The following is a 72,089-nucleotide window of genomic DNA, read 5'->3' on the forward strand; positions in this document are numbered from 1 at the left end:
CCTACAGTGGGTTTGGCACTTAATGGTGCTTCCTGGACGTAATTCTTCTGTGCAGCAATGAGGATAATCCTCAAGTTATGGACCCAGTCCATGTAATTGCTACCATCATCTTTTAACTTTGCTTTCTCAAGTAACGCATTAAAAATCAACGGAACAACAGCACGGGCCATCTATCTACTACAACATAGACATGCGAAATACTATCAGGTACTAAGTTCATGATAAATTAATCATATTACTTAAGAACTCCCACTTAGACACACATCCCTCTAATCATCTAAGTGATCACGTGATCCATATCAACTAAACCATGTCCGATCATCACATAAGATGGAGTAGTTTTCAATGGTGAACATCACTATGTTGATCATATCTACTATATGATTCGCGCTCGACCTTTTGGTCTCAGTGTTTTGAGGCCATATCTGCATATGCTAGGCTCGTCAAGTTTAACCCGAGTATTCTGCGTGTGCAAAACTGGCTTGCACCTGTTGTATGTGAACGTAGAGCTTATCACACCCGATCATCACGTTGTGTCTCGGCACAATGAACTTTTGCAATGGTGCATACTCAGGGAGAACACTTATACCTTGAAATTTAGTGAGAGATTATCTTATAATGCTACCGTCGATGTAAGCAAAATAAGATGCATAAAAGTTAAACATCACATGCAATCAATATAAGTGATATGATATGGCCATCATCATCTTGTGCCTTTGATCTCCATCTCTAAAGCACCGTCATGATCACGATCGTCACCGGCTTGACACCTTGATCTCCATCGAAGCATCATTGTCGTCACGCCAACTAATGCCTCCACGACTATCGCTATCGCTTAGTGATAAAGTAAAGCAATTACATGGCGATTGCATTTCATACAATAAAGCGATAGCCATATGGCTCCTTCCAGTTGTCGATAACTGTGTTACAAACATGATCATCTCATACAATAGAATTTAGCATCATGTCTTGACCATATCACATCACAACATGCCCTGCAAATACAAGTTAGACGTCCTCTACTTTGTTGTTGCAAGTTTTACGTGGCTGCTATGGGCTGAGCAAGAACCGTTCTTACCTACGCATCAAAAACCACAACGCGGTATAGTGATTGCTTTTTGATCTTTTGAAAGAACCCTGTTCATTGAATCCGATTCAACTAAAGCTGGAGAAACAGACACCCACTAGCCACCCGTGCGTGAAGCACGTTGGTAGAACCAGTCTTGCGTAAGTGTACACGTAATGTTGGTCTGGGCCGCTTAATCCAACAATGTCGCTGAATCAAGAATCAACTAGTGACGGCAAGCAATATGTATATACCCATGCCCACAACTCCTTAGTGTTCTACTCGTGCCTATGACATCTATGCATAAACCTATCTTGGATGCCACTGTTGATGAACGCAGTAATTTCAAAAAAAAATCCTACACACACGCAAGATCATGGTGATGCACAACAACAAGAGGGGAGAGTGTCGTCCACGTACCCTCGTAGACCGTAAGAGGAAGTGTTATGAGAACGCGGTTGATGTATTCGTACGTCATCACGATCCGACCGATCCAAGTACTGAACATACGACACCTCCGAGTTCAGCACACGTTCAGCTCGGTGACGTCCCACGAACTCCGATCTAGAAGAGCTTCAAGGGAGAGTTCCGTCAGCAAGACGGCGTGATGACGGTGATGATGATCCTACCGATGTAGGGCTTCGCCAAAGCACCGCTACGATATGACCGAGGTGGACAATGGTGGAGGCGGGCACCGCACACGGCTAAAAGATCAACTGATCAACTTGTGTGTCTATGGGGTGCCCCCCTCCCCCGTATATAAAGGAGTGGAGGAGGGGGAGAGGCCGGCCCTCCTAGGCGCGCCCCAAGGGGAGTCCTACTCCCATCGGGAGTAGGACCCCAACCCTTCCAAGAGTACGAGTAGGTGAGAGGGAAGGAGGAGAGAGGGGAAAGGAAAGGGGGGCACCCCCCTCCTTCTCCAATTCGGACTAGAGGGAGAGGGGGTGCGCGGCCAACCCTGGCGGCCCCTCCTCTTCTCCACTAAGGCCCAATAGGCCCATTACACTCCCCGGGGGGTTCCAGTAACCTCCCGATACTCCGGTATTTGTTCGAACTTGCCCGGAACCTTTTTGAAGTCCAAACATAGTCATCCAATATATCGATCTTTATGTCTCGACCATTTCGAGACTCCTCGTCATGTCCTTGATCATATCCGAGACTCTGAACTACCTTCGGTACATCAAAACACATAAACTCATAATACTGATCGTCACCGAACATTAAGCGTGGGGACCCTACGGGTTCGAGAACTATGTAGACATGATCGAGACTCGTCTCCGGTCAATAACCAATAGCGGAACCTGGATGCTCATATTGGCTCCTACATATTCTACGAAGATCTTTATCGGTCAAACCGCATAACAACATACGTTGTTCCCTTTGTCATCGGTATGTTACTTGCCTGAGATTCGATCGTCGGTATACTTTTACCTAGTTCAATCTCGTTATCGGAAATTCTCTTTACTCGTTCCGTAATGCATCATACGGCAACTAACTCATTAGTCACAATGCTTGCAAGGCTTATAGTGATGTGCATTACCGAGAGGGCCCAGAGATACCTCTCCGGCAATCGGAGTGACAAATCCTAATCTCGATCTATGCCAACTCAACAAGTACCATCGGAGACACCTGTAGAGCACCTTTATAATCACCTAGTTACGTTGTGATTTTTGGTAGCACACAAAGTGTTCCTCCGGTACTCGGGAGTTGCATAATCTCATAGTCATAGGAACATGTATAAGTCATGAAGAAAGAAATAGCACCAAACTAAACGATGACCGTGCTAAGCTAACGGATGGGTCAAGTCAATCACATCATTCTCTAATTATGTGATCCCGTTAATCAAATGATAACTCATGTCTATGGTTAGGAAACATAACCATCATTGATTCAACGAGCTAGTCAAGCAGAGGCAAACTAGTGACACTTTGTTTGTCTATGTATTCACGCGTGTACTAAGTTTCCGGTTAATACAATTCTAGCATGAATAATAAACATTTATCATGATATAAGGAAATATAAATAACAACTTTATTATTGCCTCTAGGGCATATTTCCTTCACCGACTGTCACGCACTTCCTTGCGTGCGAAGAAGTAGCTGGTGGGTCCCAGCAGTCAGGGGGTGAATCATTTTTTTGCCCCTAATATGGATGCACTTCCTTGCGTGCAAAGATGTAGCTGGTGGGTCCCAGCAGTCAAGGGGGGAACATTTTTTCACGAAATACGGTGGCCCATCTGGTGGGTCCCTGCTGTCAGGTGGAGGAATCATTATTTTTCGTGTAATAAGGAGGCACTTCCTTGCTGCGCCCGTGGACCCAACTCTCAGCCTCTCCACGTACAGCACTCTTTCGATGGAAGTCGTTCCTTGACCACATTGACCACGCCGTGCCGAGAGCACCAAGGCAGTGGACGACGGCAAGGCCTAGGAAGGGGATGACGCAGAGCCGGGGAAGACGCGGCAGTGGATGCCCACGCGAAGAGGAGTACGAGGGTTCATCGGTTCAGCTTCAGTGTGAGGCTGCCATCGTCGCAGAAGAACAGGGGGTGTGGGTGAGTAGAGGGGTGGCCTGGCCAGCGGTGGGAGTAGTAGGGGGCGGTGAGGCCTCCGCGGTAGCATAGCCGGCCACGGGAGGCAGGAGCATGCGGCACGACCGGCGCTGCTTTGGGCGGCTAGAACAAGAAGACGAGAGTTTGAAGAAGAACTACGACCGTTGGATGGACATTGTATGATCACTAGAGCTAGAATCATTCATATTGACTAAGTTGACAAGGCCCTCCAACCCCGTCAACTTAGTAGGCCCACAAGTCAGCCTCCCACTATGCTGGGTCCCAGCTAGCAGGGGGAGTATTCATTTTTTGTGCGTAATAAGGAGGCACTTCCTTGCGTGCAAAGATATAGCTGGTAGGTCCGACCTGTTAGCGGGAGGAACATTTTTTCGCGAAATACAGAGGCCCTTCCGGTGGGTCCCAGATGTCAGGTGGAGGAATCATTATTTTGCGCGTAATAAGGAGGCATTCCCCTGTGTGCGGCCATGTACCCAGCTGTCAGCCTCTCCACGTACAGTCCACGTCTGATGGATGTTGTTCGTTGACCACGCCGCGCCAAGAGCACCAGGGCGATGGACGACACCGAGGCCTAGGAAGGGAACGACACGGAGCTGGGGGAAACTCGGCAGTGGTTACCCATGTGATGGTGAGTACGAGGGTTTTCTGGTCCGGCTCCCGTCGCCAGAAAATGACAGGAGGTGTGGGTGAGTAGAGGAATGGCCTGGCCAGCAATGGAGTAGGGTGGGGCGGTGTGGCCTGTGCGGCAGCATAGCGGCCACGGGAGGCGGGAGCAGGCAGTCCCACCGGCGCTGGTTTGGGCGGCTGGAGCAAGAAGATCAGATACTGAAGAAGCAGCACGGTCGTTGGATTAAAGTACTACATGTGTTCCTGTTTCTAGAACATACAATATCTGTCTAATACACCATGTTCTTACATCAAAGTACTACTGTTGTGTAACCTACAACAATTACTTATCATAAGACACGTTTGACTTGGGAGAGTGATATAGTTTACATCTCGCATTCTTTTCTAGCTTCTACTACTTCTAGTTTGTTGAAATGGCACTTATGATGAGATAGTTTTAACTTGTTAGAGTGATATTCGTTGCATCTTTCATATGGTGTCTAGCTTTCAGTGCTTCTAATTTGTTGAAATGCCTTCTCCTTAGTTTACAATCATAAGTTGTGAATATGCAATGCTGTGAATATGCAATGGCACTAATGACGAGAGACCTTTAACTTGGTAGTGTGATGTTGTTTGCATCTTGCATATGATTTATTTCTTGTACTGCTTCACATTTGTTCAAACGCCATTTATGATGAGACACTGTTAACTTGGCAGAGCGATATTTGTAGCATCTTTCATATGGTGTCTACCTTCCATTGCATTGCTTCTAATTTAGTGAAATGTCTTCTACTTAGTTTACACATCATAATTATGGTTATCTCATGTCGTCCTGTTTTTCGTACATATTACATCCTCCTATCATGTGGTTGTCTAACATCAAAGTTCAGTTCGTCTGTATCACGCATCAGTTTGTTCTGGAGAACTTAATTGTTATTCGTTTTTCTTGTTGGTTTGACTTAACATGGAACAGAGAAAGAGGAAGGAACACATAATGATAGGGAAAGGGAAGCGGAAGAATAATGCAGATTCTGCTGGTACTGATGGTGCAACAGAAGGTCAAAGTCCAGCGGAAAATTGTACAAACATGGTATCTCGTGCTACACGAGTTGTAGAACAAGCCAAACAAAAACCAATAGCGGCCACCAAACAAGTAGAGATAGCCCTAGTTGTTGCAACACCTTCCACAGTACCACCAGCTGCACGAGTTACTCGTTGGTCAACTCAGCTAGCAGCACGTTCCCAAGCTCCCTTGCCACCAGACACTACTCCCGAAGCACTCTTGACACAAGACGAGTTGGCAAGATCAGATGCACTTTGTGAGCTTCAACAGCAAGAAGGTAGTTGCTGGAGTCAAGTTACAGTTGCATGTTTCTTTATATGTACTCTCACAGTTTGATGTACACTAACACTTCCTATGTTTGTTGTTGGACTAGCCCCTAGGCACAAGAGGAAACAAACATCAGGGATAATGCTTGATAGGTTAACAAAATCTAGAGGAGGAAGAATGGAGATCTATTTTGAGGCAGGTTTAAAAAGGCCACGTGATGCTACAGAGTTGGCCAAGTTAGTATCAGAGGCAGCGGTTGCCGTTAGGTGTCATGTACGTATCCTCCCAACATGGATTCAGTACAGGAATGACAATGACGAAACCCAGTTCAACACCTTCCTCGACCATTTATCTATAAGTATGGTTATGTATGGAAACTAGTAATATCGTCTTGCTCTGTCCCATACTTTTAGGTTGCTGATAATGAGACTCCCATAATTTTCAACACATGAGTTTCAAGTTGGATAGCCAAGATGATGCAACCAAACAAGCTTGCACCCATGTTTTCAAGTCTGCTCTGCGACAGTATCGGTATAACTTGAGGAAAACTCACTTTGAAGGCAAGGCTAATAGTGAACTTGCCCAAACATCTCCACTGAAAAATATATCAGATGAAGACTGGAGAGGCCTCATTAAACACTGGTCTGATCCAAAGTATCAGATACATTATATATATGTGATCAGATCACATGTTGAAGTCCTATTTACACATGTGGCTCTTTTCTGGCGCCGTTGCCGGGGAGGTTAGGTAAGCAACACTCGCATCCCGTCAACGAAGCTCTTTTCTGGCGCCGTTGCCGGGGAGGTGAGTGCTTGAAGGTATATATTTAGATCTTGCAATTGAATCTTTTAGTTTCTTGTCTTATCACTAGTTTGGTTTATAAAAGAAAACTAAAAATGGAATTGAGGTTGCATCATATTGTTCATCTTTATAATGTCTTTCATGAAAATGATGGAAAGGAAAATTGTGCATATTTGATAGAAGAAGAATGCTATAAAATGTTTGGCATAGAATCCATGAATGATAAGCATGATTACAATGTTGCTAGTATGAATTCTTTGAATATCCATGATGCTAGTGATATGCAAAGCCATAAGCTTGGGGATGCTATGTTTGATGAAAATGATATTTTTATTCCCCAAAGTTTTGATGTGCAAATTTGTTATAATGGTAGCATGCCCCCTATTTATGACGATTACAATGATGAATGTGGGTTTGGAAGAGAGTCAACTCTAGGTAATGATCCCACTATTTTGGGGGTGTTGAATCTTTTCGCAATGATGAAAGTGGATTTGGAGAGGTCATGACTTTATTTAGTGATGAATCCACCATTTTGGAAGAGGTTTCAATTGATTATGAAAACAAATTTGCTATCTATGATGATTATGGTGATGACATGTATGCTATAAAGAATAATTATAACCATTAAATGTTTCATCATGATTTTAATTTTCAATCACATGATAGTTATTTTGTTGAGTTTGCTCCCACTATTATTCATGAGAACAAATTTACTTATGTGGAGAGTAACAAATTTTCTATGCTTTTGTGTCATGAAAAGAATGCTTTATGTGATGGTTATATTGTTGAATTTTTTCATAATGCTACTGAAAATTATCATGAGGGAGGAACTTATGCTTGTAGGAATTGCAATAATATCAAATTTCCTCTCTATGTGTTGAGAATCTTGAAGTTGTGCTTATTTTGCCTTCCTATGCTAGTTGATTCTTGTTCCCATAAATTGTTTTATCACAAAATCCTTATGCATAGGAAGTGGGTTAGAAGCAAATGTGCTTGCCACATGTTTCATGATGCTCTTGTTATGTTTCAATTCTTATCTTTTTTGCGAGCATCATTGAAATCATCATGGCTAGCTAAAAGGCAATAAATAAAAGCGCTTGTTAGGAGACAACCCAACATTTACCCCTACTGTTTTTGTGTGTTCACATGATTATGATACTATAGTAATCATGTTTTATTGCTTTTGTTTCAATAAATTGCCAGGTAAAGCCTTTGGGATGGTCTATGGTGATAGTTGATTTGATCTTGCTGAAAAATAGAAACTTTTGTGCTCATGAAAATAATTCTCATTTTTAACAGATGTGCGATAAAATGCTGATTCTTCTTGCAGAAGATTAATAGACAAATTTCCCAGGCTGTCCTAATTTTTCAGAATTTTTGGAGTAGTAGAAGTATGGTTGGAGTACAAATTATTACAGACTGTTTTGTTTTTGACAGATTCTGTTTTCAATTTATAGTTTGCTTGTTTCTAGTTTCTATGGCTTATATTGCTCAATATAAATTGTAGAAATGATATGGTACAGTAGGCATTGTGTGAGAACAATTATAGATCTTGTCTTTGATAGTACAAAAGTGAAATGGTTTGCTCTTTATCATACTAACCTATCTCACAAAGTTTCATTAAGTTTTGCGTGATTGAAGTTTTCAAGTTTTGGATGATGTGACGCTCCCGATTCAATCGTACACTAATCATACATGCAAATGTGTACGATCAAGATCAGGGACTCACGGGAAGATATCACAACACAACTCTAGACACAAATCAAAATAATACAAGCTTTATATTACAAGCCAGGGGCCTCGAGGGCTCGAATACATAAGCTCGAATACAAACGTGTCAGCGGAAGCAACATTATCTGAGTACAGACATGAGTTAAACAAGTTTTCCTTAAGAAGGCTAGCACAAAAGCAACATCAATCGAAAAGGCAAGGCCACCTGCCTGGGAGCCTCCTAACTACTCCTGGTCGTCGGCGGTCTCCACGTAGTAGTAGGCACCCTCGGTGTGGTAGTACTCGTCGATGGTGACATCTGGCTCCTCGAGAAGAATGGAAAAGGGGGAAAGAGGGAGCAAAGAAACCGTGAGTACTCATCCAAAGTACTCGCAAGCAAGGATCTACACTACATATGCATCGGTGTCAATGAAATGGGTAGTATATGTGGACTGAACTGCAGAATGCCAGAAGAGAACGGGAAAGCCTAGCCTATCAAAGACTAGCATCTTCAAGAAGCTCCAAGCATCGTGCAGCATCACAAGAGATAAGAGTAGCATAAAGTAAAGTAGTAGTAGTGTTATCAACCTCGGCCAGAGATCCTTTCTCGACTCCCTGTGAGAAAGCAATCCCAGAGCCATACTGTCCATTTCTCCTATCCATTTCTCATCTCAAGTATCCAGTTCTAGTTGTATCGATCGGGATACAAGTCTGAGTGTCCGTTACTATAGGACAGGCTATCGATAGATGTTTTCTTCCCTGCTAGGGTGCACCAACCTACCCATCATGCTCGATTAACTCCGGCCAGACACACTTTCCTAGGTCATGCCCGGCCTTGGCCAAACAATACGCTGCAACCCGACCTAGGTTTAATACAAAGGTCAAGCACGCCGGACTAAACCTATGCCCCCAGGGGTCTTGGGCCATCGCCTCGGGAACTCCTACACGTTGCGTAGGCGGCCGGTGAGCAGACCTAGCTACCTCCTTCAAAAAGGCAGGTGCTTACCAATCCAACCCGGCATGCGTCGCTCAGTAGCTTTGGCTGATGCATACAAGACAGAACACCCATACTATGCCCACGTGATGGTTAGCGCTATCAGGCCAGAGGCCCCTCGGATCAAATATCCAAAATGTAGTGGATTAGGAGCACACGGTAACGAGCAGAGACTCACGATCGATGTGACCCCATCGCCTCGTCTCGAGGACTTGCGGCAAGGGCTAAGAATGCCCGGCCATGCCTCGTAAGTATCTCGCGGGCACCTTCCAGGTCAACCCAACTCCACATCACTCGCAATTAAGCTCGTGCGGGTACCCCTCAGGGCCGACCGGTCTTTAGTAACATGGTTCAGTGTAAAGTCATAGTAACTAACACCAAAGGGAACCTTGAGGAACCACCCTCGGTGGATTCCACTCGATGTAATCATCAAGGTGAACGTAAGAGGAACCACCCTCGAGGTTCACACTTGAGGGGTTGCACAACAGAGTCGTATTGAAAATGGTTAAGGAGGAAATCACCCTCGATGACCACGACCGAATAGCTACACTACAAAGATCTCATTAGGAGTGATGTATGAGGTGTCACCCTCGGCACTCGATAGTAACTCTGCAGAGTCGTACAACTAGGGGGTGATGTGCGGTGTCGGGGCCTGGACGTCGATCACGTTGATGGATCACTGATGGGTCACTAACCAATCTATACTAAGTCATCGAGCATAAAGCGGGGCAACTGGGACAAGGTGGGGGTCACTGATGGATCACTAACCAACCTATACTAAGCAGTTTAGGATAAGCAGGTAAGGTACAATGAGAAGGTTACAAAAGCAGGCTATGCATCAGAATAGGAGCAAACAATAACAGTAGCAAAATCTAATGCAAGCATGAGAGAATGGAATGGGCGATATAGGGATGATCAAAGGGGGGCTTGCCTGGTTGCACAGACGAGAAGGCGGGGTCGTTGGTGACGTAGTCAATCACAGCGGCATCGGCATCCATCACGGGGTCTACCAAAGAGAAGAGGGGGAGAAACAGTAGATACATAGCAAGCAAGAGCATAACAGGACAACAAGCAGAGCTAGACGTGTTCTAACGCGGTGCGACACGCTGCCGGCGAAGGGGGATAACATTCGGGAATGCTTTCCCGAAGTTTGGCATTTTCGGACAAACGAACCGGAGGGGGTGGTTGCAATTTTGCTATGCTAGAGACGCGTGACAGACGAACGGACTATGTATTCGGATTCGTCTCATCGTTCTGAGCAACTTCCATGTATAAAACTTTTTCATCCAAGTTAAGGATTAATTTCTATGATTTATTAAAGTTTTAGCAATATTTTGGAAATCCCTGAAATTTTGCTAAGTCTGAGAATTCGACAGTTTTAAACATCACTTAGCTGTTTTCCGGAGGCTATAACTGTTCTGTACGTCCTATGGCTTAGTGCCGTTTACCAATTAGTATTATCTTTTTGTGATCTACATGATAGTATCATTGACATCCATGTTAGAGTTCAGTTGCTTGATCAAAACTGCATTTGAAAAGTGCCACTTGAAGTTAATTTTAGAAACTATTAAAATATACGAACATAGGATTTTGTGATTTTCATAGGATTTAATTCTTACATCTTTTGAATTTGGTCCAATGGGATGTTTTGAACCTTGTCAAGTGTACTACATGCCCATAATATTCTTGCTCCTGTTAGAAGTTGTTCAGTCATTGTTTAAGGGCAGTCTAGGGGGTTACTCATCGTAATATTAGAAAAGCTAGCTAGCAGCTACAGTAAGCATCAGTTAGCATCGACAACAACAGATGAGTAGCAAGCAGTAGCAGCAGACAGTAGGTAGGCACGCCGGCGCGAGCGCACGCGCAAGGCACGGCCACCGCGGGGCATGCGGGCGCAGCGGCAACCAGGGCGTGGGCGCGCGATGGCGGATGCGGCCAGGGCGCGGCAACTAGCAAGCGGGGCGCGCGCAGCTGTAGGCGGGCAAGGCAACGAGGTACGCGGCAGGGCGGAGGCGGTGCTTGCGCACGGGCGAACGCAGACGGCTATGGTGACAGTAGGCGAGCGACGACCGCAAGTCCGGGCAGGCGCAGCTGCAGTACTTTGAGTAGCAGCAGCAAGCGAGGGTAGGCACGGGAGGGACGGCCACCCGCGGGTGGGCGGTCCGCGGCACGCGCGGGGAGTGGGCGGCCGGCGTGGCCAAGGCAGATGCAGGAGTAGAGCAGGCGCGCACCAGCCAATCAGTAGCAGCAACACAACGACGTACAGGAGGGGTGACGTGATGGGCGCGAGGCCAAAACGCGGTGGTGATGACGGCCTACGGTGCCGGATTTGAATGGAAAAAGGGGGGGGGATGGAGCGAGGGGCTCACATCGGTGCTGAAGGTGAACTCGAGGAGGTCGGGGATGTCCTGGATGTGGCAGATCGACGGGCGGTGTCCGACGGCTGTAACGGAGAAGGGGGTCGATGGCGAGGCTTCGAGGCAGCCCGGGGCTTGTACTTGCACCACGAGGACGAGGAAGACGAGGGTGACCTCCTAGATGTGCTCTCAGGTGGCGGGGAGCTCGTTGTCCGTGGCTACGATGACGGCCGTGACGACCACAACTTGGTTGAAGCTCCAGATCGAGAACGAGGAAAGGGGGCGAGGGGAATGGCGCTAGGGTTCGATCGAGGGGCGCGGGGATGCTCTTATCCGTCTCAGGACACCGACGGATGGTCGACACGGGCGAGATCCACGCGTGGACGGCTGCGCGTGCCCGGCCAGCGCCATGGCCTTTGCCTCTGTCGAAAGGTGAGGGAAAGGCCGGGGCGGTCGGCCGGGCCTGGTACAGTGCAAGCTGGGCCAGGTGCAAAAGAGTGGGTTGGTTTTTCTATTTCCCTTTTTTCTGTTTTGCCTTTTTGTCTCTGTTTGCAAATTGTTTGACCACCAAACAACTTTTGTAAAATATGCAACTTGCAAAAAACAAAAACTAGGAATTATTTAGTACTGCTACAAAAAGTTTGAGTTTATTTTGAAAAGTTTAGAATCGTGTTTGAATTTAAATGGTTCATTAAGATGTTGTTGGAATACTACATTAAATCCCAGGGGGGGTTTGGAAATCCAAATGAGGTTGTTTTCACCATGACAAATACTTGGAGGTTAGTTGCAACATCATGAACATTGTTGTTTGCATGATAGAAGAAGCAAATATTTGACTTGTATTTCAAATGGAATTTGATTTTGATTTTCATCAAGTGGCAATTTAGTTTGAAAAGCATGAGGACATGGCATCATTAAAGGGGAGATCGATGTAGCATGATTCTCGAGGTGTTACAAGTGAGACATTGATATGAGGAGAATAAGGAGTGACAAGACCCTAAGCTTGGGGATTTCCAAGGCACCCGAAGTTAATATTCAAGGAAGATCCAAGCAACTAAGCTTGGGGATGCCCCGGAAGGCATCCCCTCTTTCGTCTCCAACATTATCGGTAACCTCACTTGGAGCTATGTTTTCATTCGTTACATGATATGAGTTTTACTTGGAGCGTCATTTTATTTTGTTAGGATTTGCTTGCTGTTATTTCTAATAATATTTTGCATCTTTCTTTTCAATAAAAATGCCAAGGATAGCCTTTACCATGCTTATTTTGCAAGTCTATATGTTGTTGTTTCAAAACAGAAAGTTCACCGCTATTGCAAAAAATCCCTAGAAAAGTCAGAATGTGATAAAATGCTAAAACTTTTTGCATACTGAGCTCTGATAAATTTTCCACAATGTGTTCAATTTTAACAATTTTTGAGTTAAATAAGTATTGATACTCTTGCTTTTTTATAGATTGTACTGTTTTGGCAGATTGCTATTATGTTTGTATTGTTTGCATATGTTTGCTTGTTTAATGAATTCTATTTGAGGATAGGAGTGTGAAATACGCAGAGGCATTTAGTATGCAATGTTAAATAATAATTTTAGTGATTTTCTATATTAGAGAATGATGAAGTTTTTGCATTGGTTTATACTAACTTATCTCATGAGTTCTTGTTGAGTTTTGTGTGGATGAAGTTTTTAAGATTTAGGGAAACTGTGATATAAAAGGAATTAAGGAGACACAAAAGCTGAAGCTTAGGGATGCCCAAGGCATCCCAAGATAATATTTCAAGAAGTCTCAAGCATCTAAGCTTGGGGATGCCCCGGTAGGCATCCCACCTTTCTTCTTCAACAATTATCGGTTAGTATTGGTTGAGCCTAAGTTTTTGCTTCTTCACTTGAGTTGTGCTATTCATGGAATGTCATTTTTTGCTTGCTGTTTTAATAAAATATTTAGATCTAATAGTTTTTAAATAAGAGAGAGTCCTCCAATAGCTACCCATTTAAATAACTACTCGCTTGATCTTCACTTATATCTTTTTGGAGTAGTTTGTCATTTACTCTTGTGCTTCACTTATATCCTATGAGTAAATCATTGAATGAGTTGAATATCATGAGGTTGAAATTATATCATGCCTAGTGGTAGCTTCACATTGGCTTTAGAATGTGAAATCTTTTGAAGCTTGACAATCACAATATTGGTCATACAAGCAGTTCATGAATAATTAGTATAAGGAAGAGAACTTCCACATGCAAATACACTATCTTGGAACTATGTTGGAAATCTTTTGTGATTGTGAGCCCCCATAAAAATATTATATGCCAAAATTATTGATGTTGGACAAGGAAAACAACGTAACGGTTTATGTTTGTTCATATTCACATAGAAGTTATATTGTCATAGATCCTTCAAGATGTGGTGCTTGCCCCCCATCTTTGCTAGCCAAAAATTCCGCACCAAGTAGAGATACTACTTGTGCATCCAAAAACCCTTAAACCAAAATCTTATTTTCAAGAGTCCACCATACCTACCTAAGGATTGAGTGTCATCGGTGCAATAAGGCAATAAAAATTGCTTCTAGAAGTGTTAGATCATTTAATGTAAGATAAAATTAAGCGTTGTACGAACTTGTGATAGGAAAGAACAAAAGTGACAGACTCCATAATAAAGGTTGCTATCATAAGGGGCAATATAAAGTGACGTTCTTTTGCACTAAGGGGTTGAGCATACAAAAAAATAAGCGCATGGCAACCTCTGCTTCCCTCTACGAAGGGCCTATCTTTTACTTTTATGGATTTACTTTCATGCAAGAGTCAAAGTTTTTCTCTCTATTCCTTTTTATTTTTCTATTTTCGCCAGCATCATGTGGCGACGAAAGATCTAGGCACATATATCCAGTTGGATATGGGTAGCATGAGTTATTATTGTTTACATGTTGGGAGGCGAAATTGTAAGCCCCTATCTTTCTATGTGTCCTGTTGAAACGTTTTGCTCATGTGTATGCGGTGAGTGTTAGCAATCATAGAAGACCATATGATGGTGGAGTATGTGGAGCTCTTACTATACTCTGTTGAATAAGTTGAATCGCAATTGCTTGGTGAGTGAAAACATAGGTTGTTGAGTTTTAAGAGAATTCATTGTTTGAACCTTAACATGTGAATTGGTTGCTACTTTAACATGAGAAATTTTATAAGGAAGAATTGTTGTTATGATGCTAGGAAAACTGATTCAAATTGTCATTGATCAAACTTGTGCACTTTGCTAGCATTCACACTTCATAAATTATTTCTTTTCTTATTTACCTACTCGAGGACGAGTAGGAATTAAGCTTGGGGATGCTGATACGTCTCCAATGTATCTATAATTTATGAAGTATTCATGTTGTTTTACTATCATTCTTGGATGCTTTACAATCATTTTATAGCAACTTCATATCATTTTTTTGGGACTAACCTATTGACCTAGTGCCCAGTGCCAGTTGTTGTTTTTTGCTTGTTTTTTACATTGCAGGAGATCAATATCAAACGGAGTCCAAACACTGCGAAACCTTTTGTCGATTTTGTATGGACCAGAAGACATCCAATGGGCTAGAGAAGCACGTGGGGGTGCCCTGAGGGGGGCACAATCCACCAGAGCGTTCCTGGGGGCCCAGGCGCGCCAAGTTGGGTTGTGCCCACCTCGGTGGCCTCCCGCACCCCTTCTTTGCCCTATAAATCACCAAATATTCCAAAAACCATTGGGGTAACCCTAGATGAGAAGTTCCGCTGCTGCAAGCCTCTATAGCCACCAAAAACCAATCTAGACCCTGTTTCGGCACTCCACCAGACGGGGAAATCATCACCGGTGGCCATCTTCATCATCCCGGCGACCACCACGATGAGGAGGGAGTAGTCCACCCTCGGGGCTGAGGGTTTGTACTAGTAGCTATGTGTTTAAGCTCTCTCTCTATCTCTCTCTCGTGTTCTTGAGATGTCACGATCTTGATGTATCGCGCGCTTTGCTAATATAGTCGGATCATCTGGTGTTTTCCCCTCTCTATCTTGTTGTGATGAATTGAGTTTTGCCTTTGATATTTCGTTGTTATTGGATTGAATACTTTTATGGATTTGAGAGCATTCAATATGATCTAGAGCATCCCAAGGTCATCCCCATGGACCTACCTACATCACCCACGACACCACTTGGACCAATGACAAAAGCACAAGCAAAGGCTACCGAAGATAAGGTGAACTCGCTCCTTTCCGAACTACCACTTTCTATGCATGAGACATGGCTGATACCTCAAGCAGAAACACTATGTGTGATCGGGTACTTGGAGGAGAGCCATGGAGAAGCTACGTCCATCGGACAAGACAGCGAGGACACCAAGCGTCAGGCCAAAGAAAGCAACAGCGGTTGGACCTCCGACCAGGGCCGGACTTCCGACATCTCCCGGACCCCGGACGACCGAACATCTCCGGACGACCGTCGCCATCCCAACCGAGCGGAAATAGCGAAAGTCTGAGGAAGACTAGATGACCGGTGACCAGATGACCGGACTCCTACGGACGTCCGATGTCACGGCGACCGAACGTAATCTACGGAAGTCCGAACATCTACGGACGTCCGGACCGTCCCGAGCCTCCGGACGTCCAACGCCCACCGGACGTCCGACCCCTAGCTGTGTCCAGTTACAGGCTGAGGCCCATGTACCCCTTCACTTTGCCCCCCTTTTTTGTACTACGACTATAAATAGACCTCGCCCTCCTCCTAGCTAGGGTTAGCAAAGGATTAGCTCATATTGTGTGAGAGCTTTGCTCATCCACTTGGTTACCTTCTCCTCGGAGATCGCATCTCCTCAGAGAAGATCCCCCAAGCGGATTCAAGACCCCTTCACAGAAGAACTGAAGACCTCCTCACGGAGAAGATTGTGCTACTTGTATCATCCCTAGTTGACTATGGATCTTGTATCTCTTTTGTGTTCAAGGATCTAGCATATGTGTGATCGTTCTTGTTGGTTTGAGTGAATCTCTCGTGTTTTCCCTCGTGTGTCCCCTCACATTTCCCCTCATGTTCTTCGTGTTCCTTGTTGGGATCCGCTCCTTTCGTGAAAGATCGGCCATCAAGGGTTCCACCCTACATCACGATATATGTCTTGCATATGAATACTCGTGGTGACAATGGGGTATCATATTGATTCACTTGATATGTGTTTTGGCACTCAACTCGCGGATTCCCGCGATGACATTGGGGTAATCTATGCATAGGGGTTGATGCACGTTCTCGTCTTTTGTTTCTCCGGTAGAAATCTTGGGGCACTCTTTGAGGTTCTTTGTGTTGGATTGAGTATTATGAATCTGAATTTGCTTTAGTATTATTTTAGTACGAATTGTTGATAGATCAATTGGAAAGAATAACTTAGTGTTATATTAGTATGAACTCTTGATAGATCGATCGGAAAGAATAACTTGGTGTTATTTTAGTACAAGCTCTTGGATAAATCTATTGGAAAGAATAGCCACAAACAATTTCTTCTTATGTTCTCCGCTAGATAGGAAATTTGGAGTGATTCTTCATCGCACTTTGAGGGATGGTTATATGATCCAATTAGATTAGAAATGTTGAGAGATTGCACTAGCGAAAGTACGAACCCTAGGCTTCATTTTAAAGCATTGCAATACCATTTGTGCTCCGTTTTATCAATTGCTACATTGTTGTTTTGTTGTTGTTCCTATTACAAAAATCAATATCTACTATCCATATTACACTTTTATCACCATCTCCTCGCCGAACTAGTGCACCTATACAATTTTCCATTATATTAGGTGTGCTGGGTACACAAGAGACTTTTTATTATTTGGTTGCAGGGTTGTTTGAGAGAGACCATCTTCATCCTATGCCTCCCACAGATTGATAAACCTTAGGTCATCCACTCGAGGGAAAATTGCTACTGTCCTACCAAACTCTACGCTTGGAGGCCCAACACCTGTCTACAAGAGTAAAGTTGCGTGGTAGACATCACCCGCCGGCAGCCGTGGGTTTCCACCCTCGCCGCTGATGACCGCGTGAATGATGCACTAGTCCTCTACACACACCGGCCAAAGGGATCTGCCCGGATCTGTGACCAGCGGTGAGCAAAGATAAAATGTCGCTACCACTGTCTTTTTTAGATCTGGTGAGGATGAGAGAATGAAGAGAGCAACCTATTAAATAAAGCACTCAGGCCCCTGCCTATATATATAATGGAGTGATTACCTTTTTCTCTCCACAACAAGCATTTCAATTTTTGTACGTGGCATTAAAGAAAATAAACTCTATTTAACGTGGCTAACTGTACGACTCCTACTTACTAGTACAGTAGTAGTATTGTTCACTTGTGGTTCTCGACCCTCCATTCATTGAACAACCCCATCATACAGTACTAGTATTTATAGAACGAACAAGCTCGAACTATTTTGGCTTTGAGATATCGATGGTACAGTTTAACCACATTCCATCAATGGACTCAGTACTTTGAAGTAACCTATACGTATATGCACGGTTTACATTCTGAATCGCTAGCTAGAGCTTCAACTGTATTTTTTTACATGTACCACATTTTTCTTTTGGTTTTCTGCTCCATGGCGCAATTCATCGATACAAAATTATACTTTGAGTAGTTAAAAGTTGAGGGCGGGGCTTTTCCTGGGCAGTACGTGCGGCAGTTTTCATGTAGGCGGTTTGACAGAGAGGCGAGGAGGGTTAGGGAGTAGTGGATTCAACTTACTTCTGGAAAGGTAGGGTTGTGCTATTTGACAGTGCGTTACTGCTAGAAGGATGGGGTCTTGTGATATGACTACTCACTAAAGTCATGTATTACTGGCGCTACGACCAGGGTGGTGCCCCCTTCTGTTACCCACTCTAATCTGGTGCATGACACGTCGACCCGGATGCTGGCTCTCTCACACATTGGCGAAGTACGTGAGAAGGAGCAAAGAATCATGCGGTATATATAGTGTATATACTAGTACTACTACTCACGTCAGAGGAGTGCGAACCACGGCAGCCCGGTGAACCAGCAGGAAATATGCCATAGAAAACAATGTGGTGATATGGCCATAAAAAACAATCAGTCCAGCCTGTAGCATGTACAGTACTTCTCCTCTTCCTCCTCATCTCAGTTCATCGCCATCATACTTTCCCCATTCCTATGTTTTCAGTATCCTGCGAATCAAAGAGGCCCTTACACTGGTTTAGGTCCGGTCGTTCTTTATAAATGTGTTATGTCCAAAATTTAATAAACGTGCTCCGGTTTCTAAGAAAATAATTCGGCTTGCATGTAGTAATTCATTCATTTATTTATTTATTCTTTTGCGGGGGGGGGGGGTCTGCATGTAATTCATGAGATCTGAAATGTAAAATACGTGGGCATTATTGCATATGCTCCGAGTCGTGCATGCACTACGACCCAGATGCTCTATGTCCCACATGTCGGCAAATGGGAGCACGTGGAAATAGCCTAGGATTACATATAGGAGGATAAATGTGTGAAAAAATATGTACTATAAAGCGTAGCTGCGGTTCGAAAAGGAGACAACAGGAGTTCCATCTGACAACAACGATCGTGCTACAGCTAGCTCTTCTCCCTCGCTTCTCTCTTCTAATTCTAACTCAACCGACACGCAGTGGGCTGGGTGGGGATTTGAAGATGGTCGGTTTTCTCAACTGCAGCCCCACCTCACAGTGAAAATGTTACGACTGGAATAGAAGTGCCATACACTAATAAAACATTAAGGCCACGAAGTGATCCAGTGCTGGTTACAGGAGGCACGAAGAAAGATGCATCCATCGACGACGTCCACCTCCTCGACTCAGGGCGCCGGCCCATCGAACGACGGCTAAGTAGCATCGAATTTCGTGGCCAGGTCGACGTGCTTCTGAACAATGGCATCCAAATATTCCAGCCACTTGAAGAAGGCCAACGTCTTTCTGTCCTTGCTGGCCTTGTAGTGGCCTATCTAGATGATTTCCTCGTAGATGTGGATGTGCAGGTCGATGGTTTCTTGCATGGCAAGGCACTGTGTGGCGAGCGCGGCCTCGATGTACACATTCTTCGTCGCGACCTCCGGCACTAGCAGGGCACCATGGCTCGAAAGAGTTCGTCACCATGGAGGCCGATGAGGGTGGCAGGCAATGAGGAGCCTGGGCACGCGGGCTGGAGCAGTACGGCAAGGTCGTCTGCGCGCTTCTTGACGGCAGTGAACTTGCGGATGGAACGGACCATCATGTCGTCCATGCGAGCGACGAAGCCGGCGTCGGCAAGGGCTATGACACCGGTGGTCTCTTTCACCATCTGGAAACATTGCGTGGTGCGGGGCCGCAGGTCGGCATCTTGGATAATCTGGCACAGCCGACTGCCGCTCGCGTCCATCGCCTCCATAGGTGCTTGTGGCTTTTGGTCACTTAGTCTTGGATTGGAGTGAGCAGTGTTGCGCAGAGACTAATAGTAGATGGATTGGAGTGTTGGGGCGCCTTTATATGAGAGTCCAAACTCTGTTGCATTCACACCATGCTGGCTCTATTCCGCTTCTCCTATTAATTCCCTCTGCATGCTAATTGAGGATGCATCATTGACCGTTCAACGTCTCAGGAACCGCTACCATCTCCCTCCTAGGCATTCAAGCCGTATCAATGTAAATGCGGGTCAAGAAGAGACTAGTCATTTACTACATTGTGCACCACGACCGTGTGGGGGTGCGGCACGAATGGCACAGGCATGTTGTACTTGTTCCACTTTCTCGTTTTGAACTCATGACTTGTAGTAACGCTCAGTTTTGAATATATATAAGTTTGGTTGTCGCGCCAATATATACAACACTTCCTCCATGTAGCTTGGGTTACTGAAGTCGAAATTAGACACAAAACACGATGGTGACAGATCAGTCTACCTCCGTCCTGGTTTATTACTCCCCGTCGTAATCTGTGCCAAATTTTGACCATAAATTTGACAAACAAAAGGTTCATGCATGTCACCAAAAATTATATCATTGAAAACTATGTTCAAATACAAATCAAATGGTATTATTTTTGTTGACATGAACTAACATTTTTTGAGTTAAATCTTTGGTCAAATTTAGCACAAATTAAAAAAGGGACTAATAAACTAGGACCTAGGTAGTACAACAGGTCAAAGACAGTGATACAACATATAATTAACGCCAAATAAGAGCAAGGGATCACACATGTCATTTACGACTGGAATAAAAATTCCATACACCAATAAAACATTAAGGCCACAAGGCGATGCAGTGTTGGTTACAGGAGGCAAGAAGGAAGATGCATCCATCGACGACGTCCACCTCGTCGACTCAAGGCGCCGGCCCACCAAACAGTGGTTAAATAATAGCAGCTTTCGTGGTTAGGTCGACGTGCTTCTGAACAATGGCATCCAAAGATTCCAGCCACTAGAAGAAGGCCAACATCTTTCTGTCCTCGCTGGCCTTGTAGTGGCCTATGTCGCTGATTTCCACGTAGACGTGGATGTGCAGGTCGACGGTTTCTTGCATGGCGAGGCGCTGCGTGGTGAGCGCAGCCTCGAGGTGCACATTCTTCATCGTGACCTCCGGCAGCTGCAGGGCCACCAATGCTTCTAAGAGTTCGTCACCTTGGAGGCCGATGAGGGTGGCAGGCAATGAGGAGCCTGGGCGCGCGGGTAGGAGCAGTACGACAAGGTCGTCTGCGCACTTCTTGACGTGGGTGAACTTGCGGACAGAGTCGATCATCATCTGGCACATGCGAGAGGCCAAGCCAGCGTCAACAAGGGCTATGATGTCGGCGGTTGCCAGCACCGTTTGGAAACGCTGCGCGGTGCGGGGCCGCAGGCCGGCATCTTGGACGATTCGACAATGCCGACTGCCGCTCGCGTCCATCGACGCCATTGGTGCTTGTGGCTTCTGGTCACTTGGCCTTGTTCTTGGATCAGAGTGGGCAGTGTTGCACAGAGACTAGGAGTAGATGGATTAGAGTGGTGGGGCACCTTTATGAGAGTCCAAACTGCATTGCATTCACATCATGCTAGCTCCATTCTTCTTGTCCAATTACTTACTCCTAACTCTGCATGCTAATTGAATGCGGAGGCATCGTTGAATGTTCAACGTTTCGGGAACCGCTACCCTATGCCTTGTTGGCATGCAAGCCATATCAACATAAATGCATGTCAAAAAGAGACTAGTCAATAGTAGTATACTCAATATTGTGCACCGCGACCAATGCGGAGAGGAAAACAAGAGAACTACGTATTTATTTACGGTGTAGATTCACTCATTTTGCTCCATATGTACTCATTTAGGGTGCAGTCACTTGTTGAAATCTCTAAAAATGCAAATACTCCCTCCATTTTTATTTACTCTACATATTAGAGTTGACTGAAGTCAAATTTTCGTAAAGTTTGACCAAGTTTATAAAAACTAATATAAATATTTATCATAACAAATATATATGATCTTAAAGTACATTCAGTAATAAATCTATTTATATTGATTTGTTATTGATTATGCTAATATTTTTGTATAAACTTGGTCAAAATTTATAAAGCTTGACTTTTACCAAAGCTCATACGTGGGCTAAATAAAAACGGAGGGAGTATTTAGGAACGGAGGGAGTAGTCCCTCCTTTCTGGTTTACAGGGCTATACTATTAAGAGCAAGTACAATAGTGGGCTTATAGCCTGCTTACATGGCAACTTTGTCTCATGCAAGAGCCTAGCTATATGCATGCTCCAAGGCTCCGCACCACGCCCCACCCCTACGCAAAGACTTTCACGCAAGCATTCACAACTGCTACGTTCGGGTTGCGCTTGGTGTCGTGGTTCTATGTCTGACAGTAGAATGGGGGGGTAGGTATGAGGAGGCAAGATCCTAGCTACGGTGAATTTGTGCACGCAAGATTTACGAGTTCAGACCCTTCTTGGAGAAAGTAACAGCCCTACGTCTCGGTGCCCGGGGGCCGGTCGATTGGATTATGCGCGAAGTTAGAGGGGGTGCGACCCCTTGTCCCAGAGGAGGGGGGTGGCTTATATAGAGTGCGCTTGGACCCCAGCCATCCCCCGTTACATAAGGTTCAATGTACATAAAGAGGGGATGTTACTGGTAACGTCAGCACTAAAGTTATATAAATGATCATTAAGACTACGAAGTGAACGCCTGACCGTTGCCATCCAGAGTAACCTTAGATCTTCTGTACTCCGAGTGGTTTATGATGTGGTCGAATGATTATATCCTGGTCGAATAGAATTGGGTTGTCCGAGTGGAATCCATGGTCGAGTGAGTTGCATCCTGAGGTGATTTCAGTCGGTAGAATTTGCTGTCCTTTGAATGTCTTTGACTGTAGGGTAGTGTCCTTGGGAAGGGTGCTTAGATCAGGTCTATTTCCCTACACTAGGTACAAGTCATCGTCATTAGCCCCCGAATGGTTTTGGGTCCGAGTGGAGATGGAGTTGAAGATGGTTCCAACCCAATTTTCATGCTTTGGAAGCATTTTACTTGGATTGGTGAACCATGCAAAAATTTAGACTTCATTTTTAGTCGCCTTGAGCCATTCAGAGGTTATAGAGTGAACTTTGCTGATATGGCATAAAATCTTCGGCGCGATCGACTGCGCTGCCGTCCCCGGATCTCACGGATTCGAAATTTGGGGAAGCACGCGGGACGGAGAGAGCCGCAGTAAGCGGAGCAGATTAGGCAGGGGCACCTCGATTCTTGCGCCACCTTTTCCGCCACGTATCGAGCGCGCGACTGTTGTGGGATTTGACAGGATTGCATGGGCCCACAAGTTAGTCACTCAGGGAATAGGACCATATAAGGCGTCTCGGCCCGTGTTTTTGCACATTGCGTCCCATTTTCTTCCTTCCCCCTCTGCTTCTCCACTGCATCCGCCTCCGCCCTCAGCGCTGCCGCCCAGCCCGGGCTCAACCCACCGCGATGGGGAAGGACAAGACGGTGGCTCTGCAGTGCGCGATGATGGCGAGGGCGAAGGGGAAGAAGATGAGCCAGGGAGGGTCGTCGTCTAGAACTGGCCTGCCGCGCGACTGGAACCAGGGTGACTGGATTCGATCGATGATCCAGCAGGAAGATCTGGAGGATCTGGTTGAGGGGGAATTTATTCCCCACAGTTCTTGGTGGCTTCCAGAGGACGAGACCAAGCCGCGGCCGCATGAGGGTGAGTGTGTCCTTCTTGCGACTCACGTCGACCGCGGTTTTCTTTGCCCCCCATCCTTTCTTCCGGGTTTTCTGAACTTTTTTGGAGCTCAACTTCATCACTTTTCTCCCAACACCATCACATACCTTGCTGCATACGTGTCCATGTGTGAGAACTTTCTAGGCCGTCGACCGCACTAGGGTCTCTTCAAATACATTTTCACTTGTCATTCGCAGTCTATAAAAATGGCTAATCCGCGTGATGAGAGGACACGCGTGATCCAAATGTGTGGAGGTCTAGGGATCCAGATGAGGAGTAAAAGTACTTTCCCTGCTATGATTCTTCCTGATTCAGTCAGAGGGTGGCAGTCGACCTAGTTCTATTGTAAGGACCAACCAACCCCAGGTCAGTCGACTGGCCTTCCCCCGTTTTCCATAGAGCGAGTTGAGAAGCCTTCTCCCTTGAAAGTGACTCCAACTGAGAAATTGGAGGTGAATATGATGGTTGAGAGAGTAGTCCAACTTGTTCGTGATGGTGTGAATGGCATGGACTTGTTTGAGGTGTTTCTTACTCGACGCATCCAGCCACTCCAAGCCTGTGATCATCCAATGTGGATGTACTTGGGTATTGATGACAGCACTCGGATCCACCTGGAGGAAGTTGACGAGGAGACGGTGGCGCAGCAGCTGCAGGGTATCACTGGCAACAAGGACAACCCCAGGGGGTCTAGGAGGATTCCTCCACTCGACAACACCAACGAACCAGACAAGGTCTCACTCTATTCTTTCGAGTGTCTTTTGTTCTAACATGTATTTGTTCTCGAAATTGATTGATATCCACTCAACTCCGTGCCTTGCAGATCTACACTGTGATGTATTCGATGCGAGAGGCGAGCGGGGGCGACAGTGGCGACTGGCATTCTGACGGAGGAGGAGACAAGGAGAGTGAAGACTCGAGCAGTGGTGAAGAGGTCGACTCTCCACCTCGCTCGGAAAGACGCTCCACGAAGAGGCAGGACCCAGCAAGTGTTCGTGGCAAAGAGACTCCACCGACCGGACAGACCTCAAAGCACACTCGGACATCTTCTCTTGTGCCGACTGAGAAAGCTCCGAAGCAGCCCAAATTCACGCCGTCAAATCCCCGGAAGGCCTTGCCCAAGATTAAAGTGGCCGTCCCCATCGCTTCTGGGTAATTATTGTGCTCGACCTCTTAGTTTTTGCATGACTCGATCTTCGGTCGACTCACTTTCTTGTTTTGACCGAGTGAATTCTGAAATTTGCAGTGCTACTACCTCTGGGACTTCTATTTATAAAGATGATGATGAGGAGGAGATGGAAGATGCGGTCACTTCAAACGCGGGTATAATTCTTGACATCTTGTCTTTACTTTACCAGCCACTTTGATGGTCGACTGAACTCTTGCAATTGATTGCTTTGCAGCACTGCCCAATGTTATTGAACTTCCAGATGCCGACGAAGATGTGCCATAGTGACTCATTGGAAGGAGGGGCAGGACTTCGAGGAGGAAGGCACCAGCTAGCAAGACGTCCCAGTCGACACCGGCGACGGAAGCAGTGATTCAGTAGTCCGGAGACGTCAACCGGGCTTCTATTACTTTTGTCGTTCCAGTGTCGAGTGAACGTCCTTCATCATCGACTGCACAAGTCCCTATTTCATCTATACAACACCACGCCTCGGATCCTCAGGCTGCTGCGACTGTTCCACCGTCTCCATTGTTCGTCACCCATCACGTTCCGGAGGACCAGGCAAGCGCTGCTAAGGAAGCTATACGCCAAGCATGCCTGATGATGGAGCGCATGAAGACAGTGCATGAGACCAGCCAAGCTGCCTATGATGCCAGTGCATCCCTCCAAGCCAATGTCTAGGTTAGTTGATTTCTGACTGATCTCCTATCTTGACACTTGTTCTGCTAGGATACGCTACCTGAAAACTTTCATTATGCATCCATTTGTTAGTCTGCACTTCGCATCTGTACACCCACTGGGTGTTTCAATTTATGCAGAGTAGTTTTTCCAATTGAGTGGACTAGGTGGTGCCGATTGCAACTTTGGACTAGTGGGGGCACGCAGAGTGCACCCACTGGGTGTAGTCCCCGAGGCCGCCGTCGTATGTGTGATTCGGCGGGGGACTTGGTAAAAATATCTTGTTCTTCAGTTCTTCCACTCGGTCTGGGCGGACCATGTCGAGTGGAACCTGAACCAGTGGGGGCATGCTGAGTGCACCCGCTGGGTGTAGTCCCCGAGACCACGGTTGACTGCGGGCAGTCGGTTGTGGTATGAGAATAACTATTGCTTCTTTTTTTGATATTCTTCCACTCGGTCTGGAGGGACCGGGTCGAGTGGAACCTGGACCAGTGGGGCACGCTAAGTGCACCCACTGGGTGTAGTCCCTGAGACTACTGTTGAATGTTTGATTTTGAAGTAGTCTTAGAATTATTTTCACTCGGAAGCAAATAATCTTTGATTTTGTCCACTGATATATCTTACTAACTTCAAAAATCCTGTGAGCTCATATCCCAATTTGCTGAATTCAAGAGGAAGCAGATCCAGCTCAATCTTGACTTGGAGTTGGCCAAGCAGAACTTGCAGCAGGGTAAAGACGAAACATCTGGTATGGAAGGTAAAAACTCGTCGACTGTGGGATTGGGCTGTCTCTCGAGTCATCTCCTCGTTCTTCTCTCTGAACCGAGTGTTGTTTGTTGTATATTTTTTTAGAGAAAATGAGGCTGGCTCTGGCACAGAAGGACCTTGATCTTGCCGCAACACAGAAGGAGGCTCAGGAGAAAACAACACTCGCCGATAAGAAGCTGGCTTCAATCGTGGCGTTAGAGGAAGACAACGCAAGATGAAGACTGCTCATGCCGAAGCTAATAAAGAAGTGACCCGTCTGAAGACGGAAAAAGTAGCCTTGAACAACAAGATTGAAGATCTCTCTCAGAAGAGAAATCACCTGGAGGCTTATCTGGGGGGACTCGCCAAGAAGTTATTCCTTATGCTTGAATGTACCTTTCCTTGTCCGACTGTTTCGCTATCGTCGATTCACCATAAAGCTGTCGACTCATTATTTCTTTGTGATTGTAGAATTCTGTCAAGACTTTGAGGAAGAAACTGGGCGAATCGAGACAAGCTTGGACCCCATCAATTCCCCTGTTAAGGATGAAGCTGCCATGAACGTGCTTCGACTGGAATCCTGTCTTGCCAGCGTTACAGACTACCTCGCTCGACTGAAGGTTGCGGTGTCGCGGATTGACATGGCGCTTTAGCCAAAGGAGACACTCCAAAATGACCTCGAGTCTTTGATGACTCGACTCAATGAGATCCCTAGTTGAGTATAGGAATGGAAGAAATCGTTTGCTCGGTGCGGTGCTGACGTAGCTCTGTCCCTTGTTCGCGTCCATTGCAAGGAGGCCAAAGAAGAGAAGTTAGCAACGATCAAGGTTGCCAACACCAACAGACTTGATTTCCAGTCTTTTATGGAGACCTTCATTGTTGCTGCTACTCGAATTGCAGATGGAATCGACCTGGATGAGTTCGTCGAGCCTGCCAGTCCTCCTCCTGTAGAGTGAACAAAATTTTATGATCCAATTAAATTTGCCTCGATATGCCGAGTGGTTTTGTAACCGTTAAACTCCTTCGGGCCTGATGTCTGAGTACTTTTATCTGCAGTCCTGAACTTTGAGATTTATCTGAACATTGTTGTTTTTGAATCTCTTGACTCTGAGTGGAACTTGATTCTTCATTCTGAATTGTTACTGACTCTGTGATGCATCTCAGTCGAGTGGACCATGGACAAGGGCACTTGGTGCCGTCCATGACCTGCACCTCATCTTCCTTGCGGATCGGGATGGAGCGCATATTGTACTTGTGGCGCAGCTCTGAGGAGAAAATCGCAGTCGACCTATACCTCGTCATCCTTGCATATCAGGATGGAGCGTGTGGCCAAGTCCCTGAGCGAGAGAATCGTTTTTCACTCGGAGCGTGTTTTAAACTTAGGGGAGTACGAGACTGCAGCTAAGCCTCCGAGTGGGAGGATTGCTATCCACTCGGTAGGATTTAGGAAACTTAGGCGAGTACGGAACTGCAGCTAAGCCTCTGAGTGGGAGGATTGCTCTCCACCCGGTAGGATTTTTTAAACTTAGGCGAGTACGGGACTACAACTAAGCCCCCGAGTGGGAGGATTGCTCTCCACTCGGTAGGATTTAGGAAACTTAGGCGAGTACGGGACTGCAGCTAAGCCTCTGAGTGGGAGGATTGCTCTCCACTCGGTAAGATTTTCTAAACTTAGGCGGGTACGAGAGTGCAACTAAGCCCCCGAGTGGGAGGATTGCTCTCCACTTGGTAGGATTTTTTAAACTTAGGCGAGTACGGGACTGCAGCTAAGCCCCCAAGTGGGAGGATTGCTCTCCACTCGGTAGGATTTTTTAAACTTAGGCGAGTACGGGACTGCAGCTAAGCCCCCGATTGGGAGGATTGCTCTCCCACTTGGTAGGATTTTTTAAGCTTAGGCGAGTACGGGACTGCAGCTAATCCTCCGAGTGGGAGGATTGCTCTCCACTCGATAGGATTTTTTAAACTTAGGCGGATTGGATTCACAGCTAAGCCCCCGAGCGGGAGGATTGCTCTCCACTTGGTACGATTTTTAAACATATGCGAGTACGAGACTGTAGCTAAGCCCCCGAGTGGGAGGCTTGCTCTCCACTCAGTAGGATTTTTTAAACTTAGGCGAATCGGATTCGCAGCTAAGCCCCCGAGTGAGAGGCTTGCTCTTAACTCAGTAGGATTTTGTTCTTGAAACTTAGCTGAACCGGATTTGCGGCTAAGCCACCCACTGGGGGGATTTTGAACACATTTATAAGTAATAACAATCATTTAGGGACTGTAAAACCATGTCTTTGATAAACAAATTGAAAGGTACTTCTTATTACATCTCAACAGTCTGAACGCTTAAGTATAAAAATGGCGGAGCAGCTCCGCATTCCAAGCGTGTGGCTTGTCTTTCTTGTGTTCCACATCGTACAGGTGGTATGATCCGTTGTGGAGCACTTTGGTTATGATGAAGGGGCCTTCCCAGGCGGGAGCAAGCTTGTGTGGTCGTTGCTGATCCACTCGGAGAACCAGGTCCCCTTCCTGAAATGCTCGACCTCTTATGTTTCTAGCATAGAACCGACGAAGGTCTTGCTGATAAATGGTTGACCTGATCATGGCCATCTCTCTTTCGTCTTCCAGAAGATCCATAACAGCTTGTCAGGCTTGTTCTGCTTTTGCCTCTGAAAAAGCTCTACTCGCGGGGCATTGTGGAGTAAACAGTGGCAGCACGGCTTCGGCTCCATAGACCATGAAGAAGGGAGTCCGGCCAGTCGACCGATTTGGCGTTATTCTCAGATCCCACAGTACTGATTGTAACTCATCTACCCAGGCACCAGCCGCATGCTTGAGGTCGCGCATCAATCTGGGCTCCAACCCGTGGAGGATCAAACCATTTGCTCTTTCTGCTTGTCCATTCAACCGTGGGTGAGTGACTGAAGCATAGTCGACCCGGGTGCCTTGGGAAGCACAGAAAGCTCTGAACTCATCTGAATCAAAGTTTGAACCGTTGTCTGTGATGATGTTGTGCAGGACTCCATATATGAATGTTAACTCTCTGATGAAGCTGACGACGGTACCCGAGTCGAGGTTCTTGATGGGTCTGACTTCAATCCATTTAGTGAACTTGTCGACTGCAACAAGGAGGTGGGTGAAACCACTTCTGCCAGTCCTCAGGGGACCAACCATATCCAACCCCCAAATAGCGAATGGCCATACGAGTGGAATGGTCTTCATAGCTGAAGCGGGCTTGTGAGACATGTTTGAGTAGAACTGACAACCCTCACACTTGTCGACTATTTCTTTTGCCATTTCATTTGCACGTGGCCAGTAAAAACCTGCTTGGTATGCTTTGGCCACGATTGTCCGGGAGGACGCATGGTGACCACAGGTCCCCGAGTGGATATCATTGAGGATCATTCGACCTTCCTCTAGGGTAATGCATCATTGAGCAACTCCAGTCACACTCTCCCTGTACAGTCGACCACTTATCACAGTGAAGGCTTTGGATCGACGGACAATCTGACGTGCTTCATCTTCGTCTTCTGGAAGCTCTTTCCTAACAATATATGCGATACATGGTACTGTCCACTCAGGAATGATGACCAAAACTTCCATGATTAAGTCAACCACGGCTGGGATTTCAACTTCAGTCGGATCAGTAGAACTCTTAGGCTGCAGGGGCTCTTCTGTGAAGGGATCCTCTTGAATTGATGGTGTGTGAAGATGCTCCAAGAACACATTGCTGGGAATGGGCTCCCGCTTGAAACCTATCTTTGCCAGGTCATCCGCTGCCTGGTTCTTCAGTCGGGGAATGTGGTGGAGCTCTAGCCCTTCAAACTTCTTTTCTAATTTTCTCACTTCATTACAATAGCCAGTCATAGCAGGGCTTCTGACGTCCCACTCCTTCATCACCTGATTGACCACCAAATCTGAGTCGCCGTAGACCATTAGGCAACGGACGCCGAGTGAAATGGCCATTCGCAACCCATAAAGAAGTGCTTTCTATCCAGCTTCATTGTTGGAGGAATAAAAGTGAATCTGAAGGACATAACTGAGTTTGTCACCTCGTGGGGATACCAGAACTACTCCAGCGCCAGAACCATTCAACATCTTGGATCCATCAAAGAACATAGTCCAATGTTCCGAGTGAACTTGAGTCGGTTGCTGTTGTTCAATCCACTTGACGAGGAAATCTGCTATTGCTTGGGACTTGATTGCCTTCTTTGCCTCAAACTTGATATCCAACGGAAGGAGTTCAATCGCTCACTTTTCCACTCGACCAGTTGCATCTTTGTTGTTCAGAATTTCTGACAATGGAGCATCGCTGACGACTGTGATAGAGTGATCTGAGAAATAATGTGCAACCTTCTTCGTGGTCAAGAAAATTCCATAGACAAGGTTTTGATAATGCGGATATCTCTGCTTGGACGGAGTTAAGACTTGAGAAATATAATACACTGGGCACTGAACCTTGTAGGCTTTACCTTCTTCCCACTCGATCGTGAGTACTGTACTGACAACTTGTCATGTGGCTGCAATATAAAGCAGTAAAGGCTCTTTGCTGATTGGAGCAGCGAGCACCAACTAGGTGGAAAGCAGGGTTTTGAGCTCTGCAAATGTTGCGTCAGCTTCAGGAGTACACTCGAACTTATCATATTTCTTCATCAATCGGTAAAGAGGCAATGCCTTTTCACCAAGACGAGAGATTAATCGACTCAAAGTGGCCAAACAACCAGTAAGCTTCTGAATGTCGTGTATGCGCACAGGGCATTTAATTCGGAGTATTGTGCCAACTTTCTCTGGGTTTGCATCAATCCCACATTCGGAAATGAGGAAACCGAGCAACTTTCCACTTGGAACTCCAAATGTACACTTCGACGGATTAAGATTGATATCATATCTTCTCAGACTGGCAAAGGTTTCAGCAGGGTCAGTCAACAGGTCTGTCGGCGTTCTTGGAACGGGGGTCCCCAGACTTGCCTGCCTGCGGCCTGCGTCGTGGCTCAAGTGGGGGCCCAGCGCAGCCCATCTTCATCAGTTCAAGATCAAGACCCTCACGAGGGGCCAAGCCTCGCGGGGCAGACGAAAGAAAGCTTCCTCAGAGGCAGCCTCATCAGGCATGCTCGCGAGCAGGTGGAGAGATCAAGGCAGGGGTACCTCGCGAGGAACCCGTGACGCAAGCCATGACGATCGAGACCAGGCGGGCGCCGGCCTGCGCATTGTCCTTGTTTCCCCTTTGGTGCAAAGGGGGCAAGGCAGGCCAAGGCATCGGGCAAAGGTTACCATTCTGGTGCAACAAGACCAAGACCAGCAGAGTGGCAGGACGGAGGTCACCATGGAGCCCAAGACGGCGTCACCACCAGTGCTTTTGGCAGCCGAAGACCACCTTTGGTCAGGATAACTTGTACTATATGTTCCCCTTCAAAATGGCCAATTGTTGGCACCCTTCCCACTCATTATTTGGGGAGAGGCCCAGGGCCTCTATAAGTAGAACTAGCCACACAGAGTAGAGGGACATCCAGAAATCTGGTAGAGCCCTAGCAGAGAGAGAGAGAGGCGACTGAACTCACCCTAGTAGTTCATCGCACCAGCTCAAGAACACCTCTCGCGAGGCTGTTCTCCCTTTGTACTATTCATCATCAGCCCCTGAGGCAATCCACCACACCACACACTGGAGTAGGGTATTACACCACAACGGTGGCCCGAACCAGTATAAACCTTGTGTCCCTTGTGTTGTTCGTTGTTTCCAGTTTAGATCACATGAGGAGATTGGACGTAGATAGGTAGGGGAGAGATCTCCGCGTGCACCCCAGTGTTCGAACCTCAAGGGTCTGCCGGAACCCGAAATCTGACATTTAGCGCGCCAGGTAGGGGGTGCGCCGGAGTCCTCCCTCCTGACAACCCGCTCTCCCCCAACATCGCATCCCACCCTCATGGCGGACAACACACCGCCCGCTCCAGCAACGGATGTCGACACTGGGGCCAGGGGGCTCCGGGCCTTGGCCTCCGCCTTGCGACAAGTGCAGTGGCCGCGCAAGTTTAGGCCCGAGACGCCGCCGCGCTATGAGGGTGCGACGGACCCGATGATTTTCCTGCTGGCGTACGAGGAGGCCGTCCTCAGAACCGGGGGCGACGACCGGGTGATGGCCAACTGGTTACCCATGGCCCTCACCGGCATCCCGCGCGCATGGCTCCTCCACCTGCCGACGGCCTCTGTCACCTCCTGGGAGGAGCTGCGCGACCTCTTCCTCGCACGTTTCGCCGCACCAGCGCCGCTCGTCGTTGTAGCTCTCCTGGGTGGCTCCTAGGCACCACCCTCGAGCCATCACGTCAAGCCGTTCACCCGTCGGATCAGCACCGCCTCCAAGCGCCGAGAAGCCCCCCCGGGCTGGGTGGCGCCCGAGGCCGATCTAACCTTTGACTCGGAGGACCACCCCTTCAACCCCATTGGTTCGGGCGCGCTCCCGATGCTGTGCACCCCCACCATCTGCCAAGTGGCCGTCATCAGGACCCTCATCGACGGTGGTGCCGGCCTCAACGTGCTCTCAGTGGAGGCCTTCAGCCTCCTCCACGTGCCGCTGGAGCGGCTCCAACCCAGCAGGCCTTTCTCGGGCGTCGGAGCCGGTTCCACCACCTCCTTGGGACAGATCCGCCTCCCAGTGACCTTCGGCACCTGCGACAACTTCCGCACGGAGCTGATCGACTTCGACATCGCCCCCATTGGCCTCCCCTACAACGCCATCCTCGGCTATCCGGCCTTGGCTCGGTTCATGGCAGCAACTCACCCGGTGTACAACCTCATGAAGATGCCTGGGAGCAGCAGCGTCCTCACCGTGTCAGGAGACACAAGGGATGCACTGCGGGTGCTCCAGCTTGTTTTCAGGGCGGCCACGGTGGCGCAGCACACTAGCACCGACGCCCTTGAGCCCAAGGGGGCTGCGCCGACTAAAAAGAAGCAGATGTTCACCCAAGACAAGGCGGAAACCAAGCACGTACCAGTCGACGAGGACGGGTCTGCTAGCGCCACCTTCACCATAGGGGCCAACCTCGAGCCCGAGCAGGAGAAAGCCCTGATCAGGTTCATGTGTGCGAACCAGAAGGTGTTCGCGTGGGAACCCGATCAGTTAGCAGGGGTCCCAAGGGAAGTGATTGAGCATCACCTCAACGTGTGCCCCAATGTGCGCCTCGTGAAGCAGAAGGCAAGGCGGCAGTCTACTGAGAAACAGGCTTTCATCGTTCAAGAGACCCGGAAGCTAGAGGCGGCAGGAGTTATCCGTGAGGTCCGCTACCCTGATTGGCTGGCTAATCCGGTCGTTGTGCCGAAAAAGGGAGGAAAGGAGCGCATGTGCGTCGACTTCACCAACCTCAACAAGGCTTGCCCGCAGGATCCATTTCCGCTCCCCCGCATTGACCAGATAGTCGACTCCACCGCAGAGTGTGACCTATTGTGCTTCCTAGATGCCTTCTCGGGCTATCACCATCTCAAGATGGCGGTAGAAGACGTGGAGAAGACGGCTTTCCCGACCCCGTGTGGAGTGTACTGCTATACGTGCATGCCGTTTGGGTTGCGCAACGCAGGCGCGACCTTTCAGCGGCTAATGCACATCGCCTTAGGCCGGCAACTCGGGAGGAACGCTGAAGCTTACGTCGATGACATTGTGGTGAAGTCTCGTGAGGCAAGAACCCTGATACAGGACCTGGAAGAAACCTTCGCGAGCCTCAACAAAGTGGACCTACGGCTCAACCCGGAGAAGTGCGTGTTTGGAGTCCCCTCGGGCAAGCTCCTGGGTTTCCTTGTATCCCACAGGGGCATCGAGGCCAACCCGGAGAAGGTCAAGGCAGTCGAAGACATGAGCCCGCCAAGGATCCTCAGAGAAATACAGAAGCTCACCGGGCGTGTAACTGCGCTGGGGCATTTCATCTCCAAGCTGGGGGAACGAGCGCTGCCCTTCTTCAAGCTGATGAAGAAAAAGGGTCCCTTCGAATGGACTAAAGAGGCCGACAAGGCATTCCAAGACCTCAAGAGGTACCTTACCAGTCCACCAGTGATGGTAGCTCCGCGTCCTCGGGAGCCCCTGGTGCTCTACCTTGCGGCCACCCCCTACTCTGCTAGCGCAGCCCTGGTAGCCGTCAGGGAGGAGCGTTGTGTCAGGACCCCGATTCCAAGTCACATCGATCTAGCCGGTAACACCTCATATCACTTTGCGGCCTCACGCACGGTATTCCCACGGGTGTTGCATTACCATGGCCCGGGACCATTTGCGCCTTTTGGCTCACGTATATGATAGTGTCGCTAGCATCCATATGACAGAGAACCCGGGCCAACATGGCTAGTCGTGAACCCAAAGCGGCACTAACCTATGGGGACATGCATACATGAATCACATCGAGCATGTCGGTCAGCAGCGTGTGAATCCGGGCTGTAGCATTGGGCTAGCAGAACTCCGGGAACCCGGGCTGTAGCAGGCTAGGCAGGACTCCGGATGTCATCGCGTGACATTTCCCCGAAGGGACAGACACAGGAACGAAGTGAAATACATGCCGGCCAGTCAAGTGTCCTAAGCAGTAGTGCTGGCTAGCAGGACTCCGGTGAACCGGGCTGTAGCGGACTACTATGGCTCATGGAAGCACTAGACTACATTTCCCCATAAGAGAGGCTTCCAAGGATAAACAAATAGATTGTCGAATCCCACACATACCAAGCATTTCAATCATACACACAATATGATCGATATGTGTAAATACAACATGGCATCACAACATAACTCTACAACTCAAGTATTTATTCCTTAGGCTCCGAGGAGCGAGATATTACAAACATGGGTCTCATGACCCAACAATCACAACATACAAATTAAGCACATGCGGAAGCTTAACATGTCTGAGTACAGACATCTACAAATGGAAAAAGGCTAAGAAGCCTGACTATCTACCAGATCCTGCCGAGGGCACAAGATCGTAGCTGAGGTATCAAGCTAACGTCAAAGTCCACACGGAACTACTAGCGAGACTGAAGTCTCTCTCTGCAAAACATAAATTAAGCAAATGTGAGTACAAAGGTACTCAGCAAGACTTACATCAGAACTAGCTACATATGCATCGGTATCAACAAGGGGGGGTGGTGGTGGTGGAGTTTAACTGCAGCAAGCCAGCTTTGACTCAGTGGCTAACCTGAATTACGACTGCAAGCAACTCTTTTGAGGTGGTGCACACGAGTCCACATATTCACCATTCAATACACCACTATGGAACCGCTCCCGTCTCCCAACGAGAAGGCCATCCATAGCACTCACACTTATCTTGCGAGTTTTAGAGTATCCACTTTCACTTGTCTATGAACAATGCAAGGGGTCCAAGTTTCCATATCCGAGGAATCCGGCTATTCGAATAGATAATGATAACCATGCAGGGGGTGTACTTCTTCACACACGCTCCCACCACTTACCACCATATACACGTCATGTATCTCGGCAACCTTCAAGCGGAAGCCTGGCGAGGGTGTCTGCCACGGCCTACCTAAACACTTAAGTCTCTAGTCTAGGTTTATCGCCTATCCAGGTTCCATCCGCAGGGAGTCCGGCCGAGGTGCCCCGAACGATGTGAACAGGCTTCCCGAGACACCAAACGGGCGCCCGGTACACCGTGCCACGGTGTATCTACCGCAACATAGCCCACCCCTAGGGTCAGCGCTACGCACGGCCGCCAACACATAACCTACAAACACCAGAAACTAGTTGCAACTCCTGGACAGAGTACTAGGGTGATTAAAAAGCCGAGAGGGTCAATTAAGGATCCCAATGAGTGGTAGTAGCTGTTCATGGATTACAGACAAGAACTCAGTTCCTGAGGACGGCTGCAATGAGACAACCCACCATGTACTCCTACATGGCCTCTCACCGCTACCTTTACCAAAAACGTGTTCACACACTTAGCTCACACACAGTAGGACATGTTCACACACCTCCGATTCATTCCCGATGAATCAGACCTGACGCAACTCTATGCAATAGCAGGCATGACAAACAAGCATGAATGAGTAGGCACATCAGGGCTCAAACAACTCCTACTCATGCTAGTGGGTTTCATCTATTTACTGTGGCAATGACAGGTCATGCAGAGGATAAGGGGTTCAACTACCGCAACAAGTAACAGATGAATCGTTGTTGTCCTAATGCAGTAAAAGAGAGCAGGAGCGAGAGAGTGGGGTTGTATCAGAATGAACAAGGGGTTTTTGCTTGCCTAGCACTTCTGAAGATATCATTGGGTCTTCAACAGTGTCAACGATCACAGCGTCGGTACAACGTCTATCGAGAGGGGACAACCACTGGCAACAGAGAAGGAACACAATCAATGCAATGCACAACATGATGCATGACAATGGCATGGCAATATGTTGTTGATTGAGCTAATGCAACTAGCAACACAATTAAATGAAGTTGGTTTGAACCCAAGTTCAAATTCAAACTCCACATGTGGTTATTTAAATACCATTCATTTGATTTGTCCTAAACAGTGGCCTGAAGTTGTTCTAACATGCATGAAAATGGTACAGATGGATTCCTTGAATTTTTCTGATAATTTTTCATATATAATTTATTTCATTTGGAGTTACGGTTGAATTTCTATGATTTTTAGAAGTTTTGGGCATTTTCTGGAATTTCTAAATTATTTTAAATCCAAAAAATGATTAGCTGCGTCAGCATTCCGTCATGCTGGCGTCAGCAGGTCAACAGGGCTGTCCAGGTCAAACCTGATGGCTGGGCCCCACTAGTCAGTCTCACAGTTAACTATTTGGGTTAACTAGACTAACTAAACAACACTGGGCCCACTGGTCAGTGACTAACTAAACTAGCTTAATTAAGTTTAGCTCTAACTAACTGGGTTAGCCGGGCAAGGCCCGCATGTCAGTGACTCAAGAGTCAAACAGAGGTCAACCTTGGGTCAAACCCGACGCTAACTGGGCTTTGACCCACTGCGGGGCCCGCTGTCAGTGACTAGGTGAGGTCTAGCTGGCGGGGATTAGCTCTAATGACCCCGCCACGTCAGCTGTCACCGGAGTTGGCCGGCGGCGACCAAACCCGCGGTGGCAACACGCCAGACTTGCGCTAAAGGCGATGGGGGCGGTGGCTAAGGGCATCGGGGCATAGCCCGTACTCTCCCGCATCCAGGGAGGCAGGTGGGTGGCCGTGGGGGCGCCGGAGCTCACCGGAACGGAGCTCGCGGCGGCGGCCGGAGCTCGGGTGTGCTCGGTTTCGGCGCTGGGATGCACAACAGGGGCGTGGAGAGGGGCTACGGCCTCCTGGGAGTGTGGAAAATGCGGTGACGCGCTCGGTTTCGAGCCCGCGTGGTTGTGGCCACGTCGACGGCGTCGCCAGCGGAGCAGAGTACTCGGGCTCGGTGGAGATGGCAGCTAGGGGGCGCAACCGAGGCGTAGAGGAGGGGGGTTAGGGGCAGGGGCTCACGGTGGATGCAGAGGTGGCCTCGGCGTGCTCGGGGAAGCACCGGAGCGAGCGGGGCGGCGAGTGGCATCTCCGATGGCCGGCGACGAAGACGATGAAGATGGCGTCGATGCAAGGCCTCCGGCGAGGCGTGGCCGGATGAAGAGGATGAGGGAGGCGTGGCGATGCTCGTGGACACATCGGGGAGGTGAGGGGAGCACGGAGGCCGCGTCTACGGCATACGGCGGCGACAAGCTCCGCTCGGCTTCGGGAGGGCGAGGGGTGGGGAGAGAGCTGCGAGGAGGGAGGAGGTGCAGAGGGTCGAGGGAGGGTGCGTGGCGCCCTCGGGTGGATCCAGCGGCATGCAGGCAAGCAGGAGGTGGCTGGCGCGTGCGCGCGCATGTCGGGCACACGCCCTCCTGCCTACTGGCAGGAGGTTGAAGACGGTGGCGGCTGCGGTAGGCTGGGCTGCTGCTGGGCTGCACTGTGTTGGGCCGCGGATGGGCTGCCAGGTAAGTTAGGTGGGTTTCCTTCCTATTCTATTTTTCTTCTGTTTTCTATTTTTCTGCTGCTGTTTTGGGTTTAGTAAAAATACTAAAGCATTTTGTAAAATGCTGGAATAATTTGTGGACACTCTCTAGATTATTCTAGTGGCCCACATTTAATTTCAGCATTATCTAAGCATTTAATTTATTTATAGTATTTAAATGCCCAAAGTCAAATACAATATGAATTAATTCAAAAATCCAGGAATGACCTAGAAATATGTCCATCATTTTTGGCAGAGGTTTTCACCCTTATCAGAAATCATGAACATTTTCAAAGGGCATTTTTGGGTTCATTGAAAATGACTTTAGTTGAGCCTATTTGAAATCCATGTGGTGCTAGGGTTTGAACATCCCCATTTCAAGTTTCTGAGAAAAAGTAAACATGATGCATGGAGGTTATGCAAGGATAGGCAAGACTAAGCTAGGGCTGTGACACGTTGTCCCAAGGCTGCATCGACCGTCCGAACTGAAGCAAAGTAGAGCCAGGAGGGCCTTGCGAAGGCCACAACCACAGCCGGAAAGGAACAGCCGCAGCAGGAGAACGCACCCGGAGCAGGAGAGGCCTCTTCAGGTGACCAAGCACTGGGAGCTCCGTCGTCTTAAGAGACGCCTCGACCTCTGGAGGACGCAAGCAGCGCCAGCACCCTCAACCTCGTCGAGCATCCCGTGTACTTCATCAGCACGGTGCTACGGGACACAAGGGCACGGTATCCCATGCCTCAAAAACTCCTCCTCGCGCTACTAGTGGCCTCACGCAAGCTGCCCCACTACTTCCAAGGACATCCCATCAAAGTCGTCTCAGCATACCCCTTGGAAAGAGTGCTCAGGAGCCCCAACTCAGCTGGAAGGGTTGCTGAATGGAACATCGAGCTACATGCATTTCAGCTAGAATTCAGTATGACCAAAGTCATCAAGGGAGCCGCGCTTACGGATTTCGTGGCAGAATGGGAAGAAGCGCCGGGTCTCGAGGCAGGCGAAGACCGATCACTTTCCCTGGGAAGTGAAGCACCGGATGGCCGGATGGCTGGGTCATGTACTTTGATGGGGCGTTCTCCCGACACGGTGCGGGAGCTGCCGTAGTGCTCGTATCCCCTACCCAGGACAAACTCTACTACGGCGTACAACTTTGCTTCTAGCACGGAGAAAAGGTCTCCAACAACATAGCGGAGTACAAAGGCCTAATAGAAGGCTTGAAGGCCGTAGCTGCCTTAGGGGTGAAGCGCCTCATCATCAAGGGCGATTTGCAGCTCCTCGTCAACTTCTCCAACAAGATATGCAAGCCAAAGGACGAGCACATGGAAGCCTACCTCGCTGAGGTTCGCAAGATGGAGAAACAGTTCTGGGGGCTGGAGTTGCAGCATGTGCCTCGCGGCACCAATCAGGAGGCTGATGACATTGCCAAGAGGGCATCTAGGCGGCTGCCTCAGGAGCCTGGCGTCTTTGAGGAACGACTCTTCAAACCCTCGGCGGTGCCGTCACTGTCGAGCACGGTGCAACCAAGGGAGGAGCTCCCTCAGCCGCCTGCCTCAGGAGCCCCGGTCTGCGGCCCAGCCTTAGGGGAACGCCTGCTCCTGGCGTTAGAGCCTCATGAAGGGTGTTGGATCCCGGAGCTCAAGAACTACCTGATGCAAGGGGCTCTGCCTGAGAATGAGGAGGAAGCGGAGCGTGTGGCACGGTAGGCCACGGCTTATTGCATCAGGGATCGAGAGCTCTACAGGAAGCGACCAAATGACGTGTCCCTACGTTGCATCTCCTGAGAGCAAGGGAAGGAGCTACTGGCGGACACCACTCGTCGTCACGGACCCTCGTCGGCAGGGTGTTCCGTAGTGGATTCTATTGGCCCACAGCACTCAACGACGCTGTTGAGCTTGCGAAGGCTTGCGAGGCCTGCCAGTTTCATGCTAAGCAGATACATCAACCCGCGGGGGGTCTACAGACTATACCCCTCTCATGGCCGTTCGCAGTTTGAGGGCTGGACATTCTAGGCCCGTTTCCTCGGGCGCTAGGGGGCTACTACTACCTCTACGTCGCCGTGGACAAATTCACCAAGTGGGCTGAGGTGGAAGCAGTCCGCACAATCCCGACAGGCTCAGTGGTCAAATTCATCAAGGGCCTCGGGAGCCGATTTGGGGTGCCCAACCGCATCATCACCGACAACGGTTCGCAATTCACCAGTAATCTCTTCAAAACGTACTGTGCTAACCTTGGAACGCAGATATGCTACGCTTCGGTAGCACACCCCCGGAGCAACGGCCAGGCCGAGCGGGCCAACGCGGAGGTCCTGAGGCGCCTCAAAGCCAGGACCTTCAAGAAGAAGCTGGAAGCCTGCGGCAGGGGCTAGTACGACGAGCTCCAGTCCATGCTGTGGTCAATCCGCACAACTGCGACCAAGCCGACTGGTGAGACCCCGTTCTTCCTCATCTACGGACCAAAGGCTGTTCACCCTCACGAGGTCAGGCGTCGCTCCGCACGGGTCCTGGCGTTCAACGAGACGCAGTAGGACGCCATGCGGGGGACGGATCTCGTGCTGGGGGAGGAACACCGTCGAGAAGCCGCGCTGCGAGCGGCAAGGTATCAACAGGCGCTGCGACGATACCACTGCCGCAACATCCTCCCCAGAACTCTTGAGGTAGGGGATCTCGTGCTCAGACGGGTTATCTCCAGGGAGGGGCTGCACAAGCTCTCTCCCATGTGGGAGGGCCCATTCAAGGTTATTCATGTTTCCAGGCCTGGCTCCGCGCGCTTGGAGACCATGGAGGGGGTACCCATCCAAAACGCGTGGAACATTCAACATCTCTAGAGGTTCTATCCCTGAGCAAGTGAAAGCACAAGTGCTCCCTAGGTGGTTTTGATAATTGATGACAACATATCTCTTGTTGGACTAACATTTCGATCTAGCATGTTTTAGATAAGTTCAACAATGGAGTGGCATGGACTAAAGGTTGTGGGAACTCCTTCAAGATGCTAAGGACAAAGGATTGGCTAAAGCTTCAAGCTCAAGACTCCTCATTTTACATTTTAGTGATCCAAGATCACATTGAGTCTTTAGGAAAAGCCAATACTATCAAGGAGGGATGGGGTGTTGCTTAATGAGCCTCTTGCTTCATGTGCTTAGTGATATGCTCCAAAACCCTTAGCTACTTTCCCACTTCCACATATGACCTAAACCCTAAGCCAAACTCGGTCCTACCGATTCTTCCTATCCGGCGCCACCGAGTTTCACTTGTCATAAGCCACTGCCAAACCCTAATCAGTTCGGTCTCACCGATGGGATCTCGGTCTCACCGAGATGGGCTTGCAAACTCTCTGTTACCCATTGCAATATTCTCGGTCCCACCGAGATATGCAATCGGTTCCACCGAGTTTGCTTGGCCAAATCTAGTTTCACTTATTACCCAAATCGGTCCCACCGAGTTTGAGTAATCGGTCAAACCGAGTTTTGGATTTACCCTAACCCTAGCACATCGGTCCCACCGAGTTGATCCAGTCGGTCCCACCGAAATCTCTAACGGTCACTAGGTTTACCTTTCGGTCCGACCGAGTTTGTTGATTCGGTCCCACCGAGATTGGAAAACTGTTTGTGTAACGGTTGGATTTTGTGTGGAGGCTATATATACCCCTCCACCTCCTCTTCATTTGAGGAGAGCTATCAGAACGCATACACCATTCCAACTCATATGTTCTGAGAGAGAACCACCTACTCATGTGTTGAGATCAAGATATTCCTTTCCTACCATATGAATCTTGATCTCTAGACTTCCCAAGTTGCTTTCCACTCAAATCTTCTTTCCACCAAATCCAAATCCTATGAGAGAGAGTTGAGAGTTGGGGAGACTATCATTTGAATCACAAGAGCAAGGAGTTCATTACCTACACACCATTTGTTACTTCTTGGAGAGTGGTGTCTCCTAGATTGGCTAGGTGTCACTTGGGAGCCTCCGACAAGATTGTGGAGTTGAACCAAGGAGTTTGTAAGGGCAAGGAGATCGCCTACTTCGTGAAGATCTACCGCTAGTGAGGCAAGTCCTGTGTGGGCGATGGCCATGGTGGGATAGACAAGGTTGCTTCTCCGTGGACCCTTTGTGGGTGGTTGCTTCTTCGTGGACCCTTCGTGGGTGGAGCCCTGTGTGGACTCGCGCAACCATTACCCTTTGTGGGTGGAGCCCTGTGTGGACTCTTGCAACCGTTACCCTTTGTGGGTTGAAGTCTCCATCAACGTGGATGTAGGATAGCACCACCTATCCGAACCACGGGAAAAACATCCGTGTCTCAAATTGCGTTTGATCTCTCCAAACCCTTCCCTTTACATTCTTGCAAGTTGCATGCTTTACATTCCGCTGCTCATATACTCTTTGCATGCTTGCTTGATATGTATTGTGTGTGTTGAAATTGTGCCTAAACTCCACTTAAACCGAAAAAGCTTAAAAATTGCAACTTTAGCATTAAGTGTCTAATCACCCCCCTCTAGACACATCTACTTCTAGATCCTACAAGTGGTATCAGAGCCTTGGTCTCCATTGCCTTGGTTTAATCACCATTGGAGGAAGATGGATGTGTCTACATTAGGGAGTCTTAGACATAGAGTGCCTATTCTTGATGGAGAATATTTTCATGAGTGGAAAAATGAGATGCTTGTAATCTTCAATCAATACCATTTGAACAAGTATATTGCTAGCCCTTGTGCACCTCATATTGATCCTTTGCATCCTACCCTAGATGAAGATATTGACATGATTCGCAATCTTAGAACTATTGAGCTCATCATTAGAGGATTGCCCAAAAATTTGATTGCTAGTTTTCCTACTCTTAATTGTGCCTATACTATATGGAAATTTCTTGAGGAACGATTTCCCGATCATTCCTTGAAAACTTTGGATGAAATTCTCCATAAATCTATTGCCTTGAGTAAGATGAACTCTAGTGATCTTAGTTTTGGTAATTGTCTATTTGAACTTACCAATCTTAAGCATGCTAAAGGAGATGTTGGAATCATTAATGATATCACATTCAAAGCTATAAGAATTCATAAAAGTGACCACTTTGATGATCATTTATCTAATGAATTACCCTCTCTAGGAAATGATGAGTCACAAGATCATGATGAACATGAATATTATGATGATGATGATGATGATAGTGACTTCGATCTTGACGATGCAATGAGAAATTTTGGTCTTATGGCAAATCTTTGGGGATATGAATCAGGAGGAAAGGAATGGGTTCTTGATAGTGGATGTACTGATCATATGACTGGAGATGAAGAGATGTTTCGTGAGCTTGCTGAAAATGATGGCCCTCGAAAATATGTCACCTTTGGTGATAATTCAAAGGGTAAAGTGGTTGGCCTTGGTAAGGTGGCCATCTCACATGATAGTTCCATTCAAAATGTCATGCTCGTTGAATCTCTTGGCTACAACTTACTTTCAGTATCTAGACTTGCTGATTTCGGTTTGAATGTCCTATTTACTGAGGTAGATTGCCAAGTATTTCGTCGAGACAATCATAAAATGGTCTTTATGGGTATGCGTAGAGGTGATCTTTACATTGTCGATTTCTCTAAAAAGGCACAACCTAAAACTTGCTTTGTTGCTAAATCCTCAAAAGGTTGGTTGTGGCATAGACGACTAGGTCACGTTGGCATGAGAAACCTTGACAAGCTTATTAAAGGAAATCATATCCTTGGAGTCAACGATGTCATATTTGATAAGGATAGACTTTGCAGTGCTTGTCAAGCAGGTAAACAGGTTGGAGGAAGACATCCCGTGAAGAACATCATGACCACAAGGAGGCCACTCGAGCTACTTCACATGGATCTTTTTGGTCCCAACGCCTACAAGAGTCGCGGTGGAAATTCCTTTGGTCTAGTTATAGTTGATGATTTTTCAAGATTTACGTGGGTGTTCTTTCTTAATGACAAGTCGCAGGTCCAAAAGATCTTCAGAAACTTCGCTAGGAAGGCCCAAAATCAGTTTGATGTGAAGATCAAGAAGGTTCGGAGTGACAACGGAACGGAGTTCAAGAACGCAAATGTGGACACCTTTCTTGACGAAGAAGGGATTTCACACGAGTTCTCAGCTACGTACACACCTCAACAAAATGGAGTTGTTGAGAGGAAGAACCAGACACTCATCGAAATGGCAAGAACAATGCTTGATGAATACAAGACGCGAAGCACTTTTGGGCAGAAGCAGTTGAGACAGCTTGTCACGCAACAAATCGCTTATATCTTCACAAGCTACTTGGCAAGACGGCATACGAGCTTCTCACCGGTAACAAACCCCAAGTTGGATACTTTCGAGTATTCGGCTCAAAGTGCTACATTCTTGATAAGCATCGTCGTTCAAAGTTTGCTCCTAAATCTCATGAAGGTTTTCTTCTTGGTTATGGCTCAAACTCTCACACTTACCGTATCTACAACAATTTCACCCGAAAGGTTGAAGAGACGGTAGATGTGAAGTTTGATGAATCTAATGGCTCGCAAGTAGAGCAATTGCCAATTGATGTAGGAGACAAAGACCCTTCAGAAGCAATTCAAGACTTGTCCATTGGCAAAATTCGTCCAACGGAGGTGAAGGAGAGTACTTCATCCGTCCATGTGGAAGCTTCTACTTCACGACAAGGTGAACCAAGAATCGACACGGAAGCATCCACAAGTGGGACACACCAAGACGAAGAAAATGAGGAAATACGTCAAGACGAACATCAACAACCTCCTTCTCCACCACGACAAGAGAACGACGACGTCAACAATGAAGAAGGCCAAGAAGAAGAACAAGATGAAGAAGATGTTCAACGAAGACCCAAGCAAAAGCTCTCACGAGTTCGAGCAAGAATTGCCAAAGATCATCCCGTCGAGCAAATCCTCAATGATATACAAACCGGGAGAATCACTCGCTCAAAAACTCGTTTAGCTAACTTTTGTGAAAACTATTCATTCATCTCTAGCATTGAACCTATGAAGGTTGAAGAAGCATTGGAAGATCCGGATTGGATAAACGCTATGCATGAAGAGCTACATAATTTTGAGAGAAATCAAGTTTGGACATTGGTCGAGAAGCCCGACAACAACCACAACATCATTGGTACCAAATGGGTGTTTCGCAACAAGAAAGATGAAGATGGACAAGTGGTTCGCAACAAAGCACGTCTCGTCGCCCAAGGGTACACACAAGTCGAAGATATGGACTATGGTGAGACGTATGCTCCCGTTGATAGACTTGAGTCCATTCGCATCTTACTTGCCTATGCTAATCACCATAATATCACCTTGTACCAAATGGACATTAAAAGTGCTTTTCTAAATGGTGAAATAGAGGAGGAAGTTTATGTCAAACAACCTCCCGGCTTTATCAATCCTAAGAAACCAAATCATGTTTACAAACTTCACAAAGCTCTTTATGGTCTTAAACAAGCTCCTAGAGCTTGGTATAAATGCTTGACCAAGTTCCTTACTACAAGTGGTTTTGAAATTGGTAAAATTGATTCTACTCTTTTTACTAAAAGGGTTAATGGAGAACTATTTGTATGCCAAATTTATGTTGATGATATCATATTTGGTTCAACTAACCCTCTCTTTAGTGAAAAGTTTGGAAAACTAATGTCAGAGAAGTTTGAGATGTCTATGATGAGTGAACTCAAATTCTTTCTCGGGTTGCAAATCAAGCAAACTAAGGAAGGTACATTTGTAACAAAGTACACCAAGGACTTATTCAAGAAGTTCAATATGCAAGAATGCAAAGGTATGTCTACACCCATGCCTACTAGTGGACATAATGATTTAACCAAAGATGGTGAACTGGTTGATCAAAAGGTTTATTGCTCTATGATTGGTTCATTGTTATACCTATGTGCTTCACGTCCCGATATTATGCTAAGTGTGTGCATGTGTGCACGATATCAAGCTGCTCCTAAAGATTGTCATCTTAAGGCTGTGAAAAGGATAGTGAGATATTTAATCCATACACCAAATTTTGGCATTTGGTATCCTAAGAGGTCTTCTTTTGATCTTGTTGGCTATTCTGACTCGGATTATGCCGGAGACAAGGTTGATAGAAAGTCCACTTCGGGTACTTGTCAATTTCTTGGTAGATCTCTTGTGTCTTGGTCTTCCAAGAAACGAAACTCGGTATCCTTATCCACCGCCGAAGCGGAATACATTGCCGCTGGTTCATGTTGTGCTCAATTACTTTGGATGACCCAAACTCTTAAAGATTATGGGATTTATGTGAAACATGTTCCACTGCTTTGTGACAATGAAAGTGCTATCAAAATTGGTCATAATCCTGTACAACATTCTCGAACTAAGCATATTGAAGTTCGTCATCATTTCATTCAAGATCATGTTGCTAAGGGTGACATCAATCTTAAGCATGTTCGCACCGACAAGCAATTAGCGGATATATTCACTAAACCACTTGATGAGAAAGTGTTTTGCAGGTTGAGAGGAGAATTGAACATCATTGATGCTTCGAACTTGGAGTAGAAACTCCATTGGATACATGCAAGACATGAGCTTATGACTAATCCATGATATATCTCTTATGATAACTATCTTATGTCTTGGATATATTTGCACCTTGCATGTTGCCTAACCCATGTAGGTGCTTGGTTGAATCTAATTCCATGAGATTGCGACTCACTCACATCTTGAGAAATCTCTACAAGACCAAGACTCTACACAATAGTGGTTGAAGACAAGGAAGCACAAAACCATTCAAACATATCCTTTGACAAATTCTATGTTAAGCTTCATGATTGTCATTTTTGGATACACAAGTGCTCTTCCTTGCAAGAACTAACCCATGTAGGTAGATGAACTCAAACTCCAAGTGGTGCTCCAAACTCTTGATGAGCTACATCAACCTTGAGCACCCACACAAGTTCAACTACATGAGCAAGAACCACACCACCACCCAAGGTATGTTATTCCATCTTAGAGAAGCTTTACTCCAAGACATGAGTCAAAGCAACTTAACAAGGTGAGAATACATCAAGATGCTTAAACGAAAAATGGTAACCCCATTTTGAGCTTAAAACGATGAGTATGACCTACGATCAAGTGTCCTCACTTGTCTCCTAAGTCAATATACTCTAACATAGGTGACTATGTCACCGCCCAATTCTAGATGAAGTTCTCTTGTGTTCTTTTCTGAGTTATTGCATTTGTCCCTTGCATATTTGTTTCCTTCTTTTTCAAAAAAAAACTTCATCTAGAAACTTTCACTCTTTTCTCTTTGATTTTTGTTCTGCATATTTCTGCATCAAACTCCTTGCAAATCTTTCAGCTAATTCATTGCAAATCTTTGTGAGATCTTACTTGACTAGTGAGCTGAGGTGACAAGTGTTTTTCTCTGTGATGAACTCGGTTTCACCGAATTGCCATTTTCGGTCCAACCAAATCCCTTCGGTACTACCGAAACATGCCACTCGGTGCCACCGATTTCGCAACAGGAAAAACAGTTTGCCACATATTCTACATTTCTTCTGATCCAGCTCCACTCAATTAATCTTGTCCTCTACAAGCATCACAGTTTTATTCCCTGCTTTGTAATGAATCTCAAGGACCAAACCTATTCGACGGATTCCAGGAAAAACCTTCTTGGAAATTGATGTCAAAGGGGGAGAGAGAGATCACATCAAAGCTTATCATCAGGGAGAGAGAGATCACATCAAAAGCTTATCACCTACAAAGGAGAAAGTACTAAGGGGGAGAGAAAGTACTAAGGGGGAGAGAATACTCAAGGATCCCATATATTAAGGGGCAGAAAGAAATCTCCAAGGGGGAGAGAATACTCAAGGATCCCAGATGCTTGATGTTCAAGAGGAGAGATGCCACATGTCTTTTTGGGGGAAAGACATGTTCATATGAACTCATTTGAATTAAGTTCTATTCATATCTTTCAGCCCTGATTTTCTGTTTCCTATCTTCTCCCAATATCCCATGTAAGATTCAGGGGGAGCAAGACACCTAAGGGAAAGAAATCAGTCAAATTCATTGCATATCTTTAGTCTTGGGGACATGTTGAATTCAATGTGGTACCTTGTACTCACTCTCTACATGTCATCCCAGTCTTGGTATTCTTGTGGTTTCTTTTGTTTGCTCTGGCTAGTGGACGTACCTGTGTTATCTAACCTTGTTTGCAGGTTCATTCCATCCTAAGCCAACTCAAGACCACAAGGTAAGTATATGCATCAAAATCATGAGTATGAGGAGTTCTTGCTTATGTACATACTGTTTGCAAGAAGGACTCATGAGCATGAAGGTATTTTCCTTGATAATCTTTTGCTCCGATGCATATGGCCAAGATGCATGTAACACATTGCCTACTCTGTCATGGTTATGCTCTCACATGTCTCTATATTTCATATTTACATGAGTTCATACATGTAGGGGGAGCCTATGCTTGTTACATGTCCTTCCAAAGCTTGACTTGCTGTTCTTTATATCTTTATCTAAAGCTTTGATGTATGTTGCCATCAATTACCAAAAAGGGGGAGATTGAAAGCACAAGTGCTCCCTAGGTGGTTTTGATAATTGATGACAACATATCTCTTGTTGGACTAACATTTCGATCTAGCATGTTTCACATAAGTTCAACAATGGAGTGGCATGGACTAAAGGTTGTGGGAACTCCTTCAAGATGCTAAGGACAAAGGATTGGCTAAAGCTTCAAGCTCAAGACTCCTCATTTTACATTTTAGTGATCCAAGATCACATTGAGTCTTTAGGAAAAGCCAATACTATCAAGGAGGGATGGGGTGTTGCTTAATGAGCCTCTTGCTTCATGTGCTTAGTGATATGCTCCAAAACCCTCAGCTACTTTCCCACTTCCACATATGACCTAAACCCTAAGCCAAACTCGGTCCTACCGATTCTTCCTATCCGGCGCCACCGAGTTTCACTTGTCATAAGCCACTGCCAAACCCTAATCAGTTCGGTCTCACCGATGGGATCTCGGTCTCACCGAGATTGGGCTTGCAAACTCTCTGTTACCCATTGCAATATTCTCGGTCCCACCGAGATATGCAATCGGCCACCGAGTTTGCTTGGCCAATCTCTCAGTTTCACTTATTACCCAAATCGGTCCCACCGAGTTTGAGTAATCGGTCAAACCGAGTTTTGGATTTACCCTAACCCTAGCACATCGGTCCCACCGAGTTGATTCAGTCGGTCCCACCGAAAATCTCTAACGGTCACTAGGTTTACATTTTCGGTCCGACCGAGTTGTTGATTCGGTCCCACCGAGATTGGAAAACTGTGTTAACGGTTGGATTTTGTGTGGAGGCTATATATACCCCTCCACCTCCTCTCATTGAAGAGAGAGCCATCAGAACACATACACATTCCAACTCATATGTTTTGAGAGAGAACCACCTACTCATGTGTTGAGACCAAGACATTCCATTCCTACCATATGAATCTTGATCTCTAGCCTTCCCAAGTTTCTTTCCACTCAAATCTTCTTTCCACCAAATCCAAATCCTATGAGAGAGAGTTGAGTGTTGGGGAGACTATCATTTGAAGCACAAGAGCAAGGAGTTCATTACCTACACACCATTTGTTACTTCTTGGAGAGTGGTGTCTCCTAGATTGGCTAGGTGTCACTTGGGAGCCTCCGACAAGATTGTGGAGTTGAACCAAGGAGTTTGTAAGGGCAAGGAGATCGCCTACTTCGTGAAGATCTACCGCTAGTGAGGCAAGTCCTGTGTGGGCGATGGCCATGGTGGGATAGACAAGGTTGCTTCTCCGTGGACCCTTTGTGGGTGGTTGCTTCTTCGTGGACCCTTCGTGGGTGGAGCCCTGTGTGGACTCGCGCAACCATTACCCTTTGTGGGTGGAGCCCTGTGTGGACTCTCGCAACCGTTACCCTTTGTGGGTTGAAGTCTCCATCAACGTGGATGTAGGATAGCACCACCTATCCGAACCACGGGAAAAACATCCGTGTCTCAAATTGCGTTTGATCTCTCCAAACCCTTCCCTTTACATTCTTGCAAGTTGCATGCTTTACATTCCGCTGCTCATATACTCTTTGCATGCTTGCTTGATATGTATTGTGTGTGTTGAAATTGTGCCTAAACTCCACTTAAACTGAAAAAGCTTAAAAATTGCAACTTTAGCATTAAGTGTCTAATCACCCCCTCTAGACACATCTACTTCTAGATCCTACAGCGAGGCCTAGCGCCTAGGAAAGGCCCGGTGCCTGTGAAGAAGGCGAATGCCTGTGAAGCTGCTGTGTTTTGGGAAAGGCCCGGTGCCTGTGAAGAAGGAGAATGCCTGTGAAGCTGCTGCATTTTGGGAAAGGCCCGGTGCCTGTGAATAAGGCGAATGCCTGTGAAGCTGCTGCGTTTTGGGAAAGGCCCGGTGCCTGTGAAGAAGGTGAATGCCTGTGAAGCTGCTGCATTTTGGGAAAGGCCCGGTGCTTGTGAAGAAGGCAAATGCCTGTGAAGCTCGCCGCCCGTGACACTCTCACGTAATAATGAGTGGGGCTGTACACGCCCCGGAGTCTCTGGAGTGCCGCCCTCGGGCCTCGGGGGCTCCCGCCCACACCCAGTGGTAGCACTTAGCTCCGCGCTGGTGAGAAGACGTCGAAGACTAGAATAGGTGCCGGACGCGGCTTTCCCATTTGCTTTCTGCAGTTGGCTTGTTTATTCCCGTTTAAAGTTTTATTGGAGTTGCTGACGTTCCTGGCTTGTGACTCTTTGTCTTTCTCGCTCGCTTGCCTCGTTTTCTCTCGCAGAAGTCTCGTGAGGGAGTCGCGGGCGCCCTCGCGAGTGTTTTCTGCCCCGATCGTTTGGAGCTTTCCTATTCGAGTCCTCTGCGGGAGCACCCCTCCCAGTCCGTGCCCCACTGGCATCGCGACACGAGCGCAGGACCTAGGCCGACCGCCCCCACAACCCAGACCATAAGCTACCCCTCCTACTGATCCTTGCAGGGCACGAAGCGCACGACGAGGCCACGACCTCGGGAGGGGAGGACCGCGCCAAGCCCCACCGAGCTAAAATAGTTCTCGCACATGGGTGCGTTGCGCGGAAACACAGCACAGAAATAGCGGAAATAGCACGATGGTTAAACAACAGCAGTTCTAACACGCCCCCGCGGGGCCCTACATTACTTTCCATTTCTATGCAGGATAAGAAAGAAAACAAAACGGGCGCGATTCGTCCTGCGCTAGCCCACAGCGAAGGCTCGAGCTGCTCCTGGGGCTCAGGCGGATCCCTCCTCTCGCTTCACCAGGGCGCGACGGCGGGTTGACCCACTACCTTCACCCAGGCGGGCGTGACGGCGCGGGGGCTGGTCGTGGCCACCGCTGGAGGAGCTGCTGCCTGAGAGGGGGTCGCCGAAGCTCAGCGAACCCCGAGCACCACCGCCTGTACGCCAGTCGCCATCTTCATCCTGGTTAGTGCCAGGGGTGGGCAGGCGGCCGCGGTCGTCGTCTTCAGGGCAGCACCCGGCACGGCGACCATCTTCCCCAAACACCCTCACGTAGAGGGTGGCGTCGCCATCGAACTTGACGTACAGGGTACACCACCGGCCCAGGCCGCACGCGCGGGCAAACGTTTGCCAGCTGCGTGTCATAGCCCCGTTTCCAGAGACGGAGACCTCTAGCGAAGCCTAGGAGGCCCTGCTGCTGCAGCCATCTGCCTGGAGCCAGAAGCCGCAGTGAGCGCTGGCCGGCAGTTCATCTACGAAGAAACGGGGGAGCTGGAGCCAGGTGCTGGATGGGTCCGCCGACCACACGATGAACTCCGGCAGCACCTCTGTAGAGGGAAAGCGTGGCCTAGGGGGGCGCACACCCACGGCGTGCCCCCTGTCGGCAACCGGGCGCTCACCACCGCGCAGGGAACCGCCTCCATGGCCGCGGGAGGCTACCACGAGGACCATGGTATACTGGCGAGGGCGGCCTCGGCCGCGCTTGGTCAGGGGGGTCAGGACCTGCCCGGGGGGCCTTTCCTTTCTCCGCGGCCGAGAATCTCTTTGGGGCCATGGGGACGGCGAGTAGCCAAGAAGAAGAAAAGGAGCAGCAAGAAGGGATGGACTGAAGGGGCTCACCCAGCCCCGTACTTATAGCCGGAGGAGGCCAACCGTCGAGCACCACGATCGCAGGTAATCATAACCGGTTTCTCTGCATGCAGGGACTTGTCAAGTCGTGCGGTCGCCGAGGCATCATGGGGAAGCGCATACGCCCACGTCCAGTCAACCGCCACGCGGCGCCCAAGGCCGCAGGCTGTAGGGGCCCGCGGCGCTTCGCGCTTACCCCTTCGCTTCCCTGCCAGGCCAAGCCCGGGCGCGCCTTGGGCCCGGGGGCTACTGTCAGCGTTCTGGGAACGGGGGTCCCCAGACTTGCCTGCCTGCGGCCTGCGGCGTGGCTCAAGTGGGGGCCCAGCGCGGCCCATCTTCATCAGCTCAAGCTCAAGACCCTCGCGAGGGCGCAAGCCTCGCGGGGAGGATGACAGAAAGCATCCTTAGAGGCAGCCTCATCAGGCATGCTCGCAAGGAGGCGGAGAGATCAAGGCAGGGGTACCTCGCGAGGAACCCGTGACGCAAGCCATGACGATCGAGACCAGGCGGGCGCCAGGCGGGTGCCGGCCTGCGCAGTGTCCTTGTTTCCCCTTCGGTGCAAAGGGGCAAGCGCAGGCCAAGGCATCGGGCAAAGGTTACCATTCCGGTGCAACAAGACCAAGACCAGCAGAGCGACAGGATGGAGGTCACCGTGGAGCCCAAGACGGCGTCATCACCAGTGCTTTTGGCAGCCGAAGACCACCTTTGGTCAGGATAACTTGTACTATATGTTCCCCTTCAAAATGGCCAATTGTTGGCGCCCTTCCCGCTCATTATTTGGGGAGAGGCCCAGGGCCTCTATAAGTAGAACTAGCCACACAGAGTAGAGGGATATCCAGAAATCTGGTAGAGCCCTAGCAGAGAGAGAGAGAGAGGCGACTGAACTCACCCTAGTAGTTCATCGCACCAGCTCAAGAACACCTCTCGCGAGGCTGTTCTCCCTTTGCACTGTTCATCATCAGCCCCCTGAGGAAATCCAGCACACCACACACTGGAGTAGGGTATTACACCACAACGGTGGCCCGAACCAGTATAAACCTTGTGTCCCTTGTGTTGTTCGTTGTTTCCAGTTTAGATCACGCGAGGAGATTGGACGTAGATAGGTAGGGGAGAGATCTCCGCGCGCACCCTAGTGTTCGAACCTCAAGGGTCTGCCGGAACCGGAAATCCGACAAGGTCGGAACCCTTATGTGACTTAACCACGATGTCATGCATGTATGCTTCTACATTCCGACTGATTTGAGTGAGCAGGCACTTCTGTATCATGTGCATGAATGTGGCACCAGCATTCTTGAGACCAAAGGGCATAGTAACATAGCAAAAGCACCCGAAAGGGGTGATAAAAGATGTTTTTATTTCGTCGAGTCCATACGGTCGGATCTGATGGTACCCGGAATATGCGTCCAGGAAGGACAATCGCTCACATCCCGCAGTCGAGTCGACTATTTGATCATTGCGTGGGAGAGGGAAGTGATCTTTTGGGCAGGCCTGATTGATATGCTTGAATCCAATACAGATATGGAGTGAATCATCTTTCTTGGGGACCATGACGACATTGACAAGCCACTCAGAGTGGTAAATCTCTCGGATGAACTCATCTGCCAGAAGCCAAGCCACTTCCTCACCAATTGCCTTTCTTTTATCCACGGCGGACCGTCGAAGGTGCTCTCTGACAGGTTTTACTTTCGGGTCTACTCACAAATGGTGCTCAGCCAGTCCCCTGGGTACACCTGGCATGTCAGAAGGTTTCCATGCGAAGATGTCCCAGTTCTCACGGAGGAACTGGATGAGCGCTTCTTCCTATTTGCTGTCGAGTGTTGTTGATATATGAGTCGGAGCAGCATTGGGATCAGTCAGGTGAATATGAACTGACTTTGTTTCACTAGACGACTTAAATGCAGCGTCTGAAGCAGGCTTCTTAGCTCTCACCAAATCACTCGGATCTGCAGTCTTCTTGTATTCTTCCATTTCTACTGATGCCATCTGTTCATCGGCAATCTTTGAACCTTTTTGGAAACATTCTTCTGCTCGCTGTCGATTACTAGTGACTATAATCATGCCCCTAGGGCCAGGCATCTTGAGTTTGAGGTATACGTAACATGCTCGAGCCATGAAACGAGCATACACAGTTCTTCCCAGGATAGCATGATAGGCACTGTGAAAATCCACAACTTCAAATGTCAACTTTTCCTACGGTAATTCTTTGAATCACCAAAAACCACGTCAAGCGTGATCTGGCCAAGTGAATCGGCTTTCTTTCCAGGGATAACTCCGTGGAACCGCATGTTGCTCTCGCTGAGCTTGGACATCGGAATGCCCATCCCTCGGAGGGTCTCAACATACAAAATGTCCAAACCACTACCACCATCCATCAAGACTTTGGTCAATTGGGTGCCCCCAATGACTGGGTCGGCCACCAACGCTTGCCTCCCGGGGTGGTGATGTGCGGCGGGTGGTCAGACTGGTCGAATGTGATGGGAGTCTTTGACCACTTAAAATATGTCGTTGTCGCTGGAGCAACCATGTTTACTTCCCTGTTGATGACCTTCAGTTGACTTTTGCTTTCAATGTCAGCAAAAATCACCGAAGTGAAATTGACATTGGGAAATCCTTCATCATCATCCTCCTTTTCCTCGTCCTTATCAGATTCTTTCTCTTTCTCACTGGGTTGCTTTTCTCGGAATTGCTGTATGAGGACTCAACACTGTCGAGTGGTATGTTTGGGATAAATCAGATTACCCTCTTCATCCTTCTTGATGTGAATGTGACATGGCAAATCCAACACATTGTTTCCTGCTTGATCTTTCACCTTCTTGGGGATCCAGGGCCCTTTAGGCTTTCCCTTAAATTTTCCTTGGGTCACGACTACAACCTCTCCAGGACCCGCAGGTTCCTCTTTGCGCTTCTGCTTCAGATTGGAATTACCTCCTCCAGTATCCTGGCCGACTAGTTTGCCCTTGCCACTGCGGAGTCGGTCTTATTCTTCACCGTTTGCGTACCGAGTGACTATTTCCATCATTCAGGTCAGAGTCATGTCTCCTATCCGACCGAATTTCAGGTAAAGCTCCTGATACCGAACACCCTCCTTGAAGGCGCAAACTGCTTGATACTGAGACACATTCTCCACAGTGTGACGGAAAGTGGTCCACCTCTGGATGTAATCCCTCAAAGTTTCATTCGGTTTTTGCACACAATGCTGCAATTCTGTCAACACTGAAGGTCGTTTGCATGTGCCCTTGAACATTCTGACAAACACTCGAGCTAACTCCTCCCAGCTGAATATACTGCCCGGAGCCAACTGATTCAACCAAACCCTAGCTGACCCTTCAAGCATCAAGGGAAGGTGCTTCTTGGCCACCTCATTGTTTCCACTACTGATCTGTACAGCCACTCGGTAATCCTCAAGCCAAGTGTCAGGATTCGATTCACCAGTGAACTTACTCACTCCAGTCGCCAACCTGAAGTTGGGAGGGATCTCTGCAGCCCTGATGGCTCCGCGAAAACACTCGGGAGCAGAAACATGCACTTTGCATCCAGTCGGGCAATCTCTGTCCTGCCCTTCTCCGTGTGCTCGGTTCCTGTCCACCAGACCTTGCACCAGAATTGACCGTGCATCAAACCCTAGCTCTCTTGGGTCAACTGGCATCCTCTGCTCCTTGCTGTATGGGCGCCTATCATCATAATGCGGGGCACATATGATCCGCCCCTCGAAGCGGGCGTAGACACTCGACGGTGGTCATCACGGTCGAGCTGATGATCGTGCTGCTCGTGGTTCCGACCCAAGTACTGTCCTTGGCGATGCCCTCGTCCCTCGCGTCGCGGAGGCGATCTTGGGCTGTGAGCCGACTAAACTGTGTCAGCCCCCAAAGATCTACTATGAATTCTGTTATGCGACTGAGATAGTGCAGTGTTCTGCTCTCCTGCTGCCCGGAGCAGCGCTCTGATCTGCATCAAACCTCTTCCTCTTCTAGCCTCCGACTGGGACGACTGAATAGACTCTGCTATACGGGCTGCAGCTGTAAGATTCTGAATCGGAGTGCGGTATACCTGTGGTTCAGGCAGGAACCATTATCGCTGTCGTCGACTGGACTCGGGGATCTGCCGCCGAGCACGTTCGTCGAGTGCATGCTGAAGGTTCTCCAGTCGAGTGCGCTCAGCCAAAGTGGCCAAGTGCGCCGCCTCCAAGGCCCGAGCCACAGAGGTCTCTCTGACAATGGGCGTGTGGAGCGCCTCCACATTACAGCGGTGAAGTTCCTCCCTCTGCTGAGAAGAGAGGGTTTCGGGGTGGTACTCCTCGTGAACGCGCGACGGATCGCCACCGCCGTCGTCGCCGCCATTGCGACGCATGCCAGACGGGCTGCGCAACGTGTCGACCATCAGGACCTCCACCGCGGGGTCGCTGCTGTCGCGCTCGGATAGGGTCTCGACGGAGCTAGTCGACAGGTCGAACAGGCCATAGAGAGATTCGTCGGGCTCGATTGCCACGACTTGAGGGGTGGCCGACCGACGTGCCACCGCATGTGCTTCACCCACCGCTGAAGCCGCGACCGACCGGACCACTTGGGACGGTGAACAGCGGGGAGCGAAGACACCACAGGTGCTGACCAATACTGCGTCGACGGCTGCCGCAAAAGGATGCCGTGAATGCACGCGTGAAAGTGTGTCGCCCCGCAGATGGGGAGTGTCTCGACGTCGAGGGGAGCTTCCTGAAGCCAAGAGGAGTCGTCAACAATGAAAACAAGCGCGCTGAGACAGATCTCGCAGTCCTCAGCCAAACCTCTGCTGGAAACCATGATGATAGGACTCGAAGAAATCGCAACCTCACTGGAAAGTCGCTAAGACACCGGCCCCACGGTGGGCGCCAATTGTCGTGGTTCTAAGTCTGACAATAGAATGGGGGTAGGTATGAGGAGGCAAGATCCTAGCTACGGTGAAGTTGTGCATGCAAGATTTACGAGTTCGGGCCCTTCTCGGAGGAAGTAACAGCCCTACGTCTCGGTGCCCGGAGGCCGGTCGATTGGATTATGCGCGAAGTTACATATATAGAACACTAAAGTTATATAAATGATCATTAAGACTACGGAGTGAACGCCTGACCGTTGCCATCCAGAGTGACCTTAGATCTTCTGTACTCCGAGTGGTTTCTGATGTGGTCGAATGATTATATCTTGGTCGAATAGAATTGGGTTGTCCGAGTGGAACCCATGGTCGAGTGAGTTGCATCCTGAGGTGATTTCAGTCGGTAGAATTTGATGTCCTTCGAATGTCTTTAACTGTAGGGTAGTGTCCTTGGGAAGGGTGCTTAGATCAGGTCTATTGCCCTACCCTAGGTACATGTCATCATCACTTGGCTCTTTGCCTCTTCGAGAAGATGAGCAATGATGTTACTACTTCTAAAGTATCTAATCAACTGCTGCATGTCCGTCCAGAGGGTGCGGGAGGGATAGCTTGTTGTAGTAAGCAAAAGCCTATCCCCGTCTGCGAGCCACCGCACACATGGGCGAGGAAGAGGGCATGTAGTAGTAAAATCAAGCTTATCCTCATTGTACGAGTCAACGCGACACATCACAGCACTGGCCCCACATGCTTGCCTCTAAACATGGCTAAAAGACCCGCAGTGTACAATATATTTGCTACAACCTCTAACATTTACCCCACCACAAATTCAAATATATATTCCTGTTTTGACCAGATGAGCATGCAAACTAAAATCACCAGGATGACAGGTAGGACAAGAAGATTATTTTAATCAAAAAATGCTTCGAGACGGCCTCATAGCATGGAACCGACTCCAATAATTCTAAGCTTGGAGGCACGGTACACACAATCCTAGACAATGTCACTATACTACCTCCCCTACACATGAAACTGCCACATGAGCGTCCGGGTTGTGCTTGGCTCTTCGCCTCTTCGGGAAGTCGAACAATGATGGTACTACTGCAGTGGAGTACTACTAGTATGATTCTGGCCATCTGACACCGAAGGAACTGCTGCATGTCCACTGCGTGCGGGAGGGAGAGCATGTAGTGAAAGCTTCTTCTAGTCCTGTGAGCCACCACGCTCATGGGCGAGGGAGAGGGCGTTGTAATCAAACCTCTCATTGTTGTATGAGTTGACGCGACACACAAAGTAGTGCACTCGATATATTTTAATAATTTGAGTTTACTGATGCATTAATTACAATGAATGCATCCATGCCGTGACTTTCCTTTTGATACTTGCATGTGTTGATTTAATGCACCTTGAAGTAGTATGAATATGTGATGGTAAAACTTTGTAATGCCCCGTCCATAAAGAGAGAGATGGTTGTGCATGAGGAGGGCGAGATCATGCCAACGGAACAAGACCCAACGATGGAGCTCCCTATGGTCTCCATGGACCTCACTTTGCCCAACTACCCCTTGTGCCTCCGCCCCTTGACGCCTCTAGTGTATGAGATTCGAATCCACCTCGTCCAGTCGGTAGATCGAGCAAGGTGCAGGTTTCTTGATTGATGTGCTATTCAATTGATTTGTGCAGTGCACGGAAGAGCACCTGGCCTATGCGGACTATCGCGGCGAGCGCCCCGGGAACCAGTGGCGGTGCCAAAAGTGTGAGCGCGGCGGCGGCTTCGACGTGCGGAACACGGCGATGGACGCCATCCTCTCCTCGGTGAGGGTGGAGTACCCGCACGAAGGCTGTGGGCTCTACGTCACTTACCACAAGCTCGCCGATCACAAAAGCGTGTGTCCGCTCGCGCCCTGCAAATGCCCCATGCCCGTCTGCGGCTACGAAGGCCTGTCGCCAGCACTCTCCCACCACATCAGCACCCTTCATCCCATGCCTGTGCACAGGATCCAGTATGACAATGTGCTCCAGCTTCAAGTGCGACTGTCGGAGCCACGACTCTTACTGTTCGCGGAGGAGGACGATCACGCGTTTTTCTTGGTTGGCGGTGTCGGTCATCTGCATCAGGGCGGGGGCGTCCCCACTGCCACACTACGTAGCCAAGCTATGGGCGAACCGCCTGCCGGGGGAGCCCAAAGGAAGGACCGATGCCGTCAAGGTAGAAATCAAGGTGACAAGCAACAAGGATCCCAGCGACGTCGACGTGAAAGAGCTGACCTTTTTCACAGTTCCGCCCAAGCTGCCAGCGGGAGCTGGGTTGTCGAGGACAGCGTCCCTGCACATTCAGATTGACAAGCTCACCTCCTAAATGATTCTACAGTGCCTCCTGTTTATCTTAGTAATATGCCAATATAGGGGTTACCTCGGTCTACTTTAGCTTAAGGGATGGTGGGTTTTGGTGGCGATGCAGCAATTACTTCGACATCAGATGAGCAGTTAAAGTAATTTCCAACAGTCGAACGGATATTTTGTGTCTGTTGGATATAAAGATCCTTTGGTTAAGAAGTATAAGCATCTTATATGCTTGTTTTTTCAGGAAGTGTTGCATACTTGTGCGAGTTGACGCAACACATCAAAGTAGTACTACTACTAGTAGTACTCACCCGATTGCGAACCAGGCAGACAAAGTCGTGTCGTGTTCGTGCCGTGTGCGGCCCACACATTAACCAAAACCTCACGTCTCCAGCTTAGCCTCCATGTTTTAAACTTCTCAATCTCAAGGCCAAGGAGCAACAAGAACCTATGATAGAGCCAATCGAATGGTTGAGAACACTACAATTCATAGCTACATATGTGTGTGAGAGAGGACGAGTGCGTGCGTGCACCTCTTCTCTTCGTGTATAACGTACTAAACTCAGAGTACAAGTGTATGTGGGTGGCATCGACCTAGTGAGCTAGAGATGGCGCGTGTGAGAAGTCCTAAGAGACTAGGTGTGTGCGTGGGAAAGAGGGAGAGATATGATATGTGTCGATGTAATGCGTGTGAAGAAAAGACTACTCTATAGCTCGCCACGAGGCTATTCCTGTTGAACGCCCCAATAACCATAAGATATGTATCCAACGGTGCTAGTTATTGCACCTACATAGTAGTAGAAAATGAAGTAGCATGGCATATTACAAAACTGCTACCCCACGACCAAGAAAACGTGCCCACGCTATGCCATCCGGGAATAGTGCCGCACTTCGAAACTAGAACCGTCAATAAATTTTGAGCTTGCGTCTCGTCACATTCCAAATTACTACCATGCTATATTTAATTGCAAACCTGTTCACACTGATCACAACCTAAACGGTTTCCCACTTAGGAGCATATTAGTACTCGGTTATAAATACTACTATGCCAAGATGACTACACATTCCTCCTCAACTCCTCATCCACAAAAACAAACAAGTCATTCAACATCTTTCCCTTGCGTCTGCCATGGCCAATGTGAGTCCTGGGTCGAGAGATTACCACTAGGGAGAGGTGAGCAAGGAAGCGAAAGCACGAGAGATGTCCCGCCTTGACGCAAAAGCAGCCGACATGTCCTGCCACGTGGCAGTAGCAACACAGAGGTCCCGCCGCGTCGTCGATGTAGCAGACTGGTCCGACCATGCCATGGAAGCAGCAGAGATGTCCCGCCGCACCGTGAATGCAGCAGAGATGTCCTCCTGTGCCGCGGTGGCCTAAGTAAATGTCTTGCGGGCAGGCGAGGACTCTTACAGGCGCATGCATGCGATCATCTATAACCCGATGGATCAGATCTCCGGCTGTGCGCGGTTGCAGGACGACATGAAATCCTTGTTTGAACAGGCTAATGGCGTCATCTGGCAACTAGGGGTGGGCAATGCGATCCAGGCCAAGTGCGACCTACTGAGGGCGAAGATCGTCGGAAGGGCCAAGCAGGCGGAGGAGACTGCTGCCTTGTTGAAGCGGCCAAGCGTCATCGTCAAGCATCTTATGGACGATAATGCCATGCTCTGCATCGAGCATGAAAGGATGATGGAGGAATCTGTGGATGCTGCCAAGCAGTGTATTAAGGGCATGAAACTGATGAAAGAGATCATCGCTGCTCGCCGCGAGAACTAGACTACGCGACCTGCAGTGCATCAAGAAAGTAGAGATCAGCGAGCCAGATCGTTGTATGAGTCTTCCTTCTACTTTTTCCCCTGTGTATTTTGGGCGTAGCAACATGTGACTTTTTTAATTATCTTCCTAAATATGTAAGACAATTATTATCCACGATCGTCGTCCTTATATATTCATCAGTCTTGCTATAAGTCATAGTAGATGCTATATAGGTTCGTAAGATCTTACATCAAGATCCGTTCATGATTTTCTTTTTAGGTTTTCTTTTTTCTCTCTTAAATCTCAGTCGAGTGAGACATAGCCACGCCATTAAACAGGGGCTTGGGTGCCATTAATGGAGACTTTGGGAGAGAGGTGGGTGGAAGATGGAGGTCGAAGGGCTCTCTGATAACCCACAAGTATAGGGGATCAGTTGTAGCCTCTTTCGATTAGTAAGAGTGTCGAACCCAATGAGGAGCTAAAGGCAGAACAAATATTCCCTCAAGTAATATCGACCACCGAATCATCGATACAACTCTACGAACGCTTAACGTTCACTTTACCTAGAACAAGTATGAAACTAGAAGTACTTTGTAGGTGTGATAGGATAAGTTCGCAAGATAATAAAGAGGACGTAAATAATATCTAGGGGCTGTTTAGATAAAGAAATAACTAAGTTAGTTTTAGTAGAGAGCTTTTTCTCACACATTAAGGTTATTTGTCCCTGAGCAATCGATAACTAGACCGGTAATCATTATTGCAATTTATATGAGGGAGAGGCATAAGCTAATATACTTTCACTTCGTGGATCATATGCACTTATGATTGGTAGCAAACATCCATAACTACTAAAGATCATTAAGGTAAAAACCCAAGCATAGCATTAAAGTATCAAGTCCTCTTTATTCCCATGCTCCATAACCAACTTATCCATGTTTGTGTTTCTATCACTCACACAACGCAGACAATAAGCAAACTATGAACATATTGCAAACCCTACAGCGGGGATCCCTCATGCTTGCGCGACATGAAGAGCACCATAGGACAACACCAATAATAAAACATGCAACTCAAACCAATCACAATCATCAATGAACCCATAGGACAAAACGGATCTACTGAAACTTCATAGGATAGCCATACATCATTGGGAAATAATATATAGCGTTGAGCACCATGTTCAAGTAGAGATTATAGTGGGGGAGAAGAGGTGTTACACCGATGCATAGAAGGGGAGAGAGTTGGTGATGATGGTGGCAAAGTTGTTAGTGTAGATTGCGGTCACAATGATGGCCCCGGTGGCGTTCCGGCACCACCGGAAGAGAGGGGGAGAGAGCCCCCCATCTTCTTATTCTTCCTTGACCTTCCCCCTAGATGGGAGAAGGGTTTCCCCTCTGGTCCTTGGCTTCCTTAGCAGCGGAGGGGCAGGAGCCCCTCCGAGACTGGATCTCTCTCTCTCTCTCTCTCTCTCTCTCTCTGTTTCCTTCTGTTTCTACACTCTCTAATTTTGGCCTTTCACCGTTTCTTAAATTCCTAGAGATCCGTAACTCTGATTGGGCTGAAATTTTAATACAATTTTTATCCGGATATTAGCTTTGTTGCGCCATAAGAAGGGCACCAACCTCCTTACGGAATGGCCACAAGGACCAGGGCCGCGCCCTACCCCTGGGGCGTGCCCTCCGTCCTTGTGGGCCCCTCGGGCATCGTCTCGTGTTGATTCTTTTTCCCAAAAATCACATATATTCCAAAAAAATATCTTCGTATGTTTTTATCTTGTTTGGACTCCGTTTGATATGGATTTTTTGTGAAACAAAAAACATGCAACGAATAGGAACTGGCACTAGGCACTGGATCATTATGATAGTCCCAAAAATAGTAGAAAAGGTTGCCAAAAGTATGTAAAAGTTTTAGAATATTGGCATGGAACGTATCACTTTCCTCTCGATAAGCATGCACGGAGGTCTGATCGCACGCCTCCCATACTCAAATAGCTACCTGCGTGGTGCCTCCTAGGTAATAAAAAAAGGGATGCGTGGTGGCACGTAAATGGTAAGTAGAACGCCCATGGTTACAATAATACTTGTGTTTTCGATTGTAACATGACAACACTTGTTCCAAAATGACTTTGTTGATTGTTAATATGTGCACCTTCGCAAATTAGACAGCAAAATTACCACAACATGTTGGTGCAATGTCATGACACCAAGCCAAGTTTCATGATTTTCATGCGTGTTTTGGATTTATAGGAATTAAAAACCAAGTTTCTCAATGTTTTCGTCCGAGCCACGACGCCCAGTTGTTTGAATTTCATTCCCATTTCTTGCATGGGGCCTAGAAATTTACCCGAGGACACACATGTGACTTTTCAACCAACTATGGTGCACTAGAGCATGTGCTTGTAGTTCAAATTTGAATTATGCACATTAAATGACCAGAAACTCAATTAATGTATAAAAGGGCCAAACGAACCCGGAATAATTCCAAAATTTAACACAGCACTCATATAGTTGTATGTTGCCTCTATAAAGAAAATCAAGGGGGGCAGCGTATATCGTTTTGCACAGAAAGGTGACACGTTCCCTCTCAGAACCACGAGCTTCTTGAGAGAAGCTCTGGTTTTTAAGAAGCTTATACCAAAACTTGTTCCAATTCGACCAATTTTTTTTTACCACAGCATGTTAGTACCATGACATGTGATGTGGAGCATCCCACGACCATCCACATGGATGCCACCTCAACTATCCAAGCTCCAAGTGGACCAATGTTAAGGGCTAGGGCACGTGCTATTCAATCCGAGGTGACGTCACTCCTACTTGAGTTTTCCCCCCTCTTCACGTGAGACATGGCTACTACCTAAGTCCGAGATACTATGTGTCATCAGGTACAACGCTTAAGACTCGGAGCTGAGGACTGTAGAAGAAGAGACAGGCGTCAACACTCTGGACAGCCTGGAACTTCCGGCCCCTGGACCTTCTGGCTGACCCGGAGCTTCCAGCCGCCGACAACTTCGACCAGCCCAGGTGTGCCAACTCTCGGGTTAGCCCGGACCCCGTCCCAGACCTTCCGGCCCCCCGGATGCCAGCACAGCTCCACCGCGCCAACTCTCTAGTTAGGCTGGAACCTCCGGCGCCCGGAACTTCCGGCCTAGCCCGGAACTTCCGGCCCTGCCTACGTGTAGCCACTTGGGCCGAGGCCCGTGTACCCTTTCGTTACCTAGACTATATATACTCTATCTCATATGACTTTCTAGGGTTAGCATTGGTTTAGCTCATTGAGAGATAGAGCATTTCTCATCCATATCGGATCTTCTCCACGAGAGAGACCGTGGCCCCTCTACGGAGAAGATCCACCTTGGATTCAAGACCCCTTTACAGGAAGATCCCCTTGTGGATTCAAGACCTCCTCTCAGAGAAGAACCGGCTACCCTTTTGTATCGTCCTTAGTTGTCCGTGGATTCGTGTATCGTTCTATGTATCCGAGGATCTAGCACATGTGTGACTTGTTCATGTTGGTTTGAGTGTTTTCTCTCGTTTTCCCCTTTTGTGTTCTTTGTGTTCTTGGACGGGATCCGCTCCTTTCGTGAAAGATTGGCCTATAGGGTTCCTACCCTACATCATCTTGGTATCTAGAGCCAGGTTGATCATGATTTCAGAGCCTCCCCGTTGTGTTGCTAGCCTAATTTTGTTGTTTTTCGTCCTAATCCGAAAATCCCCACCAAAAATAGCCCCAATTTTTTTTGTGATTTGTTCGTGTGTTGAGATTTTGTTGGTTTTGATCCATGAAGTTCATGTGTGGCTCGTAGATCTAGCCTCCCCACCTTCTTTTCCTCCAATTTCTTCTTTTTCCCCTTCGGATTTGGGCTTTTCCCCAAGTTTTTCCGCCCAAATCCACGATCCCCAAGTCTCTGTTCTTGGCAGAATCCCGACCACCGGAACTTCCGGTCCAGCCCGGACATTCCAGCCCCCGGACCTTCCGGCCTTCCCCGGAACCTCCGGACCCCGGACCCTCCGTCTTGCCCGGAACTTCCGGCTTCGACAGAAAGTTTGCACTACTTCCACATCTCCGCCCAAATTCCACCAAATTTTGTTCCCGTGCTCACCATATACCATATATACTTCCGCATACCCCCCACCATTTCCGCATAACCCAACTATTTTTTTGGACGCTCTCCGACACAATTGCTACTTTGAGGTTTGAGAATTTGAGTTGCGGTACCGTATCCTTTTGTGTTTCGGCTATCTAGGTACGGTTCGACATCGACATCACCGCTGCTCATTTTCGCCACGGACGCGTCATCAACAATGACCACCTCGACTACGACTTGGTATTCATTCCACCACTTTGACACCATACCGGAAGCAAGACTGGTAACCTCATCTTGGTATTGGACATATCACTCTTGCCATTACATTGATAGCCATCATAGCCTTACAACTTTGCGTTGCTTACCCATTGAGACTAGCCATTGAGTATTGCCGGCAACAAGACTTGTGCACATTAGTGATCATACTTCCCATAGCATACATACATCATTGTTGCCTATATTGGTATCATCTCTTGTGTCACAAAGTTGTCATCGCATACTCACTTGCTATCTTGGTTCGTCAAGCATTGCATGAGAAAAGAGCTCAAACATCAAAGAGCCAAACAAGCTTTTAAGCAAAAGAGGAAGGATAAGCAAAGAGCTTTTAAGCAAGAACCATAGCATCATACAACATTAAGATTGTCATACTCGATCATCTTGGATCATATCATAACAACACCTTGCATACAAAGTATTTGGGATAGAAGTCATTACATTTTTGCTAAGTAGGTTGTGCACAAGTTCTTGTATCCGCCTATCGTGCAATCGTGCTAGCGTCTCTCTAGTGTTGTGCAACAAGAGCATTTTCGCGGTTTCCACATTTTGGCTCACCCTTGGTTGCACAACCCCACTTATCTTTTTGCGTGTGTGTTTCCGTGTACCTTATATGCTTGGTCTACTTGTTACATTGCATCTTGCGAATCTTTTCCAACATTATTGAAGCTCACTTACAATTACATCAAATTTTGTGCCACCATCCTAACCAAGCTCCACCAAAAGCTTTAACTTGTGTAGCTGTGAGAAACCGACAAGAACTCGTACCAATTGTGCTATTTCCTTGTCCTACATTGGAGTGATCCTCGATCCACTTTCAACTTCGGTCAAGGTACATTTGGTACTCGTTCTTCTCTTTCTACCACTCACATTTGTCTTGGAATGATGGATAGGCCAAGTACTTCTACCAACCCACTCTTCATGGAGCAAGACGACAACATGAACTCTTTCGTCACCAAGAGTCACCTCTTTGGTGCACAACGTGCTTTGCATCAAGAGCAACAAGCTATGAGTGAATGCATCGAAACCTTGTCGCCGACTTGCGACTTTCCGAGCAACGTACAAGGGACTACTTCGACCACAAGCTCGACGATCACAAGCAAGAGAATGACGCAAGGATGGACGAGATTCGCTCTTTGTTGCTCAACCGCTCTTCTTCCACTTCAAGAAGGAGCCGTTCAAGTCACCATTCCGACTTCACCCTCTCCGGCTCAAGTACACCAACATCGAACACTCTTCATCGAGCCGCGCGCAACGAGCGTCAAGCAAACCTCAATCCACTTCGAGACACCGACTCGCAAGAACATCGACGACGTCAAGCTGAAGAAGCCTTTGCGCTAGCTCGAGAACGACAACAACAACGCCAACATGAAGAGGAAGAACGCGCGCGTCTACACCAAAATGCACAAGATGCCGAGGCTCAATGTAAAGAACAACAACTCCGTGACGCTCAAGCACTTGACACGCAACAAGCTCTACACGATGCGAGTCAAGCCGTTGTCGACCGAGGCCGTCAAGCCCGTGAAGAAGGGGAAGCACTTCGCGAAGAAATTCACGAACGACGACTTCAAGCTCGCATGCATCGTCTAATTCCTCCTCGAGCTCGACGCGCTCCTCCACAAGCTCGCCAAGACCATCAAGTTCATCAAGAGCATGAAAACAATGGGAATACTCCGCGACAAGAGCAACACGAGGTTGACAACCCTCCGCGACAAGAGCAACACGAGGTTGACAACCCTCCGCGACAAGAGCACCACGAGTTGAACAATCATCTACAACATGGGCGTCATCATCCCCGACCCCAACACAATGAAGAGCAACGCTACGGCAAGCTCAAGTTCACCATGCCCAAGTTCAACGGAAGCAACGATCCCGAAGAATACCTTTCATGGGCATTGAAAGTTGACAAGATCTTCCGTTTGCACAATTATGAAGAAGAGAAGAAGATCGTGATGGCATCCCTTGAGTTCCAAGACTATGTCCTCATTTGGTGGGAACAAATCATAGAGCGCCGTGAGGCAAGAGGTGAACCACCCATCACTACTTGGGCACAAATGAAGGATGTCATGAGAGCACGCTTCGTGCCTACCTACTACAACCGCGACCTCTTCAAGAAACTCCAACAACTCAAGCAAGGAACCAAGAGCGTTGAAGAATACTACAAGGAGATGGAGATTGCAATGGTAAGAGCCAATGTCACGGAAGATGATGAGAAAAAAATGGCACGTTTCTTGAATGGACTCAATCATCCTATCAAGAAGATCGCCGACTTCCAACCATACTCAAATCTCATCGAGCTAGTGCAACAAGCTACCAAAGCGGAACGCCAAGTGCAAGATGACTTCAAGTACGCCAAGTTCTCATCCAAGTCCTACGGCTTCTCCAATAACCAAGCTTCAATGAATCCAACACCGACTACAAGAACATCTACTTCCAACATCGACAAGCCGACTTCCAAGAAAGCTTCGTCAACTACAAGTCCTCCTCCTTCGAGCAACTTCAAGCCGAGAGCTTCAACATCATAAACCCCAACCGATGAGACCATCAAGACGAGTTCCTTCAAGTGTTTCACTTGCGGAGGCCGAGGCCACAAGTCCTACGAGTGCACCAACAAGTGGACCATGGTCTTCAACGACGATGGCACTTATGACTCCATGAGTGAAGGTGAAATGGAAGCACTTGAGCAAGTCACCATGCACCGCCAAGTGAACAATGAAGAAGAACAAGTCTTTTTTGATGAAGACTCAAGTCCCGCACTTGTTGTCTCGAAAGTCTTGACTCTCCAACATCACCAAGAAGAAGACCAAAGAGGCACCATATTCCACACCAAGGCCGGCATCAATGGACGATCCGTCAAGGTCATCATTGATGGAGGGAGTTGTCACAATCTCGCAAGTGAAGAACTTTGCTCCAAGCTCCAATTGCCCAAGACGAAGCATCCACATCCTTACAAAGTGCAATGGCTTAGTGACTCCGGCACCATCCAAGTCGAGCACCGAGTACAAGTCTCCTTCAAGATCGGCGCCTACGAAGACACCTTGGAGTGCGATGTTGTTCCAATGATCGTTTGTCATCTTCTCCTTGGACGGCCATGGCAATTCGATAGAGGAGTCGTCCACAACGGTCGAAGAACCACTACATCTTCAAGATGAAGGGCAAGGAGTACGTCTTCCGTCCAATGTCGCCAAGTCAAGTGATCACCGACAAGCATACCACCCATCGTGGAGAGAATGGTGAGAGAGTGAGACACCAAAAAGAGAGTGAGCGCCACAAGCCCAAATTGAGTGCCTCCACGATGAGCGAAAACAAGAACTTAGTTCTATTTGCCACCAAACGTGAGATGAGAGAAGTGTGTGAGAACCCATCTAGTGTCCTACACTACGTCATCGTGTGCAAGGACAATGCACCACAAACTAACACCTCTCACACTCTTCCTCTAGTGTTGTCTTCTCTTTTGCAGGAATTTCAAGATGTTTTTCCCGATGAGATACCTCCCGGACTACCTCCTCTACGAGGCATTGAGCACCGAATTGACCTCATCCTCGGAGCACCACTTCCAAACAAAGCTCCCTACTGCGTCAACCCCGAAGAAACCAAAGAAATTCAAAGGCAAGTAAAACATCTCATAGACCATGGACATGTGCGTGAAAGTTTGAGCCCTTGTGACGTTCCGGTCATTCTTGTGCCAAAACGTGACGGTAGTTTTCGCATGTGCTCCGATTGTAGACCTATCAATGCTATCACCATTCGTTATAGGTATCCCATTCCACGCCTAGATGATATGCTTGATGAGCTTAGCGGTGCCACTATATTTTCCAAAATTGATCTTAAGAGTGGTTACTATCAAATCCGCATACAAGAGGGTGATGAATGGAAAACCGCCTTCAAAACCAAGTTTGGTTTGTATGAGTGGTTAGTCATGCCTATGGGTCTTTCGGAAGCACCGGGCACTTTTATGTGCCTCATGAATCATGTCTTTCACCCTTACATTGGTATATTTGCTGTGGTCTACTTTGATGATATTCTTGTGTTTAGCAAATCTATCCAAGAGCATGTCACCCATGTCCGCACCATTTTGCAAACTCTTAGAAAAGAGCGTCTTTATGCTAATATGGAGAAATGCCTTTTTGGTGTTGATAAGCTCGTTTTCTTAGGATTTTTTTGTCTCTTCTAAGGGTGTTCATGTAGATGAGTCCAAGATCAATGCTATTAAGACTTGGCTGCAACCAACCAACTTGCATCAAGTGCGTAGTTTCCTTGGCCTTGCGGTTTTCTATCGTCTCTTTGTAAAGGATTTTAGCACCATTGCTTCGCCTTTGCATGCTTTGAGCAAGAAGAATGCGCCTTTTGTTTGGGGACCATCCCAAGATACCGCATTCAATGAGCTTAAGAATTTGCTTACTCATGCTCCCGTGCTTGCTTTACCCAACTTCGACAAACCTTTTGAAATTCATTGCGATGCTAGTGGTAATGGCATAGGAGGTGTGTTAACGCAAGAGAAGCGCCCCATAGCTTACTTTAGTGAGAAACTTTCCGGAGCGCAACTCAACTACCCCATCTATGACAAAGAGATATATGCTTTAGTCAGTGTTTTGCATGAATGGGAACACTACCTTCGTCCCCATGAGTTTATCATTCATACCGATCATGAGACTCTCAAGTATCTTAAGGGACAAACTAAGTTGAACAAGCGTCATGCTAAATGGAGTGAATTTATTGAGTCTTTTCCATATGTAATCAAGTACATGAAAGGTAAAGAAAACATAGTAGCGGATGCTCTTTCCCGCATTTGCATGCTTGTCATGCAACTTGAGTTAGATGTCATTGGCTTCGAGCATATCAAAGACTTTATGAGCATGATACAACTTTTGCCATTCCTTATGCCAAGTGTTTGTCGAATACATCTTGGGAACGCTATTACATCAAAGATGACTACCTTATGAGAGCAAACAAACTTTGCATTCCCGAGTCCTCGCTTTGTTTGTTGCTTTTGCAGGAATCTCATGGAGGAGGCTTAATGGGACACTTTGGATGCGACAAGACGTTCGCCACGCTCTCAAAGAGTTACTTTTGGCCAAAGATGTTTCGGGACGTCAATTGCTTCACCAACCGGTGTTCTACATGTCGCAAAGCTAAGTCCAAAGCTCAATCTCATGGTCTCTATATGCCTTTACCGATTCCATACCAACCTTGGGAAGACATTAGCATGGACTTTGTACTTGGTTTGCCTAGGACTCGCAATGGGAAAGATTCCATATTTGTCGTTGTGGACCGTTTCTCAAAAATGGCACACTTTATTCCTTGTAACAAGATAGACGATGCTTCACATGTGGCTAACCTCTTTTGTAGGGAAATATTGCGTCTACATGGTGTGCCAAAGACTATCGTCTCAGACTGCGACGTCAAGTTCCTTAGCTACTTTTGGAAGACCCTATGCGCCAAGCTCGGAATCAAGCTACTCTTCTCCACGGCATACCATCCTCAAACCGATGGCCAAACGGAGGTGACAAACCGCACACTCTCCGCTCTACTCCGAGTACTCATCAAGAAGAACATCAAGGAGTGGGAGGAGTGTCTACCCATCACCGAGTTCGCCTACAACCGAGCAAGACACTCAACAACCGGCAAGTCCCCTTTCGAGGTCGTCTATGGATTCAACCCTTTGTCACCATTGGATATTCTACCTCTACCACTCCAAGAGTGAATCAATTTGGACGCAAGTGCATGAGCGACCCATATGAAGAAGGTGCATGAAGATACAAGAAACACCACCGAGCGCCAAGTACAACGCCTTGCAACCAAGCTCAACATCAACAAGCAACCTATGGTCTTCAACATTGGTGATCTTGTGTGGCTACACCTTCGCAAGGAGCGCTTTCCACAAGAACACAAGTCTAAGCTTCGACCTCGAGCCGATGGACCCTTCAAGGTGCTCGCACGCTAAAACGACAACGCTTACAAGATCGACCACCCACGGGACAAATACAACGTGAGCGACATCTTCAACATCAAAGATCTCTCTCCCTTCCATGGTGATGAAGAACTCGATCCGAGGACGGATCTTCCCCAAGGGAGGGGAGATGATGCGGAGCATCCCACGACCATCCACATGGACGCCACCTCAACTATCCAAGCTCCAAGTGGACCAATGACAAGGGCTAGGGCACGTGCTATTCAATCCGAGGTGACATCACTCCTACTTGAGTTTTCCCCCTCTTCAAGTGAGACATGGCTACTGCCTAAGTCCGAGATACTATGTGTCATCAGGTACAACGCTCAATACTCGGAGCTGAGGACTGTAGAAGAAGAGACAGGCGTCAACACTCTGGACAGCCAGGAACTTCCGGCCCCCAGACCTTCCGGCCGACCCGGAGCTTCCGGCCGCCGACGACTTCGACCAGCCCAGGCGTGCCAACTCTCGGGTTAGCCCGGACCCTGTCCCGGACCTTCCGGCCCCTCGGATGGTAGCACAGCTACACCGCGCCAAGTCTCTGGTTAGGCCGGACCCTCCCCGGAACCTTCGGCGCCCGGAACTTCCGGCCTAGCCCGGAACTTCCGGCCCTGCCTGCGCGCAGCC

The sequence above is a fragment of the Triticum urartu genome, chromosome 5 (genome assembly GCF_003073215.2).
Source record: "Triticum urartu cultivar G1812 chromosome 5, Tu2.1, whole genome shotgun sequence".
NCBI classification, from domain to species: Eukaryota; Viridiplantae; Streptophyta; class Magnoliopsida; order Poales; family Poaceae; genus Triticum; species Triticum urartu.